Source organism: Gastrolobium bilobum, unplaced genomic scaffold, assembly GCF_033153095.1.
Source record: "Gastrolobium bilobum isolate Gb01-03AN ecotype WA unplaced genomic scaffold, APGP_CSIRO_Gbil_v1 utg3300, whole genome shotgun sequence".
Classification (NCBI taxonomy): Eukaryota; Viridiplantae; Streptophyta; class Magnoliopsida; order Fabales; family Fabaceae; genus Gastrolobium; species Gastrolobium bilobum.
The window spans coordinates 43,317-115,405 of NW_026899948.1; the positions used below are offsets into that span (position 1 = coordinate 43,317).

General features: G+C 32.8%; 3 protein-coding genes and 1 non-coding gene across 9 annotated transcripts; 2 read left to right on the plus strand and 2 right to left on the minus strand.

Annotated features, from left to right (window-relative positions):
• The first annotated feature begins 4,303 nt into the window (after positions 1–4,303).
• Positions 4,304–5,688, plus strand: LOC133294328 (uncharacterized). Its single transcript, XM_061492988.1, has 3 exons — positions 4,304–5,130; positions 5,248–5,369; positions 5,465–5,688. The coding sequence occupies exons 1-3, from the start codon at positions 4,304–4,306 to the stop codon at positions 5,686–5,688; spliced, it is 1,173 nt and encodes a 390-aa protein (XP_061348972.1).
• A 12,098-nt stretch (positions 5,689–17,786) lies between these two features.
• LOC133294325 (probable NOT transcription complex subunit VIP2) lies at positions 17,787–26,377 on the plus strand. 6 transcript variants are annotated; one of them, XM_061492981.1, is made up of 15 exons: positions 17,787–18,033; positions 19,028–19,169; positions 20,908–21,016; positions 21,091–21,269; positions 21,414–21,462; positions 21,577–21,789; positions 23,169–23,378; positions 23,458–23,559; positions 24,072–24,160; positions 24,263–24,451; positions 24,598–25,023; positions 25,111–25,163; positions 25,285–25,326; positions 25,649–25,793; positions 25,923–26,377. In XM_061492981.1, the coding sequence occupies exons 2-15, from the start codon at positions 19,152–19,154 to the stop codon at positions 25,980–25,982; spliced, it is 1,884 nt and encodes a 627-aa protein (XP_061348965.1). In that variant the 5' UTR covers positions 17,787–18,033; positions 19,028–19,151; the 3' UTR covers positions 25,983–26,377. The 6 variants fall into 6 exon arrangements, with proteins under 6 accessions (XP_061348965.1, XP_061348966.1, XP_061348967.1 ...); XM_061492982.1 differs by having other exon boundaries at positions 24,266–24,451; XM_061492983.1 differs by having other exon boundaries at positions 20,894–21,016; positions 21,414–21,789; positions 24,266–24,451.
• Positions 20,936–21,016, minus strand: LOC133294331 (small nucleolar RNA snoR35). The gene has a single exon (XR_009749186.1). It is a non-coding gene; the product is annotated as a small nucleolar RNA snoR35 (small nucleolar RNA).
• A 1,405-nt stretch (positions 26,378–27,782) lies between the features above and the next one.
• LOC133294329 (ankyrin repeat-containing protein At5g02620) lies at positions 27,783–29,796 on the minus strand. The gene is made up of 3 exons (XM_061492989.1): positions 29,475–29,796; positions 28,965–29,374; positions 27,783–28,664 (listed from the first exon to the last, which is right to left on the minus strand). The coding sequence occupies exons 1-3, from the start codon at positions 29,764–29,766 to the stop codon at positions 27,783–27,785; spliced, it is 1,584 nt and encodes a 527-aa protein (XP_061348973.1). The 5' UTR covers positions 29,767–29,796.
• Positions 29,797–72,089: the final 42,293 nt, after the last annotated feature.

Sequence of the window (72,089 nt, forward strand, 5' to 3'; positions counted from 1 at the left end):
AAGCGCGTTAGAGATGAAGATTTTTTGAGAAAGAAACCTACAATATTTCCGAAGAGAGAAAATAGAGTAGGATCTTTATCTTTTTTACACATGGAAAATATTGTGTGAGGAACCTTATGAGTCATCATCTTTTTAGATGGTAAAGTCCTTTAATTATTGAGTCAGAGTAAATTATTGTGTAATCTCATTTTTTATAATGGATAATTTATGGACTCGGTCCCAAGATTTTTATTCTTTACACTGAAGAAGTTTTTCATGTTAAATTTTGTTGTTTTTATTTATCCTCTCTATTTTGTTTTTCGTTTGTTGTTTATTCACAAGATTTTCGTAGACCGCACTAATGAAAGCCGAGCTACTTAAGGGTGTGCATGACAACCTTCCCGGAATCAACTTTTTTTTTTAATTTCTGTTCCCGGGAACAGAAATGGATAGGAAACTCGTTCGGTAAAATTGGTTTATTTTTTTGTTCCCGGGATGAACCGGTTTAATTTTTGTGCTGGGGAACAGAAAAAAGAATAAAAAAATTTCTGCTTTTTTGTTCCCGGGCACAAAATGAGAAACAATTATCCCTCTCAAACACTCTCCACCATCATACCACTACTGTCGTCGTCACCACCACGATGCCACCACCACACCTCCACCTATCACCACCACAACTACCACCTTCACCACCACCACAACTACCGCCGCCGCCACCACCACCACCACCACTATCACCGCCACCACCACCATCACCGTCACCACCACCATCATCGCAACCACTGCCGTCACCGCCACCATCGCCATCACACACCACTGCCACCACCCCCATCGCCATCACTACCACTACCACGACGCCACCACTACCATCACCACCACATCACCAACCACCACTACTATTGCTGCAGCCATTACCGTCACTACCATCGTCGTCGTTGACGCTACCATCAACTACCACCACCATCATCACAGTCATTACCGTCACCACCACCCCCATCGCCACCATTACACCACTCCCGCCACTACCATCACCATGTCATCGCCACCGCCGTAGCCACTCCCACCACCACCGCCGTAGCCACTCCCACCACCACCACCATGCCACTGCTACCATTGTTGCCGCCACCAACCACCATACCCACCACCATTGTCACAATCACTGCCGTCACCTCCACCGCCGCCGCCACCATTACCACTGCCGTCACTATCACCACCACTATCTTCATCACGTCACTGCCACCACCACTATCGTACCGCCGCCGCTGCCGCCACCTCCACCTCCACACCATGTGGAAAGGAAAGTGACGATCCAGAATTTTTTTATATTTAATAGGAATTATTTTTTATTATATTATTTGTTGTGTTATCAAACACAATTTTCATTCTCGGAATAAAAATAGAACATGTTATCAAACACATTTTTGTCTCAGAAACTATTCCATGGCACAGAAATAGAAACAAATTATTTCTTTTTAGAAACAGTGCTAGGGAATAGAATAGTTGTCATGCACGCCCTAATTCTAAAAGGGTTGTTAAGTGTTGGGCTTCATAACACAACAATACATATTTTAAGTTTACCATTCTTATTATTTGTTTAATTATCGTTGAATTAATTTAAAATTAACAATTAAAAATTAGTTATTTTTAATTTCAAATTAATTTAAAAATAATCAAATAAATAATTAGAGTGATAAATTTAAAATGGATGTAAATATAAAAAACACTTACAAATATCTTCATCCATCGCTTGACACGTAAGAGATAGATTCTATGGTGGATTGAAGAGAAAATTTCAAATACAAATAACTACCTCGTTACTTCAATTAAAAAAATTATTTCATCTCTTTCGTTGGAACTTTAGGAGGTTCTCTAGAACAGATAATGAAAAAAATGATTCTTAAAGTCGAGACCGGAGAAATTGAAGAAAAAAATGATGACTTCTATTGGTACAGTCAATGAAAATGACGGGTTAAAAATTAATTTAACTATACATCTCACAAGATAAAATTAACATTTAAAAATAAAAACAAAATATAAAATTTGTTTATTTAAGTGATAAGCAGTGATACAAAAATAACAGAAAAATATAAATATATTTTCATTAATACTAAAACTTGTACTAGATAAGGATGTAACATGTAAGATAGAAGCAACTATTACAAAAAAGCAGATAATACTGTTATCAAAAAAAAAAAAAAAAAATCAGATAATACCATGTCACCATATCCTATTCAGATTTTTGTGAAACGCGTATCGCCTACTCATTGGACCTACTGATGCTTACTCTGTTCCAGAAATTATGTATTAGGTGACAGCTGTAGGCGTGTTGATTTTGCTTTTGAAATAAATAAATAAATAAATTCTACACACTTAAATTTATCTTTAAAGTATATAAGTAATAATATATTTATACTTAATTTATTTAACAGATTAGTATTATAATATAAGTAATAATATATATATATTATCGTGTTCCTTTCCTTTTCAACTTTCTTCCTTTCCTCGCCTGTCATTGAACGTTAATGAACTCGTTTACTTGTGTATTTAATGAAGATTATTATGACCTCCACGCGTATTCGCAATTAAATAATGATGCGAGTAATTTTTAAGAAAACAAAAATTAAGGACATATCATTCTCGTGTATAATATTATGCATCAGGATATATTCGCAGTTACTAAAAAGCAGGAGAGGATCTTAACTTTTAAAAATGTTATTTCGTAATAAAATGTTAAAATCAAATATATAATGGAAGTTCTTAACCAATAACTCAACAACTCCAGGAGGTGCAGTTGTTTTATTGAACTGTACCTGATTCAAAATTTTTTTTTTTGTAAGCGATCCAAATTCTATCTCTATGTAATGTGTTTGGGAATTGTATTAATCTAATTTATTTATAAGACAGGCAAATAAAAAATATTAAACTAGGCATCCGGATTAAGCTATAATGAATTTATTTATCATATTGATAAAATGAAAAATCATATATCATAAAAAAAATTCGTTGGATGAAACTATTAACTTTTCTCAATTATTTATTTATATTCTCAGTTTTTACTTATTTTTTAACTTTAATTTTTTTCTCTAACCATTTTTTTTGGATAGGTTCTCTAACCATAATTTATTATCGGACATTTATAATAATTTTTTTTGGGTGAGAGGGCTAAATCCCAAAAAACGAACAAAAATATAACATCAGATAATGTCTAGCTCTATGCACAAAACTAACATTAGAAAATTACAATCACCTAATTCTCGGAGGGGGACTGAAAAATAATAAAATCATCCTAATCTAAATTCTCCAAAGGAAGATTAGCTAACTAGTCCGCACTCATATTATCTTTTTTTTTTTTTTTGTGAATATCTCATATTATCTTCTTTGAATGAATGAATGAGACAAATATTCTAATTTTTTGAGAGTCATTCTCATATACGAGTCATTAAATGAGACTCACATGATGCATCACAGGATTTGGTGAGCAAAGTGATAGTATAAGTTGAATCACTTTCTAAAATTGCTTTCGTCCAAGTACCTTTCCAATCTCGTTCAAGCCCTATCAAAATTCCCCACAACTTAGTTGTAATTGCATTGCAGTAGCCTACTATGTAAGAAAAAGCTTTCAGCAACTTACCATTAGGGCCTCTAATTAAGCCTCCACAACCAGCCATTCATGGATTACCTCTAGACGCCCTATCTGTGTTAATTTTGATCCATCCATCCTCCGGAGGAATTCGCCTAATTAAATCCATGTATAAGGATCTGCAATTTGACTCCCTATCATTAGATGAATATGCCAAAATAACTTCCATTACTGTTTACTTAATTAGTCCAGGCTTGTATCTGTTGTGCATCGTTCCAAAATTGTGAGTAACTTCATTCCTCCATGTCCAAGCTTTCCAGTAAGTAATCCTGAAGATCAACGACCAAGGAATGCCAAAACACCTTGACACCATTTGATTTAAATTTATTGATGTATCAAGGCTACTGTTGTTGTCCTATTTTTTAGGAGTTAATTAGTTTTTCCTTTTTTATTTGGTCAGCCTTATTTTAGGAGTGTTTAATTGCATTTTAATTTGTTACTGCTCTATTAGTTTGTTGCTGAATTGGTGGACTAGAAAATCAGCTAGTTAGTAGGCAATATTTGAAAGAGCTCAGTTTGTATTTAAATTTGGTTTCAGCTTCAATAATAAAATGAGCCGTTAAAAATAGCTACTGCAGTCAATTACTTTTTTGAACTACATTGGTATCAAGAGCTTTCTTGATCTTAAGGGGCTGTGAGTGACTTGTGAAATTGATGGAGGGAGGATCGAGTGGTTTTTCAGCAATGGCTCCACCAGCATTTGATGGAGAAAATTATCAAGCCTGCGCAGTGAGAATGCAAGCCTATATAGAGGGTTGTGATTTTTGGGAAGCTGTAGAAGAAGATTATGAAGTTGCTCCCCTTCTTGAAAATCCAACCATCAATCAAATCAAGTTTCACAAGGAAAAGATAACAAGGAAAGCAAAGGCAAAGTCTTGTTTATATAGTGTTGTCTCACCTGCCATTTTCAGCAGAATTATGGCTTGTGAATCAGCCAAAGCTATTTGGGACTTCCTCAAAGCTGAGTATCAAGGAGATGAAAGGATCAGAAGCATGAAGGGGCTGAATCTGATCAGAGAATTTGAGAGACTACAGATGAACGAGTCTGAGACAATTGAGGAGCATTCTGATAAGTTGATAAGTATTGCAAATCAAGCAAAAATTCTAGGCACTGACCTCTCTGATAATAGGCTAGTGCAAAAGATTCTTGTTTTCTTGCCTGAAAGATTTGAGGCAACCATTGCCTCTTTGGAGAATACCAAGGATTTGTCTCAGATCAAGTTGACAGAATTGCTAAGTGCTCTGCAAGCACAAGAGCAGAGAAGGTTAATGAGGCTTGAAAGAAGTATAAAAGGAGCTTTGAAGGCCAAAGAACAGCATAATGTAAGAAGAGATGGCAGTAGTGGTTCAGAAGTTGCTGCAGGAGAGAACAATGCAGTCAACTCCAAGAACAATTGGGGAAAGTATTCATCATGTAAGCACTGTGGAAAACATAATCATCCAGACTTCAGGTGTTGGAGGAGGCCAGATATAAAGTGCAGAAAATTTCATAGGCTTGGACACATTGAGAGGTTCTGCAAAGAAAAAGGAGATCATCAGCAAGGTGAGGTACAAGCTGCAGTCTAGCAGCATGAGGAAGATCAATTGTTTGTTGCATCTTGTTTCTCCTCTAGTACTCCATGTGACAGTTGGCTTGTTGATAGTGGTTGCACAAACCACATGACAAGTGATGAAAAGCTATTTATAGACCTTGACAAGTCATTAAAGTCAAGAGTGATAATTGGAAATGGGGAGTACCTAGAAGTGAAAGGTAAAGGGACTGTAGCAATAGAGAGTTGTGCTGGAACTAAGCTTTTTCTTGTGTGAGGTATGTACCTGATATTGATCAGAATTTGCTGAGTGTAGGGCAGTTGGTAGAAAAGGGATTTAAAGTGACATTTGAAGAGGGGAAGTGTTTGATCATTGACTCTAGTGGTCAGGAGCTATTCAGGATAAAGATGCAACAGAAGAGTTTTTCTCTAAATCCTCTTGAGAAGGAGCAAGTGGCATTCAAGTGTCAGGCCAGTGATTCAGAGATGTGGCACAAAAGGCTAGGGCATTTTCATTACAAAGGATTGTTGTTCATGTAGAGGAATGAAATGGCAACTGGGTTACCAATCATGGAGGAGCAGATCACAAGGTGCAAAGCCTGTTTATTGGGCAAGCAGACAAGATTTCCTTTTAAAGAATCCACTTGGAGAGCTACAGAGAAGCTGCAATTGATTCACACAGATCTTTGTGGTCCTCACGTGACTCCTTCATTAAATGGAAGCAGGTATTTTCTTATTTTCATTGATGATTATACCAGAATGTGCTGGATTTATTTCATGAAGCAAAAGTTAGAAGTTGCTGAGGTATTTCTAAAGTTTAAGAGATGGGTTGAGACTCAAAGTGGCTGCAAAATTCAGGTCATCAGATCTGATAATGGAACAGAATACACTTCTCAGAGGTTTAACTTTTTCTGTGAAGAAGCTGGAATTGAGCATCAACTTACTGCTCTTTATTCTCCACAGCAAAATGGAGTTAGTGAGAGAAAGAATAGAACCATTATGGAGATGACTAGGTGTCTGCTGCATGAGAAGAATCTACCAAAGGATTTTTGGGCAGAAGCAGCAAACACAGTAGTTTTTCTATTGAATAGACTGCCCACAAGGGTATTGGAGAAGAAGACACCTTTTGAAGCTTGGTTTGGTTTCAAGCCATTTCTAAGAAACTTGAAGGTGTTTGGTTGTGTGTGTTTTTCTCACATTCCACAGGTTAAGAGAGACAAGCTGGGAGAGAAAGCTGAACCTGGGATCTTTGTTGGTTACAGTCTAGTGTCAAAAGCCTACAAGATCTATCAACCACAAACAAAGAAGGTGATCACTAGTAGGGATGTTCAGTTCCTAGAAGATGAGCAATAAGATTGGATAGATGAGCCACAAGCCAAGCACAAGCAGGTCTCACTGGAATCTGATGAGCTAGTAGATGATGTTCCAGTTAGAGGTACTACATCTCTAAATGATATATATCAGAGGTGCAATGTAGCTGTTTTGGAACCTTCAGGTTATGAGGAAGCTAAAAGTGATCAGAGGTGGATGAATGCTATGAAGGAAGAGCTGGCTATGATAGAAAAGAACCAGACATGGGAGCTAGTGGAAAGGCCTGAAGACAGGAAAATGATTGGAGTAAAATGGATTTTTAGGACCAAACTCAATCCTGATGGCTCAGTGAATAAGCATAAAGCCAGGTTAGTAGTGAAAGGATATTCACAGGTTTGGGGAGTTGATTTCTCAGAAACCTTTGCTCCGGTTGCAAGATTGGATACAATTAGAATGACTTTTGCTTTGGCAGCTCAACAAGGATGAAAAGTGTATCAGTTAGATGTGAAATCTGCATTTTTGAATGGAGAGTTGAAGGAGGAGATTTATGTTGATCATCCAGAAGGCTTTGTCACACCAAGTCAGGAGGAGAAGGTGTATTTACTGAAAAAAACTCTCTATGGCTTAAGGCAAGCTCCCAGAGCATGGTATTGTAAGATGGATGAACACTTGCTGGGTTTAGGTTTCAAGAAAAGCCTTAGTGAATCCACTTTATATGTCAAGAAGTTAGTATCTGACTTAGTGGTGGTGTCTCTTTACGTGGATGATATGTTGGTGACATGGAGCAATAGTTCTCAGATTACTGCATTTAAGAAAGAAATGATGAAAGTGTTTGAAATGACTGATCTTGGTGAGATGTCTTATTTTCTAGGGATGGAGGTTAGGCAAACTGAGAATGAAATTTTTATCTGTCAGAAGAAGTACTTGAAGGAGATCCTGAAGAGATTCAACATGGAGAAGTGCAAGAGTGTAAGTACTCCAATGGGTCAGAAGGAAAAGCTTCAAAAGAAAGATGGATCAGATCCTGCAGATGAAAGAGTTTATAGAAGTTTAATTGGTTGCCTTATGTATCTCACTACAACTAGGCCAGACATTATGTTTATTGCAAGTGTCTTGTCTAGATTTCTTAATTGTGCAAGTGAGCTGCACATGGTGGCTGCAAAGAGGGTGTTAAGATACTTGAAGGGTACTCTTTCATATGGAATTAAGTTCTGCAGAATTCAGGAGTTTAAGTTGCAGGGGTATTCTGACAGTGACTGGGGCGGATCAGTGGATGATATGAAAAGTACTTCAGGTTATTGTTTTACATTTGGGTCGGCATGTTTTTCTTGGTGTTCAAAGAAGCAGGAAATAGTGGCTCAATCAACTGCAGAAGCTGAGTTCATTGCAGCTACTGCAGCTGTGAATCAAGCATTATGGTTGAAGAAGCTGATGGATGATCTGCATTTTGAACAAGAAGAAGGCATAAAAGTATTTGTGGATAATCAAGCTGCTCTAGCCATTTCACAGAATCCAGTATTTCATGAAAGAACAAAGCATTTTAAGATCAAATATTATTTCTTAAGGGAAGTGCAGAAGGCTGGAGAGGTGAAGCTAGTGTATTGCAGTTCAGAAAACCAAATTGTAGATATATTCACCAAGTCATTTCATGTTGATCGATTTGAACTTCTTAGAGCAAAGCTAGGAGTGTGTAGCACTTGATCCAGGAGGAGAGTGTTGATGTATCAAGGCTACTGTTGCTGTCCTATTTTTTAGGAGTTAATTAGTTGTTCCTTTTTTATTTGGTCAGCCTTATTTTAGGAGTGTTTAATTGCATTTTAATTTGTTACTGCTCTATTAGTTTGTTGCTGATTTGGTGGACTAAAAAATCAGCTAGTTAGTAGGCAATATTTGAAAGAGCTCAGTTTGTATTTAAATTTGGTTTCAGCTTTAATAATAAAATGAGCCGTTAAAAATAGCTACCGCAGTTAATTACTTTTTTGAACTACAAAATTCACGAAAAGCCAAACCTGAAAATTGAAAGAAAAGAAAGGTGAACCAGCCAAATGAGGAGCTAATTGCATCCATAAGTTTTTGATGATTGGGTAATCACGCAATAAATGTAAGATGCTTTCAGCTCCTTGGTTACACATTTGGCAGATTGAATCTCCTATGTGCATCTTGCTTAATCTACTTATGGTAAGAATTCTATCATGCCCAACCTTCCAGAGAAAAAAATTGATTCTTTGCGGACCCGTCCATTTCTATATTGCTTTCCAAAGATCAAGGGATTCACGTTGTTCACAAAATTGAACCGACAGCCTAGGGAACCCAGAAATCCTCCAAATAAGCCTATCAGCCCATCATTCCAACTAGGAGAAAAGACGTTCCTGATATGGCTGATGATGACATTAGGTGGCAGCCACCTCCCTAATTCATCCACCTTCCACTTGCCTAAATCAGGAAAAAAAATTTAAAATATTACACTTTTAATAATTAATTACGAATATGTAGCAGTTTGGAACTATATTCGAATTTATTGCAGTCATTCACGTCCAATTTAGACGTGAATCATCTGGTGTTGACACGTGGCAAAAAAAAGTCATCTTACGAACCGTAAAACTTTGAAAAGCCATAACTTTTGACTCGGGTATCCGAATGAGGTAATTATTTTTTTGATTCCACGTAACTTTTCGAGATCTACTCAATGACATCTCATTTGATATATTTTATCTCTCATAAACACAATTCAAATTTGCAATAATTGTATTATATAGTGTATTATAAAAAAAATTTAAAAAATTATTATCAATAAGAAAAATAAAATAAAGATTTAATTTGTGATTTAAACTCAAAAAACAATTTGAAAAATCTGTATTAATAAAGAAAATAATTAAATAAATATTGTAAACACTTGTTTTTTTAATAAATAATTACGAATAAGTTGCCATTTTGAACCTAATTACGAATATATTACTCATTCATGCCCAATAATGGTACTATAACATTAAATTCAAAATTCAAATAACCTCTCCAATAAGTTGATTGCATTTTGTGTTTAATAGGAGTTGATTGTGTTTTGTATTTAATAGAAGATGATTGCGTTGTAATTTTATGAGTTGGTTACAGATTGTCGCCAATTCAAATAAATTTGCTGGTGGTTATTTGAATTTTGAATTTAATGGTATAGGAGTTGATTGTGTTTTGTATTTAATAGGAGCTAATTGCGTTTTGTATTTAATAGAAAGTTTGGTGTCATCTTATTTATAGATGAGTTAATCCACTTTGGTACAATCTTTATAGTACCATTGTTGTAAATTTGAATTGTGTTTGTGAGAGATAAAATATATCAAACGAGATGTCATTGCGTAGATCTCGAAAAGTTACGTAGAATCAAAAAAAGAATTAACTCATTCGGATACCCGAGTCAAAAGTTATGGTCTTATAAAGTTTTACGGTTAAACTATTAATTTTTTGTGTCATGTGTCAACACCAGACGAGGCACGCCTAATTTAGGCGTGAATGCCTTGGGAGTCACGCCTAACTTAGGCATGAATAGTCACGCCTAATTTGGGCATGAATGACTACAATAAATTTGAATATAGTTTCCAAACTGCTATCTATTCGTAATTAGTTATTAAAAAAATAATATTTTAATTTTTTTGCCGCCTAAATCATCAATATAGTGATTGATGGTTTTATTAGATTATTCCCACAGTAAAGGAATCAAGGTTTGATCCAAAAGCCTTCCTAAGTTATTGGCTCATTTGTCTTTCCAGAAGAGGATTGAATTACCATCCCCAATCTCCCACACTAACAAATCTTCAAGTTTCCTCCAAGCGTTGCAGGTCTGTTTACAAATATTGGAGTCTCCCTTTTTTGCTTTAAACATGATAGGACCATCTCTGTCATTTACATATTTAGCCCTCAGAACTTGAACCCAAAGGGCATGCATGGGTTTGAGAAAACACTGACGAGGCAAGTTTTTCCATGAAAGCCTCATTCATGAAAATAAGTTTTTTCAGTCCAAGACCACCTTTTATTTTTGATTTCGTAATTATATCCCAGCCAACTTGATGCATGCGCCTTCTGCTATTTGTATCGCCCTAGATAAACCTTTTTTGAATTTTTTCAACTTCCATACACACAGCATAAAGAAGACCACTAGTCTGCATTTGAAATAAAGGAATTGGAGATAGGACTAATTATGAGAGAGTAACTCTACCAACTTGTGATAGGCAGTTGGTTTGCCAGTGAGACAGCTTATCATTAACTCTATCAATTGTCGCCTTATACAAATCTTTCGTGACCCGCCCATGTTGCATCCAAGCCCCTAAGTAGCGCTCCATATTTTTCACCCTCTTAAAACTAGAAAATTCCGTTATGCTCCTGGCCACATCATTTGGAGTATTTTTGGAGAATAATATACTAGTTTTTATAGAGCACTTACAAATTTATGTTATAACAATTTTATTACCAAATAATATTGAATTTTAATTAATTATTTCCAGTTATAATTAACAAATTTGTCTTTAATGGAAATTCTAAATAAAGTATGTTTTTAAATTGAGTACATAATAATATATTCATTTTTGAGTTTTAATGGGTTAAGATTATGATACATTTTAAATTCAAATATTAGATAATTTATTTTTATTTATTTTCTCTAAACAAATTTATTTCTAAAATAAAAATAATTAAAGGCAACTATAAATTTTGGTTTGAGTCATGTTGTATTTAGTGCTAAAATAACCCTCAATTAAGTCCCTAATTTCTTTGTGTCATGGTATTGGATAGGGATGTGCATGAAGCATTTTGGTTTTATTTTTTTATTAAAAGTCGAACCAATTTTTCTTTATATAAAATTGATTTTGATTTTTCCAAACCAGTTCTAAAATTGGTTTTAAATCATAACGAGAGTGAAATCAAAATTGATTTTCAACTTCAAAACCAGTTTTGCTTAATCAGATTTTCCATCTCCTTGAAAACTCCTCGTATTGCTTCTCTTAACCTTTTACATATTCTATTTGCCTCATTCCAGAGAATCACACAACCTTCTCTACCTGAGAACATCGAGTAAAAGTTCATTCAGCGTCTGAAACATGAGAAACATTATGAACAAACACTGTGGTGAAGACTTGTACTAGCCATGACATTAGCAAAATTTAGTAGATGAATAAGGGGGTGTTTCATGTCAAACCTGTTAGAAATTTTACTATACGTAGACAATATTAATTCATTAGTTTTATTTAAAAGTAGTCGGTTAATGGGTATTCTAATTTTTATTATTTTTATTAGCCCATTATGATCATAACGAGTGAGTTAGACTTTTGACATCTGTTGGTATTGGGCCTAGTTGGACAATAGTGTAGGTTTTAGTATGACCTTGGTTTCCATGATAAGTGGACCCAATAGACACAAACTCTTTTTAGGTATTTGGCTAGGTCTCCTTTCTAGCCTATTTTTATAGGGTTAAGCCCCATGAGCAATCATACTACTTCCATCGCAAAAAAATTGCCATTTTCAGAATAAGCAATAGAGAAGAGGATCTCATTGTGATAGCCCAACAAGGTAGACACAATCACAACTTTGATTTCATATTGTTTGGATATTTTATAATCATATACATCATTCTGGAATTTTAGTTTTATCATCTCCATGAAAGAGCGATCAGCAAAAGGAGAGAACTCAAAGATTGCAGAGATGTTGTTCGTTAGGGAACGATGTCTTTAAAGCATCCTTGGAAGCTTTAATCTAGCATCCAACTTCGTCTTTGAGATATTTCAATGGCATCATTTGAACCTCTTTGATGCTTTTCAAATCCTTTAACAACTTATCCTCCAAGAATTGTCTTCGCTAATCGCAGAAAACATAGTAGTAGTGCTCCTTCACAAACCCTGAAGCCATTGCCTCTGTAAGTTTGACTTTGAGGTGTGACTCATGAGGATACATAACTATCGCCTCATTTTTTTATCTCAATTCCTAAAAGCAAATAGAGTTTTCTTATGTAATCAATGTCGACTTCTTTTTCTTCTCCCTCGGGAGTATAAGTTCAAATAAAAATGAAATTGGTTTGGCTAACCACACATGTCTGCTTCATAAAAGGGTGGGTAACCGAATTGCTTTAGACAATAAGAAAATGTATTTGTTTAAAACTAATTTTTAGAAAAATTAAATTTTTGAAGTGTGGACCAGTTTGGATTCGGTTCAATTTAGACAATTTGAGTATTTTGAACACCCATAGTATTGCATTTTAGAGGTAGTAAAATTGGTCTAACTCATTGAGTTGACCCTTTCAATCCGCCACAAATGACAAGTTGTCTTGCGATTCCTAACTCGCGAACCCACTTGAACCCTCCTTGCATAAAGGTGGGTCAAAATAGGTTTAACATGTTGCGGGGAGGATTGATTGTCAGGTAATATCTTTTAGCATTAGGTAGTGTTGTTTTTGTCATGTCAAGCTTTATTGATATCCAAAATTGTGATCTTAGTACTCCTCTGTAAAAATAAGTTCCTAGAGACTGTCATATTGAATATTAAAATATATTTAGGCTTGAAATTGAAAAAAATTAACTTGAGTGTGAAATGAAATGAAATAACTCTATAAATCTCATAAAATATTTTGTTTTTAAATTTTAAATAGGTTAACTTGTCAACCCACCATAAAATGAGACATATTGATATTTTCAATTCACTTTTTGGCGGATTGGGCGACCCGACTCTCTTTGACACCTCTATTGCTTTTTACCATTTTTATTATTGCATTGTCAATTGTCCTTGCACTTAGGGCTGTGCATGGGTCAGGTTGGGTCAGGTTTTTGTCCGACTCGACCCAACTTGGTTTTTATAGGTCAGATATTTTGACCCGACCCGCTTTAATTTGATCCAAGTCAGGTCTGACTTGGATTGGATTTTGTTGAACTAGTTCAGAACCAGTTTGGATCTGACCTGACTTGGTTTCTGAAGTGGGTCTGACTTGGTTTCTGAACTGGGTCAAATCTGACCTGACCCGTTTTTGACTTGGTTTTCTCACAAAATTTTGTCGAAATTTTTACGTTGCAAAAAACGAAAATTTCGTCCCAAAATTATTTTTTTTGTCGAAATTTTTACAGAAAAAAAATTTCTATTCAAATTTAGTTTCCGTCAACAGTTTTGACGAAAATGATTTCTTCCATCAAATGTTTTAAACGAAAAAAGAATGTTTTTCGTTCAAAATTTTGATGCGAATGTTTTCTGACGAAAATTTTGACGGAAATTATTTCGAGGGAAATGTTTCATTTGAAACTTTCGACGAAATTTAGTTTCTCTAAAGAATTTTGACAGAATATTTTTTTCGTCAAAATGTTTTTTTTGTCAAAAAAAATTACGAATTTTTTTTATAGAAATGTGTTTCGTTGAAAATTTTGATGGAAATTTTTTATAAAAAACTTGACGAAAATATGTAGTTGAAAATTTTCGATGGAAATGTGTTTCGCTAAAAATTTTGACGAAATTTTTTTTTTGTCAAAAATTTACCGAAAACTTTTTTGTCGAAAACTTTTGCCGAAATTTGAAATCTGTAAAGAATTTTGATGAATTTTTTTGCCGTCAAAATTTTTTGATGAATAAAATGTTTCTGTCGAAAACTTTCGCCAAAATTTGAAATCTTTAAAGAATTTTTATGAAATTTTTTGCCGTCAAAATTTTTTGTTGACGAAAAAATTTCCGTCGAACACTTTCGCCGAAATTTGAAATCTGTAAAGAATTTTGATGAACTTTTTTGCCGTCGCTTTTTTTTGCCGTCAAAATTTTTTGATGACGAAAATGTTTCCGTCGAAACCTTTCGCCAAAATTTGAAATCTGTAAAGAATTTTGATGAAATTTTTTGCCGTCAAAATTTTTTGATGACGAAAATTTTTTCGTCGAAAACTTTCGCCGAAATTTGAAATCTGTAAAGAATTTTAATGAAATTTTTTTCCGTCGAAATTTTTTGATGGAAATGTGTTTCGTCGAAATTTTCAATGGAAATTGTTGAGGAAAATGTTTCATTTGAAACTTTCGACGAAATTTAGATTCTCTAAAAAATTTAGACAAAATATTTTTTCTGTCAAAATTTGTTATCGAAATATTTTTGTCAAATAATTTTACGAATGTTTTTTACAGAAATGTGTTCCGTTGAAAATTTTGATGGATATATTCTTTATCAAAAAACTTGACGAAAATATTTAGTCGAAAATTTTTGATAGAAATGTGTTTCGCTAAAAATTTCAACGAAATTTTTTTTGTCAAGAAGTTTAACGAAAATATTTCCGTCGAAAACTTTTGCCGAAATTTGAAATCAGTAAAGAATTTTGATGAAATTTTTTTCCGTCAAAGAATTTCGATGAAAATGTGTTTCGTCAAAAGTTTTTATGAATATATTTTTTTGTGAAATATTTTGAGGAAATTTAGATTCCGTAAAAAAATTTGACAAAAAAAATATTCCGTCAAATTTTTTTACCGATATGTTTTTAGTCACAAATTTTTATGAAAATATTTTCCATAAAAAAAAATTGACGTAATTGTTTTACGTTAAAACTTTTCATTTAATATAATTGTGATTTTTTTTTCACATAATGGGCTGACCAGTTTTGGGTCAGTGAGTCAATATTAAAACGAGTCAGGTCTAAAACTGACCCAAATAAAAGTGGGTCAGTATTTAAACCAGTTCAAAAAATATGGGTATTTATGGGTCGGGTCAAGGTCGGATCAAGGACAGGGCAAGTGAACCAGTTTTTTTGCACACCCCTACTTGCACTCATACACTAAAAAAATTGAAGTCTAAAATGAGTTGAACTCCATAGGTCGGTCTAATTGACCTAGAATAAAGTGCGGGTTGGATTATGAAAATTTAAACTTGACCACATTTTTATAATTTAATTAAAAAATTAGATTGCCTATAATGAGCTGGGTTAGCCTGTTAGCCCAGAGTTATTTTTAAAATATTTTTGTTTTTTATACCTGTTATGGTTTAAATTTAAAATGTTAGAAGACAATTAGTTATTATCACACTAAGTTATTGGTGTCTAATTTGAGTGTTTGTTCTAAATATTTTATAGACATTTATCATTATTTAATGTGTAAATTTTAAAAAATGTAAGGTATGTCAATAATTGACAATTTAATTTAAACCACAAATTGAATTATGTCGCGCATTTCTTTCGCTCTTCCATCTAGGTGTTGTCCTCTATTTTTTTTTTTGTTATGGGGAAGGGTATAGCCCCAAAAGTAGATTACAAAGTAGGATTCAAAATAGACATAACACTATTCCTATCTTCTTCCAGCATCTCTAGTAAACGCTGAGGAGGGTCCTGATAGATATTGATCATATTACAAGCCCGAGGAGAGTACTTCGCTAGCCAATGAGCGCAAAAATCACTATCTATACAAATGTGATTGAAGCGTATCGTCCAATCTTGTGCCAACCATTTTCAGATTTTTTTGACTACCCTTGAGTTCCTGGGATCTTTATGTCTGTCTTGTAGTAAATTGATGGCAATAGTGGAATCACTCTCGATCACCAACTTCTTTATCCCCGTACCCCATAACACTTCAAGTCCCTTTAAAATACCCCAAAGTTTAGCATCTAGTGGGTTGCAATATCCAATACTATAGTTGAATCCTCCTGTGAACATGCGGTTATAATCTCTCAAAATACCTCCACAGGTTGCTTGGTTCCTAAAACTGAATGAAGCTCCATCTGTATTGAGCTTAAATCGTCCCTCTTCTGGAGGAATCCAATTTCGTAAGGTGTTGTCCTACTTTTGGTTTGCTCGTGTCCAATGCTACTTTATTTGAACACATACCAAAATTTTACTTATTGTGAAATTAAATATATATATATATATATATATATATATATATATATATAAATAGGGAAAAATACTTCTCCTGTAGTTGGAGAAGTATTCTTCTCATGACACTTACTCAAACAAATTTTTGATTTTTTATATAAAAAGGTGGGCCCCACCATATTTTTATGTCTGTTGGAGATACCCAATGCTTCCAATTGCATAAGAGGTTGTTTGAAGCCCATATATATTTGTTTAGCTTGCTACTTTACAAAGGCTAAATTGAAATTAATTTTTTTTCTTTGCTTATGCAAAATGTAAGATATATTACTTGTTTAATTTTTTTAATAAATTATTTATGAATTTAATATGAGTGAAACACGTATGGCGAGTATGCGCATTTGAGTCACGAATTACCCCATACATAATTTATGCAAAAATCAAAACGCGTTTGCCACATATTACACTTTGCAAGATACGCATAGGTGTGTGCATAACTTAAAAGCATGCTATCACAGTAGGTATATTGCATTGCCTTGATTTTTGCACAAATCATGTGTGAGGGTGATACACGACTTAAATGAATACATTCCTTACATATATTTTACTTAGATTAAATTGATAATAATTTATCAAAAAATTAAACCGATGAAATATGTGAAAAATATTTGTCATTTTAAATGACATAAAATTATGTCATTTTAAGAGAGAGATAGACACAAAATAATTTTTTTTGTTTAAAATTTAAATTAAAAAAATCACCCACTTTCTCCCCCATAAATTCCATTTCTAGTATCTATCTCTCTCCGGGATTGACATAACTTTCATTTAAAATGACAAATAACAAACCCATAAAATATTTATATTTTTTATGAAAAAGATAGAAAAAATCCGACTTAGCAAATTATCATCATGCCAGAGCCAAGAAAATTAAGCCGATGCAACCCAATCTTGATTTTGAAATAAGCAAAACCTGGGAATACTAAGGCTTGTTTGGATGAGTTTTTTTTTCCCTTCAAAAGCTGCTTTTTTTCAAGAAAAAAACACTTCTTGTTTTTAGTTTGTTTGAATGTCTGCTTTTAAAAAAAAAAAAAGTCACAAAAAAGTTAAAAATCTACTTTTTTTTTTTAAAAGCTAAAAATTTTAACTTCTAAAAAAAAAGAAGTGAAAAGCCAAATATTTTTTTTAAAAACTATATATTTTTATAAAAATATAAATAGTTGTAACTTTTATAAAAAATATTTTTAAAATAAAAAAGAAATAAAAGTTACTTTTTTTTAGAAGTTTAAATAAACGGGCTCTGATATGACTTTCAATCTTTCATCAGTTCAATCACATCATCAGGGTGGGGTATGATATGACCTTACCATGGTCGATCGCCACCTCTAATTTCAAATATAAAAATTAAGGGTCTATCTATTGTAATCTTAAGAAATAAAATAAAATAAAAATTATATAAGGTCCAAGGTGGCTATTCTGAATTCGCAGTTAAGGCCCAAGCATACAAACTTTATTCATACTTTATTATGTTTTATCGTCTCAAATCAATTCAACACAACTCGGAAAACTTTTCTACTTGTACTCTTTTCTCTTTCGCTTTCTCGCTCCGATTTAGGGCGCGAGAACTCAGGTCTTCGACTCATAACCTTATCGCTGATCTCTGTTCTTCAGGTACTCTCTCCCTCCTTTCTTCTCTTCGCGCTCGTTGATCCCCACTTCATCCTCAACTTCGATCCACTTTGGTCATTTCCTTCATTCAGTTCCTCGTTCCGCATCACTGCTTGAGGTTCTCCTCACTGATATAATTTCATCACTCTGTGCTTCTGCACTTGAATTTTAGTGTGTTTGTTTAGTTTAATTTTAAATTCCGAACGAAATGAGGACTATTAAATTGAATGTTTGATCAATTTGTATTTAAATGTTTGAATTAGTGGTTAATGGCTTGGGATAGTACATAGGGAGTTTGGTTTCTGATCGATCCGGGAGGATCGGGAATGTACAACCGCTGGTTGGTATTTGTAGGTAGGATCAGTACGCTTGTGTTTGTACGTAGGATTAGCACGCTCATGGATGTGAGATCACTGCTTGAGGTTCTCCTCACAAATAATAACGCCATAGCCAGACAGAGAGTGGAATTTGTGTACCTCTAATCCTTTATTTATAGTGGGTTACCTGTAAGTGTAGAATCCTGATCTGAGTGGTACTGTTAGGAAGGATAAGATAAGTAGCTTATCTTTTATCTTCTATTGATAGGATAGTAGGCTTATCATTAAATTGGGTCCAGAACAGTTTCAGATTAGAAATCTCTTGAATCTTGTATTAATTAACTCTGCATTTGTTTAAACCTTTGAGTTATTATTTTAGTGAGGCTAACAGTTTATATTTCCTTGCTCTTGATTTATCGTGATACCATCCACATCCATCATTCCTGCGCAATCTGTTTCAACTATATTTTCTTCTTTGTGATTACTTTTTTTCTTTTTCTTTTCGTGCTACACATTTTACAACTTGCAAGTTATTTAAAATATTGCGTCAACTCGAGTTTCCACATCGTTCGACCAGCTTCAAGGTGGTCATACTGCATTCTTCTTTTATCCAAAAAAATGGGGCCAATAAAACATATTCTTATATTTGAGAACCTAAAATCTAAAGCTAAGTAGATAATAAAATTTACTGTGAGTCTGAACTGTGATGCGTAATTTGTTATGGAGTTGGATGCTTACAAATTAGAACTGAGTGTATTGCATCTGATGTTTTTTTCGACATTCTATCCTACTCAGGTTGTTGATTGTTTGCGTGGACCGACTCTTCAGATTGTTCACACTTCTGTCCACACTGAATACAAGGGAGGGCTGTTTTTCAGCACTGGGATGACTTTTGGCGTGACCTTTTGAAATTCATGCGATGTCGGGCTTACTTAATGTAATCCCTTAGTCCTGTAAAGCCAGAGACTTTTTCAATAGTTTTTCTGGCCCTTTGCTCAGTTTGCACTGTCATGACTACCAAATAATTCGTTACTTTTTATTCTTACTAGATTGAAGTAAATGGCCCAGACTGGGATGTGTATGACTTTTTCCTCAATTTTTTAGTTTGAATATTTTCATCACATTCAAGTTAATCTCCTCATCATATCTGATCACTGATCTTCGGTACACGATGTTATATATCCGTGCATGGTGGCATGGTTGGAATTCTCTAGGGAATTACAGAGTATCATTTGGCTGAAATATGCTTTTAAACATCAGTATGTTGTGTTATAGGATTATTGTATTTTATGTTAATGTGTATGCTGGTCGTTAGAATGTTTCATGAACAATTTGATAAATCAGAATTTGGAGATTTAAGATATGTATGAGGAGCTGTCCAAAGGGAAAGTAGCATCAATTCAAATATTAGCTTATGTAATGAGAGCAGAACATGAGTGATGTAGAGCGATAAACTTAGTACTCTTCTAGGGCAGAGTACTCCTTAGACTAGGACAATAAACCTAGAGCACTTCTCTAGGACAGAGTTTTGCTCTGACTAGGATTTCATATGCTCAATGAGGAAAGGGGAATTTCAACAGTATTATTATGCAAAATGTCTGAATAAAATATGGCACCTAAAGGATATTTATAACCCACAGATTATAAAAATCCTAGATAAATTCTAATTAAATATAAAATTCTAATAACATGAATTTCCTAAAATATAATATCCAAATCCAATCAAAATAGGAAATCTTAACATGGGGCTGACCCTGTACTGGATCCTGTGCATGGTGAGAGCTCTATAGCAGCGACCTACCTATTTCAAGAAGGGGAACCTTGGGCACAACGGTTGGTGTTGTTGCCATGTGACTCGGAGGTCACAAGCTCAATTCATGTAATTAGCTCCTTGCAAATGTAAGGTAAGATTGTGTACCATAGACCCCGTAATAAGTCTGAACGTTTCTGGACCATGCGCATAGCTTGAGTTTTAGAACACAGGGCCGTCCTTATATAGCTTATGATAAAATCTATAAAAATAATGAAGGATCTCTTAAATTATCAGAAATTTTAAAGTTTCTAAGAATAACATAATAATCACTAAATAACACAATAATCCTTAAATATGCTTCTCCATTTTGCATCAAGGAGTGATTAGATTCTCCATTTTGTCCACAACGGAAGAAAAGGACAACTGATGCTCACATTAAATTTGTTTTTTAATTATCTTATATATTTTAGGGACTGACATTGATTGCCAATCAACTTTATGTTTGCTTAATTATCTTACAATTTATGCTTGCTATTTATTAGCAGTTGTATAAATTCATTATATTTGCTTATACTGTATATAACAAGTCCTTGAGAGGTCTTAGTATAAGTGATATATGTAACAAGATTGGTACAAATGATGTATATTGTCTTGCTTGAGGGCGAGTGTTGGAAATTATGTAAATAGTGTTTAGATTTATTATATAGGCTGACCAAATCATGTAATTACTGTAATTAGGACATCTGTAATCTGTAAAGGTGTTGTTGATGTTGATGTATTTTTGTCTATATAATCCATTCTCTGGTGAATAGTTCAACGCATGGATTTCAAGATATGTCTCTAGTTTTCTCTTCCCTTATTGATTTCCGCTTTTGGCATGTTCCTATCATTGATGTAAATTGTAACAGACTTCTGATTGCAGTCTTCTTTAAGCGGATCTGCATCAAATCTTCCAGAGGGTGCCGGACGGTCTTTTTCTACATCGTTCTCTGGTCAGTCTGGTGTAGCCACGCCAGTTTTTCATCACACTGGTGGGCAAATTTTGCTGGAGTTGATCTTTTTTCTTCTCTCCTCTAGTTGTATAATTGCTAGGTTCTTGCTGCAGGAGCTATTCAGGGGTTGCACAATATTCATGGGAGCTTTAATGTCCCCAACATGCCCAGTACACTTACATCAAGAAACTCAACAATAAATAACGTTCCAACTGGGGGGGTTCAGCAACCTACGGCAAGCCTTTCTAGTGGAAGATTTGCATCAAATAATCTACCTGTTGCTCTGTCACAGGTATATGTGAATGCATTTTTGTTTGAACATCTTGAGAGTAATAGTTGAAAATATGAGCCTGCTTAACTGTTTTGTCTGTAATTTTGTTCTATATTGCATAATTTCAAATATTTTCATCTGTCTGGACATCAATGATATTTCCAGCTATCTCATGGAAGCTCTCACGGACATTCAGGAGTCAACAGTAGAGGAGGTATAAGTGTTGTAGGAAATCCTGGGTTTAGTAGTAGCACAAATAATGGAGTTTCCGGTTCTATTCCTGGAATTTTTTCAACTTCTGCATTTGATAACCGAAATTCTGTTCCAGGCTTGGGAGTATCCCCAATTTTGGGAAATGCAGGTTCTCGAATCACAAGTTCCATGGGAAACATGGTTGGTGGGGGGAACATTGGGAGGATAAGCTCTGGTGGATTGTCTATTCCTGGTCTTGCTTCTCGTCTAAATTTAATTGGAAACAATGGATCTGGTGGTTTAGGTGTGCAAGGACAGAATCGATTGATGAGTGGTGTGCTTCCACAAGGTATGTATTTTGGTAATCGCTAGTGCATTGTAGTGGTGTGAAAGTAATCTTTCCTCCTTAGAATTATCGGATTATGTTGGGGTTATCTTCATCTGTTTTAGTTGAGATTTCTTTCAAAAGGTTTAGAATTAGATATTATTGATAAACTTTTTTTTATCCTGGGAAATTTTTTACCACACTCCTTTTTAAGGATGAATTTTTCATATCTTACTAATTTGATTATATCTTATATGCATTTTCTTAGTATCTACTGCGTAGCATTTGATGACTAGTTGTTTGAGTGCCTAGAAATTAGTCACTTGCAATATTCGCTGGTCAACATAATATTGTTTCTTCAGCTGTGATCCTTGGACACACCTTTCTTAAATTATCTTCATTTGAGGTTTATATTGCTTGATATATGTTTTGTAATGAGGATTAGTATTTTTTTCAAATTCTCCTGTTTGTTTTATGGGGGGAACATTGGGATATCGAATTACATTAATCTAAAGTTATTCCTTTGTGACTGAAAAGTCATGGGTTTAAATCCGGAAACAGCCTCTTCGTAAATATGCAAGGGTAAGGCTGTGTACAAGGATTGCACTCACCCCTACCCTTGCTATTCGGGGTTTAATAGGGAGTGGAGTCGTATAATGATTGTTAAATTTTTATTTCTTCTCCTGTATTATTGAAAGTAGACTACAGTGTTGTCATTGGTCTATCAAGGCAGGCCTAGAACTGCTATGGTGTGAAGGTGTATGTCATAATGACCATTATGAAGCAAAGTGATCACTAAACAAAAGAAACCCATAATTTCAGAAGAAACTAAGAGTATAAGACGGGGTAAGTGTCATAATGCCATGATTTTCATCGCTGCTCTGCACATGGCATGTGTCATATTGCTGCTATGTCGAAGACACTATTTCATGGATTGCCACACCATTCTGCCATGGTGCGGCCATTGACAACACTGGTGGACTATTGTCCTCAACAAGAGAGAGAAGTATGCTATTGGTTTAACTTTTTTACCCATGTTAATATGGGTTTTGATCGTGAGTAATCTTTCTGTTTGCATTCTTTCTGTTTGCATTCGCTATTGCTTGTCTACCTACTTTGAATTTGTTGTCTCTTTAATGTCACTGTTCTATATCCTTTATTCACCAAATGATATAAATTTATTTCTTGCTGTGTTGTTTGAAAGTTATATGTTTGTCTGTTACTAAAGTTGCAAAATGTGCTAGAAAGAACAGATGCTTTTTTTTAGATTTATATAAAATGTTTGATTGAATCAGTTATTTGTTTGATGGATTTCAAATTCCAAATTTTTTCTTTAATATTGAGTTGATTTGATATATAGATTAAATAAGCTACTTTGTGTTGACAACCACCTTTTCATTCAGGATCTCCGCAGGTAATTTCAATGCTAGGAAATACTTATCCTAGTGCTGGAGGACCACTTTCTCAAAGCCATGTTCAAGCAGTAAATAACTTGAACTCTTTGGGGATGTTGAATGATGTGAATTCCTGTGATAGTTCACCTTTTGACATCAATGACTTCCCTCAACTGACAAGTAGACCTAGTTCTGCTGGTGGGCCTCAAGGACAGCTGGGTATGTGAAGGAAAATGTTGTTTTGCTCGATATATTCTTCACCTTCTACAAGAAAGAATAATGAAACTATAAATTTCAGGTTCTGTAAGGAAACAGGGTCTTGGAGTTAGTCCCATTGTCCAGCAAAACCAAGAGTTTAGTATTCAAAATGAAGATTTCCCAGCTTTACCAGGATTCAAAGGTGTTTATTTGTTTGGCTAATATATATGAGCTAATTGGTTATACATTTCTTGTTTGAAAATTTAGCAGATCAAAGAGCATAGAATGAAATTTATGCTCCCTCTTCTGGAAGGGCTTCTGGATGTTTACGTGTACATTTATTTTTTGTGCTTAGCTTCATTAGGTTTTTTGCATGTACTTCTTAACTTTGAACAGTATGCATCAGTGTTTTGCTCACATAGGTATAAGGGCTCGTTGCTTTTGTGTTTTGCATATTTCTATGCAACCTGTCATACATTTAGCGAGGATGTGTTGTTGGTTGCTATAGCTGTGTAGAGGAATTAACGGTTTCTTAAGTTTGCACTGATAAATCTTTGATGACTTGCTGGGAATCACATCATTAGTAGTTGTCTGTATCTGATGACATTCTAATTATTTGTGGTCAACTTTACTCACATAACTGAGAACTCTAATTGAGTGGAGGGTAGTCGGTCAGCTTTGGCATTTGTTTTTGACCGTGGTATTTGTACACAGGGGGTAATGCAGATTTTGCTATGGATATGCACCAGAGAGAACAACTTCATGACAATACTGTGTCAATGGTGCAGTCTCAGCATTTCCCCGTAAGTTTCCTGTTGTAAAAGATTAAGATATCTTTTTACATATCCATGTTTATAATATTAAGGGATCAAAATCTGATCTCAATCTTATTTGCCTTCAATCAGCAGATGGGGAGGTCCGCTGGTTTTAGTTTGGGGGGATCATATTCATCGTATCGGACCCAGCAGCAGCCGCAGCATGCTCCTTCAGTCAGTAGCAGTGGCGTCTCCTTTTCATCTGTAAACAATCAAGATCTGCTCCATATGCCTGGGTCGGACATTTTTTCATCTGCACACTCAACGTATCATTCACAGGTCTGCAAGTTTTCTACTTCGGCAAATGAGGGACTTGCTTTTGTATGAGAATGCTTCTGTTTAATTTTAACTTGTCTTGCAATATGAAATTTTAACTCACCAAAGCAAGTTCCTCACATTCTAATTACTTGTGGTTTTTGGTTTAGACCAGTGGACCTCCTGGCATTGGATTAAGGCCTCTAAATTCTCCAAATACGGTTTCTGGTATGGGTTCATATGACCAACTCATCCAGCAGTATCAACAACACCAGAACCAGTCCCAGTTTCGCCTTCAGCAAATGTCATCTATAAATCAGTCTTTTAGGGACCAGGGCATGAAGTCTATGCAAACTGCACAATCTAGTCCAGATCCATTTGGTTTGCTTGGCTTGTTAAGTGTTATCAGGATGAGTGATCCTGACCTGACATCTCTTGCTCTTGGAATTGATCTTACAACACTCGGATTAAATTTGAATTCATCAGAAAATCTTCACAAGACTTTTGGATCTCCATGGTCTGATGAACCAGCTAAGGGTGATCCAGAGTTCAGTGTGCTACAATGTTATTATGCTGAAAAGCCTCCTACCCTACATGTGAGATGTTCTTTATTTGGCTTTATCCTTTCATTGCCTTTATTTTCTTGCGATTTTATTTGGGCTAAGTCTTTTTGCATGATGCAGCAGGGTTATTTTTCAAAGTTTGCCGTGGAAACTTTGTTTTACATATTTTACAGGTGCTTTTCGAAAACAGATCTTATTCACTTTCACATTAACTTGCTTCGTATTCTAATAAAGTTTAAAATTGATCTTTTATTGGGTATTCTAATAAAGTTCAAAATTGATCTTTTATTGCAGCATGCCCAAAGATGAAGCACAACTGTATGCTGCAAATGAACTGTATGCATTCGCTCCCATGCACAGTGTTGCTTTTGGATGATTTGGTCTTATTTCCGAATTATATTTGGATTATTACAGTTCATGAAATCTTGGCAAAAATATTTTTCAATTTGGGAATAATTAACTGGATGAGTGGTTTATTTTTAGATTACAATATGGTTATAATACATCAACCACTCTATGAAAAGGGCTAACCATTCATGGACCAAATTATTCTTGATTAAGAAATATTATGTCAGGAATTTTTAAATTGTGATGCTCTCCTTTTTTGTTTGTTTTGTCAATGCAATAGTCACTAACAGTATAGAGTTGTTGCTCTCAGTTACAAACGAGGCTGGTTTTATCACAAAGAATATCGTTTGTGGTTTGCAAGAGTTGCCAACATGGAGCCGCTTGTCAAAACAAACACATACGAGAGGGGGTCTTACCACTGTTTTGATCCGAGCACTTTCGAAACGGTCCGGAAGGTTAGTTCTTGTGAAAATCTACTGTATGAGAGTGTAAACAAGCACGGAGAAAGAAAGTTATGTTATTTTTCTTCTTTTTTCCCGGAATAATTATCACATTCGGGCATCTAACGGACAACCTCCATGCAGGATAATTTCGTTCTTCATTATGAAATGGTGGAAAAGAGACCGCCTCTGCCTCAACATTGAGGAGGAAAGAAGAACTTCAATGTATAGCTCTATTTATGGATTTAATTTTGTTAGGACGCAAGTCATTTTGCAGCATTAGTGTCCCTTCAATCTGGCGTTGCTATTACATTCTCTTAAATCCTGCTGCACTGAGAGCTGCTATCTTTTTTCATTCGGGCCCTAATATGGATTATAGTTAAAATAATAGACTTGACTTTAGGATAACCTAGCGGTCTGGCAGATATGGATGTCTGCCCGGTGCATAGAGAAATACACCTGAATCAATTAGATGTGATGTCTAGTAGTTGCTCTTGACTGTACACAAATTTTTAGTTATCTTAATCTGTTCTGTAAAGGAATATGGCCCGCAAATGAGAAAAAGAGGATTAGCTTCTAACGTATTTCATGCCTATAATTCGTATTGACACAGGTACTGTAAAAAAATTATTGCAATAGCGCTGTCAAAATTATATTTAGAAACGAATTAAAGGAACAGTTGAGTGCCGGAAGACGGTGGAACATGAGTCTCCAACTATGGCAGTGCATGCCTTTTATATAGTCATTCATATTAGGCTATCATCTAAATCGGTTCTGTACAGAACATGATAGCTGCAGATATATTTTATATGATCACCTGATGAGTAATGAGCAGAATGATTCAGCAAACTGCTGAACTTTTTCGTCAGCATACTTGATATATGCCTGGCATTTTTTTTTCTTTTAATTCTTTTTGGGTTCTTGTTAAAGATACCAGCTGAAAGAACAGGAGCCCATTATTATTTATTAGCATATTCTTGCAAACCAACCCAGGGGCATGAATGTGAGCTGATGTCTATATGATACCAAAGGTCATACCTTCATAAAGCGGCGGCTCAACAAATAAAGATCCCCAAGCTTTCGTAGACTGCAGCGAAGATGAAGCGTGTAAACGTAATTCAATAGTTCTGAGCATATAAATGTACCAGGTGGTTGAATACAACTTAAAGAGTCAATTGAACAGATCGACATAGACAGAGGGACAACACTTTCGATGCGTCTTGAATTGTAAAAGACTAGGGCAGCGGTAAGGAAAGTGATTATGAGCAATTTTAAAGGAAAGCCCACCTTCACCCTCCTCAAAAATAGTGGTGAATATTATTAAAACATGTTTATAGTCTCGTTTGATTGTTTAATTTCGCTAAGCTATCCGCAATAGCAGCATTCAACATCTCAATCATAGATAGGTGAACAAATGTTGCAGTAATTGCTGTAAATATAAAACATGTTACAGAATAATATAAACCATTAAAAAGATCCTCATCCAATAACTTAAACTTGTGAGTTGAATTTGTTCTTTACTTGGTATCAGAGCTACAATGATTACAATGTTACGAGTTCGATCCATTTGTGGAATTAAGTGAGCACAAGATAAACAAAAAACTGAACTTGTGTAATATCTACTCTTTAAAAAAGTCTCTATACAAGCTTTTGGGTTGAATTGGTTATTTATAAAACACGCCCTAATTTCATATGCTCCTAAGTCCTAACTAAACGCGATAATATATATGGAGGTGATGTAGTCCTTGCCAGTTGCCGGAGATGGTCGAATTGGATGATTTGGACTGATTCAACTATGCTTTGTTTCGATAGTCGGATGCTCCACTTCGCTTGCAAGTTTATTTATTTTTGGTGAAGGAGACTATTTACTATTATGATCTATCAAGCACATTATAAACATTAGCCATTTCTTGATATATACATTTGGAAGTTCAACTTTGGTTGGATATAGTTCCATCAGGCCAGATGCTATAAATTCAGGAGAATAAAAAGGGTAAGAAACTTCTAAATCGCATACATTTTCTTAAACTCATTGTTTAGTAGCTCAGAATCTGAAAAAGCCGACACTGAAAAAGACTTTGACCTGCTTTCCATTGAAGATTTCCGAATGTTCCTCAAATTTGAGGCCTCAATGCGATGCCTAACGACCCAGTAACACATTATTCCCAAGGTTGTAGCCATTATGGTTGTCCCTATAATGGTAACTGCAATTGCCAGCCACTTCTCTTCCTTTCCCACCACAACAAATGACAATGCCAAGAAGGCCACCGAAACAAGTACACAAGCAAGCCACATTAGCTTGTTAATGATAGCCATCATCTGCTTCTTTGCTTTGCTTTCTATAACCACAACCGAGGTTTGCACCACCACCACCGCCAGAGAAATGAAGAGGGCAATGGAATCAAAGACAAAGAAAATGATAAATGGAACTTGTGGGCTTATATTTGCTTCACCAAGGGACATCCCTGGAGGAATATCTTTTGGGTCATCAACAAATTGGCCAGGGACTGTGAAAATAGCAGCAAAGGCAACAGTGGCAATCAGGACTGCCACCACTGTTGTGGAGTTTATTGCATTGTTGAGTCCTTCAGCATGCATTTTGTTGATACGTTTGGCAATTCCTTGAACACGTTTTCTGGTTTGACGAGTGTGTTCCAACTGGTAATGGACTTCATGTTTTATGTCACTTACAGTTTGTTTCAATTCACGAGCTGTAGCTGTTGTGCCCTGTGGCTTTATGGCTTTGGCACTCTGAACACCGTGTTCCAGCAGAATGGCTTTAACATCATGGTTCCCGGTTTTCTCAGCAGTGTCTAGTGCAGTTTCTCCAGATCTATTAACAGCACTTGTATCTGTTTCCTTCTGTCCAAGAAGCAACTTTGCAATCTGCACAAACAAATTAAGATATTAACAAACATTTGTATCCGTTTCCTTCTGTCCATGAGAACTAGAGCTCAGGCTCAGGTAACCAATATCTGTACTTGGATGAAGAAGTTATCATTATCATGTAGAAATATTCAAATCTGAAGTAATGTACAAATTGGCTCTTAGTTTTTTTCTATGTAGAGCATCATACGTCATAGAATTCTAACGTAAATCATAGAAAAGAAAAGGATGGTGGTCTAAATCACAATCCACTTGTCATCACAACACAACATTACAAATGAAGTTTATGAGTAAATTTACCTGAACCCTGCCCTTCCTGGTTGCTATATGCAATGCTGAGTTTCCCTTATTATCAACCATGTTTATTGATGCAGGAGCTGCTTTTATCAACTCTTCCACCACCTCAAGGTTCTGTCCCTTCACTGCCATGTGAAGTGCTGTCTGACCCTTCTTATCAATCCGTATTGCAACCCCAGGCTCTTTCTCAAGAAGTTCTTTCACAACCTCCAAATGTCCATTTCTTGCAGCAGAATGCAGAGCTGTTTTCCCATTACTTCTAGCAATGGTTGCCAGGCTACTTCCTGCTTCCAATAGGAATTTCACTATCTCAATATGCCCTTGTGTTGCAGCTGTATGCAAAGCTGTGGTGTTGGATGGATCCACAGTCATTGACAATTCAGGATGAGCCTCCATAAGGATCTTCAGTATATCTGCAACAAAAAAAACAAAAAAAGAACTGAGATTCCCTCCGAAAATCACATGGTACAAACTACAAAGAAAACAAGCAGATACACCACATTGAAGATATACCTAAATCCCCTTGTTTGGCAGCAATGTGAAATGCATCAAAACCATTTCTTGCTTTAATTCCAGCATCGGCAAGATCATAATATTGAATCATCTCCCTGACCACATCAATATAACCATAGTCAGCAGCAACATAAAGAGCTGTTTCTCCATCTTGATTCTGTCTGGCCAATAATTCAATCAGTTCATCCTCTTCAATACTGGTAAGGGCATCCTTCAACGCAGCCAGATTCCCGGCTCTTGCTGCAGAATGCAAAGGGGTATCATCCCTTTTCCCGGTCAATTGTTTTGTCATTTTTTTCCTAGGTGTGCTTACTGCCGCAGCTTGTAGCTGCACCGCTGGTGTTGCCATATTGGTTTCACCTACCTTAAAAATTCCCCCTCTTTTGATACTAATTAGTATATATCAGAACCCTCTTTTCTTCCTTCCACCAAAATCCCAGATCAATGCTAGCATTTTTCTTACCACATATCTCCTTGAAACAACTCAAATATATCACAATATCCCCCGTTAGTTCTTATCTCTCATTTCTTTCACATATTCTTGAAACTCCTGCCTGTGTCTGGTCACCAAAAAAAAAAAAAAAAAAAAAAGGGGTTAAAACCATTGCACCTAGATATATTTTTTTATTGCATTATCATTGTCTCTTAAAAGAGAAGAGAATAATAATAAAAAAAGTTTATAAAGAAGCAAGCAGAATTTGGAAAAGGACAAAAAAGCAATTGAAGCTAGGTCCAAGTGTTCCTTGAATCATTATGTGAAAACAAAAAGGGCATGGAAGGCATAAAGGAAAGAAACAAGCTTGAAGATGAATTTGACCTGGGGTTGAAGAAATAACCTCAACCCTTTTGTCATCCTCCACCATGAAAGCCATAAATAACAGATATTAGAGGGAAGTTTTCAGGAAGCCATGGGTTTGGCAGCACACCCTGTGATGAACATTGAGGATATTTATATATAAGGTGTGCAAAAGCAATATGAGAAACTCAGAAAGTCAAAATTTTAAGAGAAAGGAGTAACAAAGATATTATTAGGACAAACAAGGATTAAGAAATATAACACATGAAAGGCACATGTCAGAAACAACTTTATGTCAATCTAAATCAGAGGCAGAGCCTCATACACGCACCAACCTCACCAATAATGGAGCAACTTTTGCAAAGGTTAAAATGTGATTGAGAATCAAATATAGGGAGCAAAGGAACAGAAGAGAGGCAAAACCTGCAGGGGTGGCCAATTAAGAAAAAAACGGAAATAACAGAACCACGCGCAATTGGGTTTCTAATGGCGCGAGTGAAGATTCCATGGATTAACTCGATTTTTTTTTTTTTTTTTTACCTTCATATTTCCGGTGTAATGCTTGCAATGTAATTAAACAGAATTAGTCTTATAATTTGTTTGATTAAAAATACACAAGCTCCGAATTATTATCATTTTGTACAACAAACTAGTTTAGTAGTTTTCTTGATATTCCTCTTAAGTATAGGCGAGTCTCGTATTTATATTTTTCTCTTTTTAGAAAAAGGAAAATTATTTCATACGTCATAAGTTATGAAGAAAACTTAGAATGATAACGAAATCCAAAGACCATTTTATCAATGTGCGCGTACACACACTAATGCGAATTGCAATATCTGAATGGAAATATTTGTTTTTTTTTTTAATATATGTGGCAATAACTAAATTAACCTACTCAATGAACTTTAAAAGACTCTGAGCCTAATCAATGAACTTTAATAGGCCTACTTTCATTTTTTTTGCATAACCACGTCTATATTTAGTGTTTTATTAGTCTCTTTTCATATAGGATAGTTATCTTATGTCGTAGAGAGAGAATAAATGAGTCTCACCATTACAAAAAAAAGAAAAAAAAATGTGGGATACGAAAATCGAAGTGAGAGAACATGAGATAAATTATATTATGTGAAAGAAGAGTAATATTTTCCCTATATTTATTACAAAACAAGGAAAAACTTTTGGGTGACCGTTCTTACTGGTAATATAAGTACAGTAGTCACATCAACATGAACTAGTCCCAATTTTATTATGCATAATTGACTAATTGTTGCTCCACCAGATGTAATTAACTCTTTGGCCATTAACCAACCTTTTTAGGTTGGGGCAATGTGTCTTTAATTGGGATTGAAAATGACATAAGTTTTCGATAATCGTTGGGCTAGTCCATTCCTTGGGGTTGATCTTGTTAATTTATGATCCTCACAAAGGCCATTGATCGAGTTATTATTAAGGGAAAACATTTTCTCCTTTTAAAAGAGATTTTTTTTTTCTATCAGTAACTCATAATATAAGTGAGGTTCACAAAATAATGAAAAGAAAAGAAAAATTCAAGATGAAACTCACTTATGCTATGAGTCACTTGTAGGAAAAAAAATTTCTCTTTTAAAAGAATAAAATATTTTCCATATTACTAATTGTCAACTTTTGTCGTGAGGAAGTTTCTAGTGGACTTTATGTAATTGCAAGATATCTAGGAACTGAATTTGATTAGTGCTTCAATATCAAAGAACCTCCCTTGTAAGTGCAGCCAGCATCTCCTCTTAGCTGATAGGATTTGTGTGGCTTTTGTGAGATAGTTTCTTTTCTTTTTCATTTTTCTATCATCCAATGTAACAAAAAGGAAAAATTATAGATAAACATTAATTGTCGTCCTTAAATTTATTCAAATTTTTAAGAAGTTCATTTTTTTTTGGTGAGGAAGAAGTTCATTTTAATTTACCTCTAAAACTACTGGTTAAAGCTATATTCTTAATTTTAACGTTTTATTTTTATTTTATTTAAGTGAGTTATTGAATCCAAGTGCATCAACGATAAAAAATAAATATAGAAATCGAAAATGAATTCTCTTAATGTTTTATTTAATATGACCATACCATGTGAGATGATCTTAACCATCAATAATCTAATCAACAGTGATAATTGTGTAATATTTTGTCTTTATATTTTTTTCTCTCTTTTCTTATCACCATTGATCCATTCTTATATAGTTAGATATGATATGGTTATGTTAATTAATACCGGAGAAGATTGACTCCCATAAAAATAAGTATAAAAATAATCTGGCCCAACAAATCATGTTTTGTTAAATTTGCTATCTTTTCTCTTTGCCATATTGGGCACATTTGACTTATTGTTTAGAATTTTTTGAATTATAATGTTTTCTTTGTTGAAATTTTAATGAGAGTCGCTCTTAGTTAGGGTTGGCAAAACAGGCCCACTCGGTCCGGCCCGGCCCAACCCGCATTCAACCCGAAAAAAATGAGTCGGGTTAGGGTTGGCTCGAAAAAAAATGAGCCAGAAAACCCAACCCAACTCGGGTAGGTTGGCTTGCTGGCTGGCTCAAAAATATGGCTCGTGAGTTGGCTTGAAAAAATAGCTCGCGAGTTGGCTCGAAAATTGGCTTGCGGGTTGGCTCGAAAGTTGTTCGCGGGTTTGCTCATTTTCAGCCTATTTAAATGACCCTGTAGTATTAATGCACCAGCTATGTGGTTTCCATCAGCTTAAACAAAAGGTTACAAAATGAGAAATAAAAGCAAAATATTTTAGTTTCGAATTTTTTTCACAACAAATTTGCATCAACATCAAGAAACAATCGGAACCATTTGCTACTAAATGGGTAAGATATTAGAACCAAACAGAGCCAGCACAACCTAATAATATAAAAATGGGAGAAGATTAGGGACTTAGGTTTAGAGAAGGAAGAAAAATGATAACAATATGTGTGGGTTTTGTCCAATTTTGTATATTATATTTTTTATTAAAAAAAAAAACTCAATCCGCAAGCTGGCTCGTTTGATCCGCGAGTTTGCTCATTTTTTCACGAGCTGATTCGGGTCGGGTTGACAGCTCATTTTTGCCAACCTAACCCGACTCATTTTTGGCGGATCGGGTTGACTCGTTTTTGTCAACCCTACTCTTAGTGGACTAAAAGTTGGACCCACAGGTTTGTATGGATGTGCCACCACGAGCACTTTTTATGTACTACTGATGTACATACATCATTTTCAAAATTAAAAAACTCTCAAAGACTTAAAAGGAAAAATATAATTAAAGGGTGATAGTTCAATTGGTAATATGAGAGTTGAGTAAATAAAAAGAAAAGAGTTTCAGTTTGATTCTTATATACTATATTTAAGAGAGATTTAAATATCTTCATCTGTGATCGGTCCTGCACTCCAAATTAGTCACATAACCTACTCAAAAAGTCAAAACTTACGAGAATATCAGAGAAAGTCAACTCACGTAAAAAATAATTAGCGTTGAGTTAAATCTAAAAAAACACAAAAAAAAAAATATGAATTGAAATGATATAAAAATTTTCTAATAAGGAAAAATGAAAATACTGAATTCAATACTTCTGCCGTATAAAATAAAATCTGCCACAAGTAGCAGGCCCACGTGACCTTGAGAGCCATGATGGATGGATATTTTTGACCATGAACTCCGTTAATCTCTTTTTGTGTTTGGACAGACATGTTGCAAATAGCAGACATGCGTCACTCTAAACGGTCATGATTACACCAAGTTATTATATGGGTAGTAATTTTAGGAGATAATTATTATCTTTTATAAACTCATTTATACAGGTAAGATTCACTTTTAAAAAGAAAAAAAAAAAAATAGACTAAGACCCATCTTAAATTTGTGTATAGGAAATAAATTCTTTTTTATGTAACATGATAATAATAAATTTCTTATTATATTAAATATTTTAATTCTGTCATTTTCTATGAAAAACACTCTTGTGCAATGTGTTCACACATAGCAGTGTCACAGATTTTGGTGTAACGTTGGCTCTCACTTCCATCGGTCATCAATGTTTCATTTCTAGAAGCTAGGTATACTGCAGTAATCATTTTACAAAAGTGGCTCTGTAGCCGTCGCCCGTCACCAATAGTTGTTACATGATTAATTAATTATTTGTCGAGCTTTTCAAATTACATAAATAAATTTTATTAATCTCATGTTATAAGGAAGTATAAATTTTTTTTATCATAAATATAATTATAAGTGGAGCCCATTCATTTATAAAAAATAAAAATAAAAATAAAAATAAAATTAAAATTGTTACAAAATTCGACGGGTATGCAAAAAAATAAAAAATAAAATTACCTTCCAACAATGTAAGAATAGTTTTTCCATGCATAAATATATACCAACGTTTCGTTGTTCAAGACTAGCTTATCGACTTATTAAATAATATGACAACATATAATTAAATTAAAATTTTAATTATTAAAAAAATTAAAATGTGGATTCTAACAATATAAAAGTGATTGTCATAAAAGTGATTTTTTAAAAAAAAAAAAAAATTAAAAATCCATTGACTTATTAATTTTTTTTAAGGTTCATTTACTTCGGCTAAAATTGTCATCACTTTTGTCCCTGACAAACTTTAAGAATATGACTTTAATGTTTCTACAGTAAATGTAGGTAAATTATTTACGTTTATTTCCAAAACAATATCCTTCTGCATTGAAATATTAAAAAATTATAATGATAAAGACTGTTATAACTTTGGAATAAATTATAATTACAAACGCACCTTAATTTTCGCCCAAAATGATATCGTTTTAGGCTCAATACAGATAACTTATCTGCATTCACTGTAAGAGAAATGAATCCTAAATATATATATATATATATATATATATATATATATATATATATCAGAAAAATATTTCTGCAGTTAATGCAGATAAGTTACCTACATTTACTCCCAAAACGACGTCGTTTGTGATTGAAAGATTAAAAAATTATAATTATAAAGACTATAATAACCCTGGAATAAATTAAAATTATAAAAATACCATGATTTCCACCCCAAAATGACGTCGTATTGGGTTTACTGCAGATAACTTATCTGCAGAAAAAGCGAACCCTATTAGGGGTGTCATCAACCGATCCAAACCGATTGAAACCGCGGTGACCGAACCGAAAAATCGATAACCGAATAAACCGAAAACAAAAAAAAATCGCAAATTTTAATTGGATTGGATCGATTTTTGGATGGGTTGATGAAAACCGATCAAATCCAAACCGATCCAATATATTAATTTTTCTCTATCTACTTGGGTCTTTCCCTAATCATAGCCAAAATTTCTAAATCCAAGACCCATTAGTTATCAACTAAACCCAAGAAAAAATCTAGTCACATCTCATCAACAAAATTTTATCTTTGTAGAGCTTCATATCTCATTACTCAAAAACAAAAAAAACTATATTATAGTTTACTAATGCTTTTATATTTTTAAAAAATAATTTACAAAGCCAATATATACCAAAGATGTTATTTGCATAATAATCATGAAATAAATTTTAAGATTTTCAAAAAACCGAAAATCAATCCAATCCAAACCGAAAAAAATTGGATTGGATCGGATCGGATTTAAAAAAAAATCCAAACCGAATGGATGATTATATGATCAAACCGAAGGTATTGGATCAGATGATTTTTGCTTCCAAAACCGATCCAATCCAGACCGCGAACACCCCTAAACCCTATATATATATAAGGAAAAATTATATTTACAAATTTTTTGTAAATATAAACCTCCTATATATATCAAGGGTTTTATATATATATATATATATATATATATCATGTTATAGGAAACTTGTAACATCATCTCACTCTCACAAAAAGTGATGACCCCACTTTGTTTTTTTTTTTTTTTTTCCTTTTTGAGTGAGACCCACATCAAATGTATTAGAGTAACATACACTACAAGTTTCCTACAACATGACATATATAAAACCCATATATCAATCGTAACATAAGAATCTATTACATTTTTATGATAAAAGGAAGACCTTAATTGACACATTCCTAACATTTTATATCAGGGTTTAATTTTTCTCATGTTATATGAGATAAATTATCTCATGTAACACCAAAAATAAGTGAAATTCATTTTATTTTCTTTTTCTCTCTTCTTTTTAATGGATTCTATCTATTTTGTATGTGTGTGTTGCATATGACAATTTATCTCGTGCCAAATTAAAAACTCATTTTCCTTTATATTATTGTGACATCGATCTTCTACGTACGATGTACCCAGATAAGAATCTGAAATTATTAGCTTACTCTAACATAAGTTTCTTAACATGAAAGCAACACACATGGCTAAAGTTACTGGAAAAAAGGAAAGGAAAAAGAACCAGAAGCTTTTTTTTTTTTTTTTAGTAAAAAGTTTTTTTTTTTTTTTTGGAGGGAGGTGGAAGGTTTTAATGATACGTACTTCGTGTTGAAGAAATCACGAAGGAAGGTGTTTACTATTAGAGGATCCAAATGACCAAATCTTACTATTAATAAAGGAAATAGAACATGGAATGGAGAAGCAATAATTGAAGCCCATGCTTTTCGACCTTTGCAATATATTACTCCAACATATTTAGCCATAAGGTCAAGGAAACACAAGGAAATATCACAGCCAGTGAGATATTTGGATATATGGTGCGCAAACATCCAAACAAGACCGCCGAATAACACTTTTCATGTGGTTAATAAAGCTACCTTTTCTTTTGGAACCTACTAAATAATGAATGTATATGTAACCAGCAACTTGCCGAGGAGTCCAGTAAAGCAGTGTAAGTGAAACAAGTGCAGGAAACATCCTGTGCCCGTGCGCATTGTGCATGAGTCACTCTACATTGTTGCCACTCTCAATATATATGTATAACTATGCTATTATTAAACTATAATGTATAAACAGTGTTGTATACCTATATTTATTAGGGTTATATTTATAAATTTTTTATTTTCAGAACTATATTAAATTACACTATGTATTTTTAAAAAATGCACTAAGTTACGTTATATACTTTCAAAAATACATAGTATAATTTATAAAAATTTATAAAAAATATTTATAAATGAATCTTTCCTCATCATAGTCCATAGAGCACATTTAAATTTTGGTCTGGCAGTGAAATAAAGATTGATTAGTTAGTCACATCAAAATAAATAAATAAATAAAAGATTGACATGATAGATGACCAACTTTTATTTCTTTCCTTTTGTTTTGGTATTGCCTGAAAGAATTAAGCATGATATAATATAGGGATTAATAATTTTATTTTTTACATACACATAAAAATATGTGAGATTCTTATAAGATCATATGAAGAGAAAATAGAGAAAAAATATGAGCTCTACATATTTTTATGTATATATAAAAGATAATATTATTTTCTATAATATAAAAAATATTAATTCCTTTAATATACGAGATAAATAGGTAATGAACATGACTGCTGCTAGTCCTCGAAATCCATATTGATATTCACATAGCTGATATAGCATCCACATCCATCTAGTTGGAATTTTTTAATATGGTTCAGGACCATCATGGTCCTTCCACTAAAAATTGATACTTGGACTAAATTTTTTTTCCTTCTCTCTCCTCAACCTTTTCTCTCTTTCTCTCACCTCATTCCCACCAAAATTTTTTTGCTCCCTGAGCGCACAAACTTCGCTCCATCCAGTGATAGTGTTCTTTGTTATATTAATTTAAAAAAAAAAAACATTTCTTGCATTTTTCTTCTAATAGTCATTAAAAAATGATGAAGGTTATATTTACAACTTATTTTCGTTTATAATCTCTTACAACCATATCTTAACCGTTGATTTTCGTCAATCAACGATTATCATTTATTGCGAATTAATAATTAATTAATAAATTTTATATGCGAAAATAATAACTATTGATTGATAGAAATCAACGGTTAAGATATAGTTGTAAAATGTTGTAAATGAAAATAAGTTGTAAGTATAACCTTCCTCTTAAAAAATATAATATTGATATAAATAGTATTAAGGCAATCCTATACAAAGATCACCAATAATGGTGATCTCATTCAATATTTTCGAGTTACAATAAAGAGTGTGAATACATTAGGCTTTTTCTTCTTTCTTTCCCCTCTTTTTACTGAGGCCTTGGATCGAATTGAAGCGATGTGATAATCAATTGCAACGAAGTAGAATATCATCAGAATGAAATTCCAATTAAAGAATCGAGCTGTCTTAAATTCTATGACTCACGTGTTACGATCTAATTGTAAGGTATGAGACTTAAGTCCCACATTAGTTATATAGGTGACTAATGTAGGGTTTATATGAACTTTGAGTTCTCTTTCCTCATGAGCTAGCTTTTGGGTGAGGTTCTCCCAAAGTTTGTATCAATTGGTATCAAAGCATAGGCATGGAGGAAATGGTGGAATGCTTGGAAGGTAAAGTGCAATACTTGATTTACTAGTTTAAGGAGATGTTCTCTCATATCACCAACCGATTAGATGCTCAAGCATGGAGGAAAGGGTGGAATGCTTAGAAGGAATTGTGCAAGTGCAATCCTTGATTTACCAGTTTAACTCTCATATCACCAACCTCTGGCCGCTACACTAACTCGACAACGAGAAGACAGCCCAACCAACCAGTCTAGCAATGACCAGATGCATTCCAATTTCACTCCAACATTGATATCTCACTATGCACTCATGGGTGTTAAACTGAATTTTTCTCGTTTTGATGACACAAAGGATTCTATTGCTAACAAGACACACTATCTACATCACAACGATGACAATGACACCGCTTCTTTGCCCTCTCCCACGGTTGTCTTCATCAATCCCAGGATTATTGTTGCTGGATGAAATGGTACAATTGATCGGGTATTTGGATGTCTTGCATAATTTTGCACACTGGATTGACAACCAGTTCCTTTGGTAGGAATCATATCATTTGGGAGGACTTTGATTTTGCGCAGCAACTAATTCCCAAAACTACTCTTGGGGACAAGAGTAAAATTTAAGAGAGGGGGAATGTATAGATTATTAATTATATTATTTGATATTTGTTATTTGTTTTCATGTTGTTATTGCTGTAATTGGTTATTTTTTTAGGTGGTAATTTGAATTAGTTCAGAAAGTGGAGTGTGGGATAGCTATATGTGGTTGGTTACCTTGATCCTTAGTTTAAGGAGATGTTCTCTTATATCACCAATCGATTAGATGCTCTGGCCACTACACCAACTCGATAGCGAGGAAACAACCTAACCAACCAGTCCAGCAATGACCAGATGCATTCCAATTTATCGTTTTCATTTCCCATCTCATGGGAAATCCTTTTCGTTCCGTTACTCTAAGATTGACATCTCACTATGCACCCCATGGATGTTAAACTGAATTTTTCTTGATTTGACGACATAGAGGATTATATTGTCAGCAAGACGCACTACCTACGTCACAACGATAACAAGGACACCGCTTCTTTGCCTCTCCCATGGTTGTCTTCATCAATCCTATGATTATTATTGCTAGAGGAGATGATACAATTGATTGGGTATTGGGATGTTTCGCACAATTTTTCACACTAGATCGATAACCAGTTCCTTTGGTAGGATCGTATGATTTGGGAGGACTTTGATTTTGTGCATAAACAAATTCCCAAAGCTACTCTTGGGGACAAGAGTAAAATTTAAGATAGGGGAATGTATAGATTATTAACCGTTAATTATATATTTGTTATTTGTTTTCATGTTGTTATTGCTGTAATTTGTTATTTGTTGTTCTTTTTTAGGTGGTAATTTGAATTAATCTAAAAAGTGGAGTGTGGGATAGCTATAGGTGGTTTACCTTGATCCTTAGTGGAAGATAGTTATAAGATCATGGTATCTTATGGTTATGATTGTGTGTGATAACTTTATCTATTTAAACTTTCAATCGTGATGAAAAAAAATACCAGATTAGAAAATTTATCCCAAAAGGCACTTGTACAAGAGGTCATGCTTCCTCAGTAAAGTCATAATTTTATTTGAGATCAGACTTCCTCAATAAAGCCAAAATCCTCAAGCCATAATTATTATCAAATGGTATCAGAGCCTTTCACGATGTCTCCCAATTGCAATTGAGCGGTTGTTGCAAACTCGGCAAGTATACCGTTCGTTTCAAGTAATAAAGTGATAAGTAAGATATCGTTCCCTCGAGGATTAATGCACCAAGTATTAATTCAACTATTCCACTTAAGTTGGAAAAGAAAATTTTTTTGTATTGTGAAGTAATTGATTTTGGAATTTCAAGACAGAAATTAAAAACAATTAAATTTAAAACAGAAAATTTAAAAACATTAAATTTGAACGCATGCAAGAGTTTCAAGAACGTTAAGAAAATATGAGATTGATTGAAAATTGTAAAAAGACTGTAGCTAGGATGCACTTCACCTCTGATCCTCCATTATATTCCTATATTGTGTTTTATAATTAACTAATTGGTTTGCTCAGACAATTCATTATTTTCCTATAAAATAGTTGAACCCTAATGTCTTAGTGATTTCAACCCTTTAACCCAATCAGAATTCTAATGTCTTAGTAATCCCTCTTGAATTAAGCATTAAGAAAATAAATTAAAAGTCTGCAATCTATATAAGCCTATGTCTAGGTCATGCACAAATTGTTATTCTACCCTTGTCCAGACTAAAACCCCAATATGTCTATTGTGAGTCCTAACCCTCAAAGTCCTATAATTTAGAGTGATCATTTCTAAACAGGATATGGAAAAATTAACACAGGTAGAATAAAACAAAAAAACTAATTAAATTATAAAAACAGTATAGGAAATATAAAGGATTTCCATCGGGTCCGTGATACCAACTACAAAAAGAAACTAGCCAGACATAGCTGGCTTAAACAAATTAAAGAAATAAAAAGTATTCATGAAAACAATAAAGAAGAAGAAGAAGATGAAGGATCAATGGTCTTCAGTCTTCATCTTCTCCAGAATCCTGATCTCCAGCGTGAGTCTCTAAGAGCTCCCTCAATTCTCTCCAGCCAAAGATTGTTTGTCTCTGAGGTCTGAGTCTCTATTTATAGACTTTGTGCCCTTGTGTAGAAATCTTGAACAAATCTCCATCGTGTATTTTGGATCCAATCTCCTCTGATATAAGCTTAAAAAATCACCACGTGCCTCCCGTGCTACTAGCGCCAGTTTAGCGCTAATAGCGTGGGAGTATTGTTCTTGAATCAGTAGCTTGGCGTTACTAGCGTGGTTCCCACGCTGATAGCGCGGTTGGCAAAATTGGCTGGCGCTGATAGCGCCAGTTCCACGCTAGTAGCGTGGAGGCTCTGTATTGAAAAGTTCTTCTGGTGCTACTAGCGCCACACCCGCGCTAATAGCGCGGGACTTCAGACTTGTGCTTTCAATTTGGGCTTCTTTCTGGTCCATTTTCCTACAAAATTAGTAGAAAATTAATGACAAGATATCTGATTAAGATTTATCAATTTAATAACAATTCTATCCCTTTTTATCCAAGATTGATCAAGATTCTTTCTCTTTTTGGCTTAAAATCATATATATGCTGGAGATATATCAAACAATTCCCAGATTTGAACGTTGTTGTCCTCAACAATGTAGTAGATCAAAAATAGAAGCAAAGATTAACTTTGTGAAGAAAAACATGGAACATGAATATCTTAAGAGATCAGGCTGCTATGCATGTATAACTCCATGTTAAAAACTTCAAACAATGCTTTTCAGTTGTATCAAGAATTCAGATCATAACTTGAATATTCCTCACTAGATAAATATATACTCTCATCACTCTAGTGTTTGAGGGGTTCACACTCATTCCATCAGTGCAGTAGTAATTTCATAAGCTTGAACATATTCTCAAGTTCCTAAGATTAAGGAACACATTTGACATGCATAGACTGATCAAAAGGTCTTTGATAGGTTATAACTTGGCCTGGCTTGGGCGTAAGAATCTTTTGGATAGAGGCTGATTAATTTGAGAGACTGAAATACTGAGATTTTTGACAATACTTACTTCTCAATCTTTGCTTCTGTCACTTTTCGACATTTCGGGATTCTTATTTCCTTTTTTACTACCTTTTTCTTTTCTTTCCTTGTTTGCAGATGTTTTCTTTCTTTTCTCTTTTGAACTGCATTTTTGCAGATCATTCTTCTTTTTCCCTTGTCCAACTTACTTAACTTTTCCTTGAGAAGTACCTTGATTTTTCCTTTGATAAGCATTTCAATCTCTTTCAAAGTGTGTCAATGGGAACAGGTTAAGAATTTTCATCAGATTTTTGAATAAATTGGTCTAAGGCTCAAAGGGGCTTAATAATGGAAAAAAATTTTAGGTAGGCTATTTGGTTCTAAGTTAACAAGAATAAACGTGTCTTTATTATGTCAGTAATGCATGCAAGCTAGAGAAATAGTTCAAGTTCTAGAAGACTACTACAGTGAGGCCTCTCTGAAAAAAAATATTTATGTTTAGGCTCAATCCTCACAGTTATAATTCAAGCTAGAGTCTAATTTCAAAATTTCACATCAAGCATTATCTAGGAATTTTCATCAAAACAGTTATACAAACGAGCAATCATCACTCTCAGATTATCTAAAAATTTAATGCTCCACACATATCACATGTGCTTCTTATGATTGAATCTAATTAATTACTGAGTTGACTTTTACAAAATCTAGGAATGCTTGTTAAGGAATTCACTATTTTTTATTTTTTATTTTATTTTTCTAAAAAAATTGAATTAAAAACAGCAAAAAGAATAAAAAAATTGAAAGGTTAAGATGTCTCCCCTTTTAACAGAAATTTTTTTGTTAGACGTCTCTGTTGTGCAATTCCGCAATTAGCGGTTATCGCATATGGTATGCGCCCAATTCCCAAATTTAGAATGTTGTTGTCCTCAGCAATAAACTAAACTATTTCAGTGAAGCTACTTCTGCGCAGGTGGAACACACACACTTGTTAAACGTCAAACAAAATAATCATAAACTCAGCATGTAAAAGGAGACATAACCGAAATAAAATAATCAAAGTAGCAAAATAAAAAATTTGAAGTCAAGGTAAATGGTGAGAACACTGACGCTGACAGCGTGGAGTTAGCCCTGTGAGCGCGGAGCTACTGTAAGTTTTGGGCTCATTGGCGCTGTCAGCGCAAGTCATTCATGGATTTCTGGCGTTGATAGCGCCACCCTGGCGCTGTCAGCGCAGACTTACTGTCTCATTGTAGTTTTGTGGCGCTGATAGCGCCAATTTCCAGATTTAAAACTTTTCCATATGATCACTAATTCACCAATTACTTGTCTTGTTAAAATTAAACTAACCTGATCAAATAAAATAATTAAATAAGACAATTTTACTATTGGGTTGCCTCCCAATTAGCGCTTGTTTAACGTCACGAGCCTGACGTACCCATTGTGATTATGGTGGTTGGAAGCATGTTACCATTGATGGCCCAGTCTTCTTGATCTAGTATTGTGTCCTTCTATGATCATATGCAAGTGGATGAGGATGAGGGTTCTCAAGAAATTTAAACTTAACTTTCACATGTTTTTTCTTACTCTTGAGCTTTTCCATCTTCACCTTTGGCTTACTTTCTTCATGCTGCTGATGGACTTCCTTCTTGTTCCCTTCCTCAACCTTTTTCTCAGCAATGTAATTAACTTGATCTTTAGGCTGAGATGCAGGCATTGGAGCTTCATTTGTAAGTACTTTGAATGTTGTCCGCTCTCCATCCACGCGCATTATCAACTCACCCCTAGGTACATCGATTAGCGCTCCTGAGGTTGCTAAGAATGGCCTCCCGAAGATCATAGGCACACTGGCATCTTCATCAATGTCAAGAATAATAAAATCAACAGGACTTAGAAATTTATCTACCTTGACGAGCACATCTTCCACAATACCATGTGCTTGCTTTGTTGAACGGTCGGCCAGTTGAACCTTCATCCTTGTTGGCTTTACTTCATCAATTCCCAGCTTCTTCATCAGGGTGAGGGGCATCACATTTATGCTGGCACCAAGATCGCATAGGACTTTCTCTATAGTCGTTTTGCCGATGGTGCATGGAATATTGAAGCTCCCTGGATCCTTCAACTTTGTAGGCAAGTTTTTCTGTATGATTGCACTGCACTCTTCTGTTAGTGTAACAGGTTCATCCTCTGTGAGCTTCCGCTTCTTAGACAATGTCTCCTTCAGGAACTTTGCATACGAAGGCATTTTCTCCAGAGCTTCTGCAAAAGGAATGTTAATTTACAATTTCTTAAAAATATCTAAACATTTAGACATTTGCTTCCTTTGCTCATGTTGCTTGCTCCCTATAGGATATGGAGGTTTCTCAAAAAGTGAGAAATTCCATTGCTTCTTCTGAACTACAGGAGGAGATTGCTCTCTTGCTTTTTTCTTGCCTTCTTGAGTGTGCTCATTCTTGCTTGTATGAGCTTCCACTTTTTCTAGATCCTCGCTTTTGGTAGTGATGGCATTGTAGTGCTCCCTTGGGTTGATTATTGTGTCACTGAGGAATGTTCCTGGATTTCTCTTAGCTAATTGTCTTGACACTGCTCAATTTGAGTTTCCAGATTCCTTATAGATGCTTCGTGATTCTTGAAAGCGGATCTAGTCTCTTGCATGAATGTGTCAGTTGTCCTTGTCAACTGCAGTAGAGCTCTTTCTAATTCAGATGGTTGAGTCTGTGGAATTGAAGGAGGTTGTAAATATTGGTTGGATTTGTAATCCAAACCTGTCCCTTGAACTCTCCTTTGGAAGTTGTTCCCTGGAGCATTGTTCTGGTTTCTCTGGAAATTCTGCAGTGGTTTCGGTTCATACCAGATTTCGTTAACTTGTACAACATTTGATCCTACCAATGTTGGGCACTCATTGGTATCATGCTCTCCTTTGTAATACTCACGTTAAACGAGTTAACTTGAGCTGTAGAAAGTTGTATCTTTTCCAACTTAGCATTCAGACTGGCTATCAGTTGAGATAGGATTTTTTGTTCTGCTAGCGATGCATCATTGTTTCCCAATTGCAGAATTCCCCTTCTTGGTTGAACTGGTTGAATTGGTTGAACTGTCATTGATGCGTTCTCAGTCCTCGCCATGAAGTCGATCAGCTCTAAAGTTTGAGTTGCTGTCTTCTTTGCTATGGTCCCACTGGTTGCACCATTGACAACCATTCTGGAGTCTGGTGTCATTCCATTATAGAAGACTCTGACCTTCTTTCCGTCTGGCAGATCGTACGCGGGGCACCTTCTGATCAGTTCTTGGAATCTGGTCCAAGCTGCACAATGAGTTTCTCCTGGTTGTTGAGTGAAGTTGGTGATTTCATTCACTAACTTGTTGTATTTCTCCCTGGAGAAGTGCTCTGCGAAGAATTTGGCTGCCAGCTCATCCCACGTTCTGATGCTGTTGGGAGCTTGTCTATCCAACCATCTGAGAGCTTTCCCTGTTACAGCAAAAGGGAACATTCGGAGTCTAATTGCATCATCTGACATCTCGTTATGCTTGGTAGTGTCACAGATTCTCAGAAATCTGTCTATGAAATCATATGGGTCTTCATAATCTTCCCAGCCAAATGGATTTTTCTCCACCAAGGATATCAGTGCTGGCTGGATATCAAAATTATTGGCGTTGATTGGTGGTCTGATGATGCTAGAATTTGGCCTTGTGAACAGTAGAGCCAAGATTGACTCCATCAATTCCTCCTTCGGTGGTGGTTTATTGTGAGCGGCCATCTCGGGTTTGGCTTTTGGATCTGAACTCAAGGATTCCTCTTGCTTCTTTAGTTTGGTTAGCTTCTGGATCTTCTTTGCAGTCTTCTCGATTTCTAGATCAAACTGTAAAGGTTCGCTATTAGCTTTACCTCGCATAAAAGATAGAAATCAAATTAGTAACAAAATAAAAATAAAAATTCCAATCTTAAAGATCGAAAGTTAAAACTAATATTGGCGTAATTAATCCCCGGCAATGGTGCCAAAAACTTGTTTCGAACTCGGCAAGTATACCGTTTGTTTCAAATAATAAAGTGATAAGTAAAATATCGTTCCCTCGAGGATTAATGCACCAAGTATTAGTTCAACTATTCCCCTTAAGTTGAAAAAGAAAATTTGTTTGTATTGTGAAAGTAATTGATTTTGGAATTTCAAGACAGAAGTTAAAAATAATTAAATTTCAAACAGAAAATTTAAAAACAATTAAATTTGAACGCATGCAAGAGTATCAAGAACGTTAAGAAAATACGAGATTGATTGAAAATTGTAAAAAGACTGTAGCCAGGATGCACTTCACCTCCGATCCTCCGTTATATTCCTATATTGTATTTTATAAATAAATAATTGGTTTGCTCAGACAATTCATTATTTCCCTATAAAATAGTTGAACCCTAATGTTTTAGTGATTTTAACCCTTTAACCCAATCAGAATTCTAATGTCTTAGTAATCTCTCTTGAATTAAGCATTAAGCAAATGAATTAAAAGTCTGCCATCTATGTAAGCCTATGTTTAGGTCATGCACAAATTTTTATTCTACCCTTGTCCAGACTAAAACCCCAATATGTCTATTGTGAGTCCTAACCCTCAAAGACCTATAATTTAGAGTGATCAGTTCTAAACAGGATATGGAAAAATTAACACAGGTAGAATAAAATAAACTAACTAATTAAATTATAAAAATAGTATAGGAAATATAAAGCATTCACATCGGGTCCGTGATCCTAACTACAAAAAGAAACTAGCTAGACATAGCTGTCTTAAACAAATTAAAGAAATAAAAAGTATTCATGAAAAACAATAAAGAAAAAGAAGAAGAAGAAGATGAAGGATCAATGGTCTTCAGTCTTCAGCTTCTCCGGAATCCTGATCTCCAGCGTGAGTCTCCAAGAGCTCCCTCAATTCTCTCCAGCCAAAGATTGTTTGTCTCTAAGGTCTGAGTCTCTATTTATAGACTTTGTGCCCTTGTGTAGAAATCTTGATCAAATCTTCATCGTGTATCTTGGATCCAATCTCCTCTGATATAGTCTGATATAAGCTTAAAAAATCACCACGTGCCTCCTGCGCTACTAGCTCCAGTTTGGCGCTAATAGCGTGGGAGTATTGTTCTTGAATCAGTAGCTCGGCACTACTAGCGTGGTTCCCAAGCTGATAGTGCGGTTGCCAAAATTGGGTGGCGCTGATAGCGCCAGTTCCACGCTAGTAGCGTGGAGGCTCTGTATTGAAAAGTTCTTCTAGCGTTACTAGCCCCACACCCGCGCTAATAGCGCAGGGCTTCAGACTTGTGCTTCCAATTTGGGCTTCTTTCTGGTCCATTTTCCTACAAAATTAGTAGAAAATCAATGACAAGATATCTGATTAAGATTTATCAATTTAATAACAATTCTAGCCCTTTTTATCCAAGATTGATCAAGATTCTTTCTCTTTTTGGCTTAAAATCATATATATGCTGGAGGCATATCAGCGGTGCAGCTGGTGACGCTGACATTGTAGTGTTCGCCCAGGGCTAGTAAAAGACTTGCGCAAAGCCAGCTTGCGTGGGCGTCGTAGAGGTGAAACTGGGTCGGGCCGGCCTATAGGGGCCTATGGCTCGGCCTACATCAGGCCAGACCTGACCTAGTATATTTTGTATAATAGGTCGGGCTTGAGCCTTTAAAAAGCCTGTTTAATAAAAAGGCCACCAGCCCACTTTCAAAAGGTCGGGCCTATAAGCCTACAGGCCGGCCTATATTGTACTATTTATTTTAAATAAAATAAAATAGAGTAAGTATGCCTTGAAGAAAAAACAAGAGATATAAATTTAATCAATTGCAATTCTTTATAACTTAATTATATTCGATTATATTTTAATAGAAATCTTACTTTATTTCTTATATAGGAGGAACTAACATCTCAACATGTTAGATGGTGTATATGAATATATTAAAAGTTTTTTTGGAGAGGTTATACTTACTACTAGCATCATGATGTGTTTGTTGGATTCATGTAGTTATTTTAATTTACATAGTATGGATTTGTTTGTTGGATTTGATGAAATATATGTTATTTAATTTGAGAATTTTCTTTTGAAAATGACTTAAATGCATATTGTATGAGTTTTGTTATGATTCATGATTCTGTTTGGACATTGAAATTATGGTTTTTGGTGTAGCAACAGAATTTGAGTACTTTGTAAAGTTGATTCATGGTTCTGCTTGAAAGTTAAAAATTAACATGCTAACGGGCCAAGCCAGACTAACAGTTAGACTCATACTAGGCTTGGACCAGGCCAATTTGAAATTTTTTGACGTAGGCTTGGGCTTTTCAGGGCAAAGCTTGGCCCAACCCAGCCCACTTTCTCCCCTAGACGTCGGGCTACGAAGCATGATGGAATGTTACGATCTAATTGCAAGGTATGAGACTTGAGTCCCACATTAATTATATAAGTAACTAATGTAGAATTTATATGAACTTTAGATTCTCCAACTTCATGAACTAGCTTTTGGGGTGAGGTTTATTCAAATTTCGTACCATCATATAACATATAACTCGTTTACTTTGGAAGTGGAAGAGAAAGTTTAAACTCAGCACCAAACTAAAAGCCACGTAACACATACAACTCTAAGGGATAACTTCCCAAATTGTTTTTAGTTAAATGGTTAAAAATAACATTTAATAAAATTGGTTTGTTTTTCTATTCTCTTTTTTTATACATGGTTTATTTTTTTATTCTAGAGAATGAACATGTTGACCGAGAATACAAATTAAAAAAAAAAAAGAAATAATATTTTTTGCGTTTTTTTCAAGAACACTATTTATTAAATACAGATATGATGGAAATTTATTATCAGCATTAAATACACATTACTTATTAAAGATACCCTTTATTAAATACACACTTTTTTTGGTATAGATATAAATTGTGTTATTAAATATATTTTTTTTTCCAAAAAATATTCCTAAATACAATAAAAAATTATTATTACTTTTGTCAAAATCAGTATTAGAAAATAAAATTGTTGTTGTTTACCAAAAATAAAATAAAAAAATAAAATTGTTGTCATCCACACCCTAAGACATGTGAACTCCATTCAAGTAATCTTCCTCGTATCAACCATCTTTAGATCATATCCACCTCGATGACAACCGAGCATCCGAGAAGCAACGTATTTTTATTTTATTTTACAAAAATAATGTTTTCTTAATTAATCAGAAATATACAAAATCAATGCGTACTGGTTAGTGGTGTAAACAAGAAACTACAATCAATTAACCATCAATATATAGTATACATGTCAAAAGACATGAGGTAATTGGTTCTAAATATAGGATTTAAAATGACTCGTTTGAAATCAAAGAAGATAATAAACTAACTGAAGCTTTGAAATAATGTCTATGAGCACCAAGATATCCCACCATAGCCATTACCTACTGCTAAAAATATTACTGCACACACTGCTCTAAACAAAATCGTTGCCTAAACAAGTAGCTAAGTAATCACCATCATGCTTCCGCTACACCTCACTAAGGTCCAACCATATTTTCAGTAAGTACTAAGCTCATCTCTAGATACAAATAATAATAATAATGATGATGATTTCATTAAAATGAGTTTTAAATATAAATTACAAGTATTTAATATTTGAAGATTTATAAAAATAATATTTATAAATAATTAAATTAAGTAATAAATTTTATTTTTAATCTTTAATATATATACGTGTGGTGAAAAAAGAAATTTTTGTAATTAGATTTCCCCCACCCTTTGTATTCAATCTTCTAATTACCAAATGGAACACAAACACATTAAAAATATAACACAGTGGAGATTAGGGTCTAAGAGTCTGTTTGATGTGATGTATAAGGTCTGATAGTATAAGCTTATATTATACGTTATGATATTTTTAGCTATTTGGTGTGACCATTGTATAGTATAAGCTTATATAGCAGAATTCTTTTATACATCAAAAAGATGTATAACTTAATCAGACATAGAGGGTAGGATTAGGCCTGATAAGTAGTGGATGTATTAACCAATGCAATTCTGAAGAATTAATATATTATTTTAATATTAATATATTAAAATATAAAAATTATTTTCAATACATAAATTTTTAAAATATTGGAGATTTTTATTTTTATAAAAATTAATATATTTCTTAGACACACTAATCAACATATTTATATAAAAATTAATATCATCTGATATATTTGGAACAATTATATAAATTCATTATTAAAATATATTTTTGTCACAAATATTTATTTTTATCCTATCTAATATTATACAGTGCATTAACAAATATTGAATGATATTATCTTATACAATATATTATCTTATACGATATCATGCCAAACGCTGGATAATATTAAAATTTAATCAGGTTTTATACAATCATGCCTTATACTATAAGATCTTATACTATCAAGTCATATCTTATACTATGTACCAAACATGCCCTAAGAGTTACGACTTTGATGGTGGTTTTAGTTTGTACTTTGAACGGTAAAACCAATGTTTGTGAGAGCAGCCAAGAGTGACGGTAGTTGCACATAAAAACATCTCATTTACCAACAAAGCCTGGATAGTTAGTAAATGATTAGGTCCCTCAAGCATGTTGATAGAAGTTCGATTTCTGACTATGTATATGAAAAATACTTTGTTGGTAGAAGCAAAACTCACTTCGGTAATTTTTATCCCTCGAAATGATTAGTTTTTGACTGTCGACTGAGGGATATCTTAAGAAAACTCAAAAAAACATCTCACTTAAGTATGATATCAAACAATACTATTACTCGTTTTTTTCCTCTCTAATTTTTCTGGATCAAAATCAATTATGGTTCACAACTCCATATCTGAACCAAAATTATGTAATACTAATATTTTCCTACTGCCAAAAGGTTTTTGGGCTGAAATGGTAATGGGCTCTAGTTGGGTATATAGAGAAGCTTTAAGCTATTGGGCTTCCGATTGGGTACACCTTTTCCACCGATGGTCATGTCGCTTTTAAGAACAGATGCAGTGTATACGTTCCTTACCTTATTATCCAATACCAAACGCCCCTAAAAAGACTAAAAGAGTATCTTCAATATAGGAAAATTGTGTATTTATCCAACTTCCATCTGCATTATTTCTTTTTTAAAGAAATATTACGAGGTATTGGATCTACAACTTATTTGAATCTCGTCTCGCTTGTGAACTGAGTCAATAACCTGTGTAACGTTCTGCATAACTAAATGGCGTTTGCTTCATAAAACATTCGTTAATTTCAGAGCATTTTTTTTGGAACTATTGAAAAAAAATTATTTTCCAAATATATTTTTGCTCAATATTATATTACACCGTATTCATGTATTTAATTCAGAAACAATATTATTGAAAACCTTGTACATTTAGGGTGTATTTGATTGAGATTTTGAAGGATTGTTTTTGGACAAAAAAAAATCTATTGGTATTCAATTAAGATTTTAAAGGATTCAAAAAAAGTTATGTAGTATTCGATTAAGATTTTAAAATATTATTTTAAAAAAATCTTATGATATTCTATCAGATTTTAAACAAAGAAAAAATAATCTTAAGGTATTTAAAAATTTGACGATTTTAGTGAATTTTTTATTGGTGTGAATTTTGTGAGATCTTTTAGTAAGAAATATAAATAAGATGCATCTCTCACAATCTAACCTTAACCGTAAGAATTTTTGAGATTTATCTATTGCAGTATCTTCTTCTTTTGGCGGGTTGGCCCACTAGAAATCTGGTTCCACTATGGGAGCTTAGACAAAAATCAAAAATAACATATATTTTTTAGTGATTTTAATCACAAAACAATCTAGAAACAACAACCAACAAGATTATAATCTAATCAATCTCAAAAATAGCAGATTTTTAGAGCTTTTGAAAGTTTAAATAAATGATTTTTCAAGCTATGTGTTGCGATTTTTTTTGACACAACAAGTGTGACTTTGTATTAAAAACAACATAAAATAGTGAGAAAACAACAGGGGGAACAAAAACCCTAAATCAATTTTCGTTTTACATCAATGAAACAAGATTGATTTAAATAAAGATTGAAACTTTCATAATATGAACCCTATGTTTCGTAACAATACATTCATGAATTCCTTCGCTATAGGAAATGATTTCAAACAATTTTTGTGTCAGTAGATCATTAAAAACATGTTTTTCAAAAGCCCAAAGTAATTTAAAGTTTCAATGTATCGATTGAAAATAATTTGAAATTTTTTCTAAACTTTCATGTAATAAAACCCAGAAATTCAGATTCAAAATTTTCTTAGAATACTCATTGAAAACATGCATATGATATACGGTTACAAAACTCTTATCGTGTAGAACAAAAACCCCAAAGTTTCCAAGATCAATTGCAAAAAAATCCAAACAAAATTTTATTATGAACTTTAGGTTCTATATGCAAATTTCAAATTATTTTAATAAATAAAAAAAATTGTGGGTTTTATAATTATATATGCGTAGCTTTGATACCAAATGAAGAAGATAATTTTTATCCTATTGGTCAAACCTAAGAGCAGTAATGAGAATATGCTAATGCGTAGAGGCTAGGATAGATATGTGGAGAGCTGCTACTTAATAAGACATCAAGATACATCAAATTACTGATTTAGAAAATTATATTAGATTTTTTTTGTATTAATATCATTGCATTTTTTTTTATTATTGACTCCTGTAATTTTGAATGTTTGTTAAAAATTCATGTGATTTTTTAAAATCTTATAATCCATATTATCCTTTCAAATCTTATAAATTCTATTATAATCCCTTAAAATTCAATCTTATAAAATCTTAATTGTTAAAAAAGTCTTAAAATCTTTACAATTCTACATAGTATTTTAAAATGTATAAAAATTTTATCTCAAAATAGTCTTTTAAAATCCTAATCCAATACACCCCTTAAGCTTAAAAAAAGAAAATGAAAAAACAAAACCATATACATTTTTCACAATAATTTTAATAAATTAAGAAAAATAATGAACACGGAAGACATGTCTTAAATGTTTCGTACCCATTTTTAGAGAAGTAATTTTTTGAGCATATTGGTTTGCAAATTATCTCTTGACTCTTCATGTTTTATAAAACTACAAGTTGTTTTTTGGAAACATACCCTAATTATCTCTTTGTTATTCTTAGTATCTCCATAAATTTTGACTTTTAAAGTTGACTACGGTACTAATTCGATGTGCCAGGAATAAAGACAGAGGCAGACTCGGGAGCTAAGGTTACCGCCCCCTCCCTAAAAAAAAAAAAATTGGCGGTCGACCATAATACAAGATACTAAGGAGGGTTACCACGAACTACTGGACAAGCAGTAGCGCTTAGAAGACCCGCACTCCGTTCACAAGGCGTGCTCCACCACCGCAACTAGTTTCTTTGCTTTGGTATCTTCCTCTTAGTTTTATTTTGTTTTTGGGCTTAGGGTTTTCTTTTGGCCCAATTTACTATTTTAATAGATTGATGGGTTAATATAGTTCGGCCCAAATTTTAATTAGGCTGATTATATACATACATATATATATATATATATATATATATATATATATATATATATATATTTTGATAAGATGATTATATATTTTTTTTTTTTTTTGATAACAGATTATATATTTTTTAATTTAAATAGATGAGTTCAGTTTAGGGGTGTGCAAAAATATTGGTTCACTTGCCCTGTCCTTGACCTGACCTATAAATACTTTTTTTTTTGAACTGGGTTTAAATACTGACCCACTTTTATTTGGGTAAGTTTTAGACCTGACTTGTTTTAATAATGACGCATTGACCCAAAACTTGACCCACACTCATTTCGTGAAAAAAAGAAAAAAAAATCACAATTACGTTAAAAGCAAAGTTTTAACGTAAAATAATTATGTCAAAAATTTTTACGAAAAATATTTTCATCAAAATTTTTCACAAATATTATTGATGAAAAATAACTAAAAGCATTGCTGTAAAAATTTTTTTGTCAAATTTTATTACAAAATCTCACTTTCGTCAAATATTTCACAAAAAAATATATTCATAAAAAATTTTGACGAAACACATTTCCATCGAAAATTTTTGACGGAAAAAAATTTCATCAAAATTCTTTACAAAATTCAAATTTCGCGAAAGTTTTCGACGAAAACATATTCGTTAAACTTTTTGACAAAAAAAAAAATTCGTCAAAACTTTTAACGAAACACATTTTCATCGAAAATTTTGACTAAATATTTTCATCAAGTTTTTTGATAAAAAAACGTTTCCATCAAAATTTTCAACGTAACACATTTCTGTCAAAAAATTTCGTAAAAAATTTTGACGGAAAAAATATTCTGTCAAAATTCTTTAGAGAATCTAAATTTTGTCGAAAATTTCAAATGAAACATTTTTCTCAAAACAATTTTGTCGAAATTTTTGTCAGAACACATTTCCATCGAAATTTTGAACGAAAAACATTTCGTCAAAATTTTTGACGGAATTATTTTTTCGTTTAAAACATTTGATGGAGAAAATCATTTTCATCAAAACTTTTGACGAAAACTAAATTTCATAGAAAATATCAATAAAATTTTTTTTTGTAAAAATTTTGTCGCTTTTGTAATTATTGTATAATTTGGATTTGAATTTATGAATTTCCTATTAGTAGACATTATGTAATTTTATAATATATCATTGTTAAAATTAGTGATTTGTCATCTTAAGATGGGAAGAGCGTTCTCTCATCTTTCACTTTTCATTAATTTTCACTAATTTCTCTTCACATGTGCAGGCTCTTAAAATTACATTCCTTTATTTATTCAACAAATATCAAATTTATTATAAAATTTATATATTTTAAAACAAATAAATAATTTACATGAATTTAAAAAATAAACCAATAACTATAAAAAAAATTAAATTAAAAACATGTTTTGAAACCAAGTCAAAAACGGGTCAGGTCGGATTTGACCCACTTCAGAAACCAAGTCAGACCCACTTCAGAAACCAAGTAAGGTCAGATCCAACCCGGTTCTGAACTAGTTCAAAAAAATCCAAACCAAATTAGGCGTGACTTGGATCAAATTAAAGCGGGTCGGGTCAAAATACCTGACCTATAAAAATCAAGTTGGGTCAAGTCGACACAAAAACCTCACCCGACCCATGCACACCCCTAGTTCAGTTGGATTAGTTTAGATTATAAAAGAAAAAGAATGCGAAACAAAAATACTGGTAATAAAAGATAAAATAATAAATTTTTATTAGTATGAAATTAAATACAAAAAAAAATTACATACAGAATATTAAATATTTAAATTAAATATAGAATAATAAATATTATGATAGTATATATTTATTGTGACATCCTTGTTTTTCTCTTTCTTTCTCTCCCCTTTTTTCTCTCTATGACAATTTAAAGAGGTATTCATGTAGTTATGTTCTCAAGATTGGTGTTTTGGCAAAATCAAGGAATCAGGTCATGAATGATACAAAGAGATTAGGTAGCCAGTATAGCCTGAATTTGCATCCACAATGCACCCATTTGGTGGTTCAGATATCCTTTTCTTTTCCTAAAATCATGTAACTTTCCTACATAATGATAGTAATGGTCATGTTGCATTGATTTATTCTCTGTACCTTTTAAATTTAAGTGATTGTTTTAATTGCGATGTACAATGCAGATTGTGGTTGAAGACAGGAACAAATATTTGATTTTCACCTTGCAAACGAAAAATTCTTGGGTCCGCCATTAGATAAAGATTTTAAATTCCTCCTAAAGTTGACATATGAGTAGTGAACCAAAATCCTTTTCTTTACAGTATTCAATTTTTATACACTAACTAAGCTACCAATATTTGATACTACAAGTTTTTTAGCTCTATCTCTCGAGGACTTAATCTGTTGCTTTTTTGGGGATCTCTCAAATGTGAACAAACGTTGTTCACCTAAGTATTGTTGAGTTGGTTTTGTCTACTGTTGTCTTTTATAAAAAAAGGAAAAAGAAAGAAGAAGCTTAAACACGTGCAGTGGCGGACCCAAGAATTTTTTCTGTGGGGGGCTAAAAATTAAACATATGTTCTCTCTTCAAACATAATATATGGAAGGCCAAAATACGAATGCTAAACGAGACATGTTTTGAGAAAAGTTCTTATAATGAAAAACTCTTTTCTTTTTATAATGAAGAAAAATGTCGAAAGCTAAAAGTTCCTGGGAGGAAAATTTTTTTAAGCTCTTATCTGTTTTTCTTGAATTATGTGTTTTTTTAAATGAAGAGCTATAAAGATAGATATAGAGATAATTTTCTTAAAATATGTGTTTTTAAGTAACTTTTAAATTAATTTTTTTTGTAATTATCAAACAGCTTTTAACTTTTTTTTAAACTCTTTTTTTTAGCTTTAGCTTATAAGTAGCTTCTAACTTAAAAATAAGAGGATTCAAACAGGCTCTTAGAGTAATTTGTAAAAAAAAAAAATTTGTAGACATATCTTTCCCCATAATTTAATACTAGTTCTATATGCTAACTGTTATCACCGGGTCTGCGCCAACAAGAATTTGAACTGCAGTCTTTGTTATTGTTTTTTTTTTTGTTCATTTCGTTAACTTTCGTTGAGGGAGAAAAAATGCATTAAGAGTTAGAGAAGTTTCAATAGATATAGGACCTGAGAATATAAAGAAGCTCTACAAATTTTACGTGGGAGAAAACCACTTCACATTAATGGAGAGAAAAAATGAAAGTTTCTTGCATTATACTTATGTTAAAAAAATTTCTTCAAATTTTTGTGGGGGGAGGAGGGCGGCCGCCCACCCTAGCCCCTCCCTCGGTCCGCCCTTGAACACGTGTAATATATTCATTTTCGCAACACTTAAAAGTATCAAGACATATAATTTTTAACAATTAATAGTAAACATTATACGATTATATAATAACATTAATATATCAATAAATGAAATTCACCATAATATTTATACACTGTATATTAATATAAGACATTTAAGGTAAGATCTTTTCAAGTAATATTAATATTATATTACTAGTAGTTTATTCATTTTTTATTACTTTAAAATATTTTGTAACTTTAATTGATTAAAATTTAAAAAAATATAGATTTTTTACTGAATTTTAAAAATAATTTTACTTTTAAATAATTTTTTTGCAAGTTTTTAGAGCATCCTCTGTTAGAAAACTATATTTCCTAATGTGTTTGTGGGCTACATATTGTATTAACAATTATATTATGTTATTTAATATATATTGAGTAAATTAAAGTGATCAGATAAAGATGCTCAAATAGACTCCTAAGTAAGTGTGGGGCAAATGAGTGGATACTAATGTTGGATCAACTAGGTATAATTGGAGCTTACTGACACAACAATAAAGTAAAACACTATAAAGGTTATGGTCCCCAATATGTCAAACAACAATCTTAGTTTCTCTTCCCTATCAAGAGAGAGATAACACACTAAAGAATAAGGATTAAGACTATTTGACTGAGAAAAACCGCATACCCCAAAAAAGAAGATCACTAAACAATAAGGATTAGGGCTATTTGACTGAGAAAGATCGCATACCCTAAAGGAGAAGATCGAAGTTATTCCGCTGCTATGGAGACAGGTATGCTCCACCTTTCTGTTAATATTCCTTTATGATTTGGTATGATGGATTTTGGTTTGTAGGTGATGTTATCACCATAAGGTTAAGAGGAATTAATATTCTAACAATTGGTATAAGAGGCAACATAATATTAAATCATGAAGGAATTAAGTTTTGTGTTTTTGGCATAAAGTTTTGATTTTTTTGGGGTTTATTTTTTGGTTTCTTTATATAGATTCTTGTTCTTGGGTTTTTGTGTAATAGCCAAAAATGGCGCTAAGGGCGCCAATATAAATCCCTGGCAATAATATGGAACAGTGATGAGTCGAAGTTCAAAAGCTCATCGAAATAGTGTTTTTCGGAGATGATCAGTAGTGGGCACAATGTTTTGGGGTTGTTTGGGTCATTTTGTGACTGGGAAGAGCCCGTAGATTGATAGATCTGAAAAAAAGAAGTCAAACGATTGTCCTCTCGGTCCAAAAGGTACCCACAATTTTTTTCGGTGGCGGCATGAGGCAAACAAATAGGGTTCTACTCTAAACACGACGATTGTAGCAGCAAAGCCCTCAGAATCGAGAGCTCTGATACCAAAATAAAAAGGAAGGATAATATTATATTGAATTGTATATACAAGAGTACAAAATGTGTCTATTTAAAGACACTGATTTGTCTATTCGGTTAAGCCCAAAAAAGATTCTAGAATAAATAAAATAAACAATTATAATTATTTACAACATGTCGCAGTTCAAGCTATAGAGAATTTTAGAATATTGATTGAGACATTTGTTGCACCGTCATTTAGACGGAACTTAATTTCTATTTCTAGTTTGGACAAATCTAGTCATTCTTATTCCTTTGGAAATACTAAAGTTTGTCTTTCTTGTAATTCAAATATTATTGGTACTAGTTCTTTGATTGATAATCTTTACATGCTTGATATTGTTGCTACTGATAATGAAATTTTGCACATAAGTGCACAAGGTGCAAATCAAAAATTAAATGAGAATTCTGGCATTCTGTGGCACAAGCATTTAGGTCATATCTCTAAACAGAGAATTCAGAGGCTTGTGAATGATGGGATTCTTGAATCCCTTATTTTGAATGATTTTGAGGTGAACATTGAATGCATAAATGGAAAACAAACAAACATAAGGGAAATAGGTTCCAACATGGCATCAGACGTCTTAGAAGTGATTCATATTGATATATGTGGACTATTCCCTATAGCTTCTTGGAATGGTCAACAATACTTTATTACGTTCATAAACGACTATTCAAGATTTGGCTACTTATATTTGATTTGTGAGAAGTCATAATCGTTGGACGTGTTCAAAGAATTTAAGGCTGAAGTCAAACTTCTACTAGGCAAGATAATTAAGGCCATAAGATCTTATCGTGGTGGTGAATACACAATGCTAGGAAAACCTAGCATGAATAGTGTTGCGGAAAGGCAAAATCGGACTCTTAAGGACATGGTGAGGAGTAGACTTAGTCATTCTTCATTACCATAAACACTTTGGGGAGAAACACTAAAAATTGCAGTTTATATCCTTAACAGGGTTCCAAGCAAAGTAGTGACTAAAACCTCTTATGAGCTATGGACTAGAAAGAAACCTAGTATAAGATATTTACACATTTGGGGTTGTCCAAGTGAAGCAAGGCCTTATAGACCAAATGAAAGAAAGTTGGACTCAAGAACAATCAGCTGTTATTTTGTTGGATATGTTAAACACTCTCAGAGCTTTAAGTTTTATAATCCCACTACAAGACCTTTTCTTGAGACGAGAAATGCCATATTCCTTGAGGATGTTGAGTTTGGGGGGGGGGGGGGAAGATAAAGTAAGGAATGTTGTCTTTGATTAAGAAGAAAATTATATTTATATTCCTAATATTGTCATCCTTCAAGATGCAATTTCAGTACAAACAATTAATGATCAGGTCTCTGTACATGACATTGTTATGGAATAGGCTTTGGTCCCTGACATTGTTTTAGGTTAAGACAACAATGAACCACCTCCAATACCACATGTAGAACAAACTCAAGAAGTACCATTAAGGAGATCCACTAGAGAAAGGAGAAACACAATTCCACATGATTATATTGTGTTTCTTCAAGAGCATGAAAATACTTTATGCTTGAAGGAAGATGATCCAATCAATTTTTAACAAGTCTTAGAAAGCTTTGATGCTTATAAGTAGATTGATTCCATGAAAGATGAGATGAAATCTATGAAAGATAATAACGTTTTGGATCTTGTCGAGTTTTCTAAAGGTGCAAAACCTATTGGTTGTAAATGGATATTTAAAATCAAAAGGGATTCCAAGGGAAACATCGAAAGATATAAGACACTTCTAGTTGCTAAAGGTTTCACTCAAAAAGAAGGCATAGACTATAAAGAAACATTTTCTCCTGTTTCTACGAAGGACTCTTTTAGGACCATAATGGAACTTGTGGCTTTTTTGGATTTGGAGCTACATTAGATGGATGTAAAATAACATGGTAACATTGATGAGATGATTTATATGGTGCAACCATAAAATTTTGTATTTGGAGATTCAAAGTCTATGATTTTTCAAATTAAAGAAGTCCATCTATGGCCTTAAGCATGCTTCTCGTCAATGGAATCACAAATTTTATCATGTTATCATCTCCTATGGCTTTGGGGTGAACATGGTGGAAGATTGTGAGTACCACAAGTTCAGTGGGAGTAAATTCATATTCTTGGTACTATATGTTGATGATATATTACTTGCCAGCAGTGATATAGGCTTATTGGATGAGACCAATAAATTTCTTACTAATTTTTTTGAGATGAAGAGTCTTAGTTATGCATCTTTTGTCTTAGGAATATAGATACTTCGAGATCGCTCTCAAGATATCCTACAGTTATCACAAAATACCTATATTGAAAAAGATTTTGGATAGATTTGGAATCAAGGATTGTACATCAGAAGACACGCCCATATCTAAGGGAGACAAGTTTAGTCTCGGTCATTACCCCAAAGGTAAGTTTGAGATTATGGAAATGACAAAGGTACCTTATGCTTCAGTTGTAGGAAGCCTTATGTATGCCTAGGTTTGTACTATCCCTGATATAGAATTTGTAGTGGGAGTATTAGGCAAATACTTAAGCAATCCAGGATTGGATAATTGAAAAGCAGCCAAGAAGGTTATGCGGTATTTAAAGAAAACAAAAGATTACATGCTCATATATCGGAGGTCAAATGAATTGGAGATAATCAAGTATACTGACTCTGATTTTAGTGGATGCCAAGATAGTAAAAGATCCATGTCAGGTTATACTAGTTGGATGAACTATTTCTTAGAAGAGTGCCAAGTAGACACTTGTAGCTTCCTCTACTATGATCATTGAATTTGTAGCTTGTTTTGAGGCGTCCAACCATGGTTTATGGCTACGAAATTTATTGGATCACACTTATTAATTAATTATTAATTTTGAATAAATTATAATTATTAAATTGACGAAAATCAACGTTAAAATTTGATATCAAAGAATATATCCCTATATATATATATATATATATATATATATATTTATATATATTTATATATATGAGACATGATCAGTTGACACTAGTGTCAAATTAAAAAAATTGATATCAAATCTTAATCGTTGATTTCAATCTGTCAGTTTAACGGTTATAATTATTAAAAATTAATAATTAATCAATAAGTGTAAATCAATAAATTATAACCGTCAGAGCATATCGAAATCAAACTAAAAGATTACTTTAATTTGTATAACAAATATGAAATCACATATTAAATATTTTAGTTAATACAATTGAATATACCTAAATATCATTAAATTTAGTTTAATAGTTTTGGAAAAATATCTTTGAAAAAATTATTTAATGTGTATATTATACTTAGTGGCGGAGCCACTTGTATGTCAGCCGGTGCTTTGGCACTAGCTAATTTTTTTTAAAAAAATACAGATTTTTTTGTTAAAATTATGGTACAACTTTAGTACTGGTTGAGTTTTTTAAAATAATACAATCATAGCATTGGCTGAATTATACTTGGTGGGTCTTTTGACAATAATTAACTGAGTTTTTCTTCAGACTCCGCCACTATTATATTTCGAATGACAAATTTAAATTATAAATTTCAAAAACCAATCGATCACTCATATTGATTGAAAATACTTTCTCCTGAATAATAATAGCTCATGTCCTCCCTCAATGAAGTTAGAGGACAAAGTCAGGATATTGATGCTCTTGTGAAATAAGCTTGAAGAAGAAATCTTATTGGATATTGCGATGTTTGGGTACGAAGATTATTGAGGAGGAGTCGCTTTCTATGATTACCCTCCTATACGACCCTCATTTCAGAGCATGTGTAAACCTAGATAAATACCCCACAAGCCACAGCTCTGCCATGAGAAATCTTACTTGAACTAGTTGAATATATAGGGGACATCTATGGACCAAACCCGAGTCTTGCATCTAAGATGCTTGAACATTTTGAATATTTGGAAGCCATGTGCACCGGATTTATCCTTTATCTAACATGCATCTTTTAACATCAAAACTAAGTCGCAGAATCAGTACAAATATGCATAAATCAAAAAAATAATATCAGTTATATACATTTCTACATATATTATTTTATATTTGATATAATTTTATATTTAATTATAGCTAATGCTATTTTATTTTCTGTTCATTTATATATATCTTTTTCACCCAACCTGAATATAAAAAGATGAAATTAGATTTTATCATGTGACATAAGTTCATTTGAGAGGATCTCAATCATCGACCTACAAATTAACTGTGTTCCTTTTTTTATCATTTATATTAATACATTCTTCCATCATCATGATTTATATCTAAATGATTGAGATTATGTCTAAAATGACCTTATATCACATACAGAGAATAGAGGAAGAAAGAAGGTGAAGTCCATCCACTTTCATGAAATAAAAATTCTTATTTGTTTTAAGATACTTATTATTTAATATTTTGTGTATCCCAGGCAGGGAATGGGCTAGTTTTTGCTCTCTTTGTTTTGTGCTTTTTATTTTGTCTTTTTCTTGTTTCTATTCTTGTATCAAAACAAAAAAAAAGTCATTAAGTGTTTTTAACTTCATGAATAATTTTTTTTATTTTACTTAATAAAAATAGGATTTAGTATGTGTCATTTAAAAACACACAAATTATGTCTTTTTAGTGACTTATACAAAGTATGACCTATAATATTTTGTATAAATCTGAAAAGTTTTTTTTTTACTTTATACATCGGCAATATGACTGAAGAGAGAGAAAAAAGAGAGCAATTTTTCACCTAAAAAGAACACAAATTTGTGTCATTTAAAAAGATACTTGTTTTTCTCATTAAAATATCATGAAATAAAAAAATACGATTAATAAGTTCTCTATTTTTAAAATAATAAAATTTAAAATCAATTAAAATATTTTGAGAGAAAAAGATGAATTAGTAACTTTTTTTAGTACATGATTAATTAGTAATTAGTCATTCTCCAAAACGAGAAAATGACGACCACTGTGAAGAATGATGTGATAGCCACGATGGTGCTATAATTGTGGCGGCGGTAGTAAGTAGAAGGCATAAGTTATGAGGGGGTGAAGAATAGTTTTTAATTTTCTTTTCAGGAATAAAAGATACACCGTGATGAAAATTTTAATTAAAGTATAATAATATGACATTAAAAAACTATTTTTGAATTCAAACTAACGAATATATTTTTCTTATGTTACACGAGACAAGTTGTCTTATGTAACACACAAAAAAATAGATAGAATTTATCTTTTTTCTTTTTCTCTTTTTTTTTTCTAGTGAATCTCACTCACTTTTTTATGTGTTTTATGAAACAACACGAGAAAAACATTTTTCTCAAACTAAACACAAAAATATTATGATATTATAAAAAATTTAAAACGTTATCATGATCCTGACTCCTGAGTCCTATGCGGCCAGAGCGAACAAATCTTCAATATATGTGTTGCCTTGAGTCTCACTTCAAGTACAAAATAAAATTATAAATCATATATCTTAAGAAATATATAGTTATAATATTAAAAAAAAAATCTCTCTCTTTAAGAAAAATATTATTTGATGTGGAGCATCTCTATTGGTCGGTTGTATATACAACCGTTACACTAAAAATTTGCTCATACAGAACAAAACTGTAAACAGTATTTTGTATGAATATTTGGTATGGAATGATAGAAAAGTAGAGTGAAGAATATTTAAATACCATATTTGGTATGGGTACATGACTTCCCTTTTCAACTAGCTTCAACTAAATAATTATTCTAATGATCCTATGGAATTTTTTTTGTCTATAGTCTTAGATTTTGAATATAATATCTTTAGTCAAAAACACCCTTCTGAATATGAATGTTTAAATATAAATCACTTTTTATATTCAAAAAATTAAAAGATATTTTGGTATTTTCGATTCACATTCTCATCAATATTTTATTATCAATCAAACATAACTTCATTAAAATGAACCAAACTTTCCCAGTAAAATTTTGGCTAATCAAATACTTTTTCGTAACTTACCCGGGCTAAAACAATTCATACCAAATGTCCAACTATTTTTTTTTTCGGTAAAAAAAATATCTCTCATAAGAAACGTTCCATTAAGAGAATGCTAAAAGGATGCCCCAAATTGAAACCTACCCCTAAAATATTTGTTAAACTTCATATTATTAATAAAAGGGTATACAAATTCTCATGTTACACGAAATGTAACTTCTTCCGTTGCCCTCACATAAAACAGTATATGACTCTTTTTATTTTATTTTAAAAAAAAAAATTAATTGTGGGACCCACTGCATCATTGGAACACCTATCAAAATGTAATTGTTGATCAAGTTTTTTACCTAAATGTCACGCGAACAATGTTATTTCACAATCTGCCATGGGGGCAAGTTCGCTACCCGGTGTAGCGAACTCGGTTTGCTGACGTGTCAAATTTTTAGTGGATAACAAGTACCAAGTAAAAAAAAAAAGTATGAAGTTCGCTACCCCATGTAGTGAACTTGATGTCCACTAAAAACGTGACACGTCAGCAAATCGAGTTCGGTACACCGGGTAGCGAACTTGCCCCCATAGCATATTGAGAAATAACACTATTAACGTGACATTTAGGTAAAAAACTTGATGAACAATAACATTTTAGTCAATGTTCCATGCATCACTCTCAACAAGAAACAAGGCTCTTCTCTAACGGTCGTTGAACTCCCTTAATGAAAAGAATAAACCTCATGTTAATTAGAGCATTGAATTGAATTGGATTTTTTTTTGTGTATATCTTTCTTTTCACATATATTAAGTATGTGAGATTCGATTATTATTAATGAAGAGAGAGATAAAGATAAAATTTTACATAATTAGATTATGTGAAATTTTAACACAAAAAAAAAAAAAAAAAAAAATCGATTTGCTGCATCCGATACACAAAAAAGGCAAAAGACATACATGGTGGGTGGGGGTCCTCCGATAACGTTTGACTGTTCTTCTCAGTTTGTCTTGGAATTAAAAAGGCTTGCCCTTCTTCCGTATCAAAACATTCGGCGAATGAATAATATGAAGAATAGTGTTACATGTTTATACACATTTTATATTTATATAATTTCTATAGTCTGAGTAATACACATATATATAGAGATATATATATTCTCTAATTCTATCTCGTAAATGTAAAAGTTGTAAGTGATAAAAATTTGCATCTATCAATATTTTTTTTAATGCAAAATGGCTAATGGGAGGCAGTGGAGTACAGAATCCACCAGATCCCAAAGGCACTTAATTGAAATCACATTTTTTTGGGGCTTTCGGCCATCTGGTTGGTTTACCTTGGTTGCAAACATTTAATTCTTTGTTGGGTAGCTACTGCAAATGCATAATTAATTGATTGCACAACTCATGTCATGCTACCCTCTTTATTATTTTTTCTTCTTATCTTTCTTTCTTTCTTACTTTTTCATCCTTTTCTGACAGCTACTAATTAAACCTTCATTATTGCCCTCCCTGCCTTTTTTCCCATCCCTTTCATTTTCTTCTTCTTATTGGGTGCAAACCTGCTAATGTTTTAGGATTTTCATTATGCTTCCATCCCATCCCTTTCATTTTCTTCTTCTTCTTATTGGGTGCAAACCTGCTAATGTTTTAGGATTTTCATTATGCTTCCATCCCATCCCTTTTTCTCTTATTCTTATGGGGTGCAATGCAAACCTGCTAAGATTTTTGGATTTTCATTATGGTGCTCTGCTACATGTTATTCAGCTTTTAAAATTGGAAGCTTGGCCCCCCTTGTTTTCATCTTCTTTCCAAAGCTGAAGACTTTTATTTTGTCTAGAATGGCTATTGGCGACAACAACAACATGGCGTACCCAACTTGCAATTTAATCCTTTCACAGTAATAAATTAGCCTTTGACAGACACACGTGATTTTGCTGTAGAGTTATTGATCTTACACGTTTATACGATTGTGCAGTTGACTTTTTCTAATTATAAACTTTTCTTCAAATTATTAATCAAAATGTGTACCAAATATATATTTATTAAGAAGTAGCGGTATAAAAATAAAAGTCTTACGTTAATTTTATCCATTAATCTGCTTGTATTTAATCATTTATAAAACATGAATATAATTAACTGTTAAGACTGAGAGTGCATCTTATAAAATAATCTTGTCTTATTTATTAAATAAAAAATTATTATTAATTATAAATATTAAATTTAAAAACCCGCGCAATGCTAACTGGTTTATGATATGACCCTATTCGTGAAATAGCATTTGAGTAAGTCTTTTCACATTTTTTTGGTTTTTTAATCACGCTTACATGTATCAATTTAATTATATCAACATGTACGAAAGCTTTTTTTTCCTAGAGATTATATAACAGCATTTTTTCTGTTGACAATATTCTCTTGTACTGTTTTAGGAACTTTTTTTTTTTACATGAAGAAACAGTTTGTTTAAGTTTAGAAAAAAAAAATGCTCTTATAAAATAAATTTTTTCAGAATCTTTTTTTTGGATTATATACACATTGTGGCAATTTTCTAGAATGCCACTAAATAACCTCCAGTAAAATCTTTTTTTTTTCTTGGAGTGTGAAAGGGTGGGTATTTTCATGTTGGTGTTTAAGAATTATTTTTATGTGTATAAAAAAATATCCTAAGATTTAAGAGATTTGTTAAGCTTACCTGATTTTTTTTCTTTTTAATTTCAACATTGCACATATTGCTTATATTTTGAAGTTTATAAATATGTTGGACCAAGCGTTTACAGTTGCATCTAATATTAAGGAATTGCGCCAATTGTAACTGTTATGGAAGACTGCGATATCAAATCCATAAATATTGAAAGAGATATTGACCAGATAAAATCGACGATGCTTGTTAAATCAAACGTTGACTAATGGATTAGAAAACTAAAAGTACTTGTCCCCCATAACCGCATTTAATATTGATAGGTTGTATTGGTCGGGATATTAAGTCAACAAATCTTAAGAGATACATGAACCAAATAAAGCTAATAATTTCAATCTTTTTTTATATTAGAAAAAATCAATCTTTTTATTTGTAAATATATATATATATATATATATATATATATATATATATATATGTGAGATTAATATTTTTTATGTTATAGGAAATAAACTTTATCTCCTACACATATAAACGTGTATGGAGCCCATATTTTTTTTCTCTTTTTCTCATATGGTTCCATATAAGTTTCAGACACTTTTATTTATATGTAGGAGATACAATTATTCACTGTAACATGAAAAAATATTAATCTCACACACACACACACACAATATGTCATCCCAAAATTACATCATTGGGAGTTAGGGGAATTATTGAAGAATGTTTTGTTATTTTTGTTTGTTTATTTATTATATGAATTTTATCAAAATACATTTAATTAATTTCCCTAACTCCCAAAATGATGTAGTTCTGGGATGACATGATATAACTTTATATGTGACATGAAAAATATAACTCATATATATATATATATATATATATATATATATATATATATATATATATGGAATAAGATAATTTAATACTGAAGCCAAACTAAAAACTTTGACACAAAATCTTTATTTTTTATACTTTTGACATCAAATATTAATCGTTGATTTTCGTGAATCTAATGGTTATAATTTATTGGGTCATATTTATTAATTAATTATTAATTCTCAATAATTATAATCATTATATTGACGGAAATTAACGGTTAAGATTTAGTATTAAAATGTTTAGTTTGACACCGATATAAAATGATTCTCTTATATATAGGGATAGATTATTTTACCTATATTTTTTTATGCCTACGTTACCTATCATTCTCTAACACCGTTAGATTAGGGTGTGCATGACAACCATTATGTTTTCTGGCACTATTTGTAAAAACAAACAATTATTATTATTTTATTTTATTTTTCCTTGGTACAATTTCTGAGAAAAAAATGTGTTTGATAACATGTTCTATTTTTATTCTGAGAATGAAAATTACGTTTGATAACACAAGAAATAATAGAATAAAAAATCATTCATATTAAGTATAAATTTTTTTCGGATCATCACTTTTATTTTCATACGGTGTGGTGGTGGTGGTTGTGACATGGTGGTGGTGGTGACATGGTGGTGGTGATGACAATGCCTACAACAATGGTGGTGATAATGGTGGCATGGCGGTAGTAACTGGTGGTGGTGATAGTGGTGACAGAGGTGATAGTGATGGTGGTGATGATAGTGGTGGCGGTGATGATAGTGGTGGCGACGATGGTGGTGGTGGTGCAACAATGGTGGAAGTGGTTATGTCGAGATGGTGGTGATGATGGTAGTGGTGGAGAGTGATTGAGAGAGACAAATATTTCTCATTTTAAGCCCGAAAATTAAAAAGTAGAAATTTGTTTGTTCTTTTTTCTGTTCTTCAGCACAGAAATTGAACTAGTTCATTCTCGGAAACAAAAAAATAAATCGATTTTGTCAAACACTATTTCTATCCATTTCTGTTCCTGAGAAGAAAAATTGAAAAAAAATTAATTCTGTGAAGGTTGTCATGAACACCTTTAAAATCTCAAGAGGAGAGAGAAATAATAACGGTTAGTTGGGATTCTTATCTAATGGTGTCATATAGTGGTAAATAAGGTAGGTTTGAAAAAAAATAGGTAGAATAATTTATCTCATATATATAGGATTCATGTTTCTCAAGCTGTAAGAGATTTCATCTGTGAAAGAAAGAGAGAGAAAAAAGAAAATATAGGTCTCATACACTTTTATGTGTGTGTATATATATATATATATATATATATATATATATATATATATATATATATATATAGGGATTTACATTTGTGCAGCTGTTGTACGTGCAACAATCAAATACTTGCCATATATATACTTGAAAACATTAAATGCGGGAAATCATAATCATACAAAGGATGAAATCATTAAATGTGGGGAATTATAATCATACACCTGTCAATGTTGTATGTAAAGCTGCTGCAGAAATAATTTTACCATATATATATATATATATATATATATATATATATAGGTAGGATCCTTTGACACCAGTGTCAAATTTAAATTTTGACACCTCATCTAGGAGCCATTAGATCAAAAAAGATCAATGGTGTCACATGCTTACAAATCAGAGTCGTTGATCTTTTGTGATCTAATGACTCTCACATGAGGTGTCAAAATTCAAATTTGACACTGGTGTCAAAGGATCCTACCTCATATATATATATATATAGAAAGAGAAAGAGAAATATTTATCAAGTTACTTGAGATATACTTATTTCCGTTTATCCTAAAATTACGTCGTTTTGTTTATTTATTTCCTTATATTAATTTATTCACTTTTGAATGATTATGATTTCTTTTTTTTTTCTTCCTTTATCACCATTTATTTGTCTTTGTACAGTTATAATTTAGTGGCCGGAGATAAAGTTATCTCAAGTGACTTAAGAAACGATAAGCGCACACACACACAAAGAGATATATATATATATATATATATATATATATATATATATATAATATATATGGGTTTGTTTTTTCTAAAGTTACTTTAGATAACTTTATCTAATGTTCATCGAAACGACGTCGTTTTGAGACGGAAATCATGGTGTTTTTGTAATTTTAATTTATTTCAAGGTTATAATAGTCTTTATCATTCTAATTTTTTAATTTTTCAACCACAAAACGACGTCGTTTCGATGAACATTAGACAAAATTATCTAAAGTAACATCAGAAACTTTTTTCCCTATATATATATATAATTATTTCTACAGACGTTTTATGTATAGCAATGACAAATGTATGGTTATGATTCCTCACATTTAATGCTTTCATCTTTTGTATGGTTATGATTCTCTATATTTAATGCTTTTACGTATATATATGACAAGTATTTGACTTTTGCACGTACAGCAGCTGTAGAAATGTATACCCCCACACATATTTATATAATCATATTTAAAGTTGTTGTACGTGCAACAATGACGGGTATATGGTTATGATTACCCCAAAATGCTTTAACCTATATATATGGAAAATTTGTCACTACTACACGTATAGCAGCTGAAGAAAAATCGAACTCATATATATATATATATATATGGGTTTAATGGTATTTTTTTAAATAACACTAGTTATGTCCTTTAAGCAGTTTTAACCAAGGTTGTTAAAATCGAGATCTTAACTAAAATCGGAAGGGGGCTAAAAAATCGTAAAACGTAAAATCGTAATGTAAAAAATCGCAAAAATATAAAAGCGTTTGGAACATTGGTAAAATTATTTTAATGAAAAAAATCGTAAAAATATAAAATCGTAGTGATAAATTGAGATTTTAACAACCATGATTTTAACTATGCATTCCTCTAAATGCATATTTATAATATTAAAGTTGTATTTTTTATTTTCTCTCTTCAGAAGCTGTCTGCTGACGTGAAAAGTAAAAAAGTCTAACTTTAATATTAGAGTAAAGACCATTTTTTGATCCCTAACAAAAAACACGATCCCCACTTTAGTCCCTTACAAAAATAAATTAGTCAGTTAGTCCCTAACAAATTCAAGGTGGACCCATTTTAGTCCTTTTGAGGGACTAATATGGATCTTTTTTTGAATTTGTGAAGGACCATGATTTCAACTAAATGTGTCCACTTTGAATTTATTACGGACTAACTGACTAATTTATTTTTGTAAAGGACTAAAGTGGAGATCGTGTTTTTTGTTAGGGACTAAAAATGGTATTTACTCTTAATATTATAACTATGTTTTCTCGTGAATGCATAGTTAAAAACTGCTAAAAGAATATAAGTTTGTTTCCTTTAAAAGGACACTCATGTTTCCTTATATATGTGTGTGTGTGTGAAAAAATATTTATTATTTTAAAGATGTACTTTGTGTCATCTTAAATAAAGCAACGTAATTTTGATGTATATTTGATGATTTTTTATATTTTTTCTCCTCTACAAAATTAGAAAGAGAGAGAAAGTGAAGGATATAGAATGTAAAAAATTATCAATTATATATCAAAATAATGTTATTTTATTTAAAATGATATAAAATTGTGTGTTTTTTTTTAAGCAAATTGTGTTTTTTAAAATAGCAAATATTTTTCGCATATTATATATAAATTTATATAAAATCTATCTTATAAGTTTTTTTTTTTGAGGGAAAAAATCTATCTTATAAGTTAAAACAGTTGAAACGGTTGCGGTTTGGAACTTTTACAATGGGCAAACAGCGAAACGGTAAACTCAACCCTGACCGTAAAAATGATATGCTGTAGGAAATTTAATGCATGTCTGTTGAGGCCAGTTGTAGCTGAAGTGTCCACCTGGCGGTGGGGGGTCCATCACCTGATTTTTCCCCATTACCGAATGTTCGGTAACATCAATTTATTGCCTTCATGATTAATCAAAGGAAGCGCATTGCGATATGATTTTTTCCGTTTCAATATATCTGCTTTTGGGGCAATTCTCGGGGGTGACCACATGGAGGTCATAAAATATTTTATGCGTTTTCCATTTCTACCCCATATATTTCAAGTAATAAACTTTAGTTCCTCATTAAATTTTTTCACCTAACATCACCATTCACCTAGTACCATCACCCAAATTATAATTAATTTCCGGCCCTAATCTAAACATTCTGGATGATAATAATAATAATAATAAAGTTAGGGCTACTTGCCTACTTTTGCTTAAACCGGACAAATCTATCCCAGAA

Bases quoted from the DNA above. Each gene is read 5' to 3' on its own strand.
- LOC133294328 (XM_061492988.1), top strand. From the start codon at position 4,304: ATGGCTCCACCAGCATTTGATGGAGAAAATTATCAAGCCTGCGCAGTG. The intron at 5,131-5,247 runs GTTCTGCAAAGA...TCCATGTGACAG, and splicing joins AGGCTTGGACACATTGAGAG to TTGGCTTGTTGATAGTGGTT. The intron at 5,370-5,464 runs GTAAAGGGACTG...TGCTGAGTGTAG, and splicing joins GGAGTACCTAGAAGTGAAAG to GGCAGTTGGTAGAAAAGGGA.
- LOC133294325 (XM_061492979.1), top strand. The intron at 24,161-24,265 runs GTAAGTTTCCTG...TTCAATCAGCAG, and splicing joins TGCAGTCTCAGCATTTCCCC to ATGGGGAGGTCCGCTGGTTT. The intron at 24,452-24,597 runs GTCTGCAAGTTT...TTTTTGGTTTAG, and splicing joins ACTCAACGTATCATTCACAG to ACCAGTGGACCTCCTGGCAT.
- LOC133294329 (XM_061492989.1), bottom strand. From the start codon at position 29,766: ATGACAAAACAATTGACCGGGAAAAGGGATGATACCCCTTTGCATTCT. The intron at 29,375-29,474 runs GTATATCTTCAA...TTTTTGTTGCAG, and splicing joins TGCCAAACAAGGGGATTTAG to ATATACTGAAGATCCTTATG. The intron at 28,665-28,964 runs GTAAATTTACTC...TTGTTTGTGCAG, and splicing joins CCAGGAAGGGCAGGGTTCAG to ATTGCAAAGTTGCTTCTTGG.